Here is a 72089-nt window from a genome sequence, read left to right as displayed (position 1 = left end):
CCGGAGTCTAGAGTGTCTGATAATATATACATACCAACAAAATAGTGGAAACTTCTGATCTGGTGGAATAGTAAGTATGTTGTTTTGCTAATAGAACTATATGATTGTATTTTTATAGATGTCCGGATGAGGTAGTTCTAGGAATGAAGTGGGAGATGATAGACCCGCTGAAAGTAGTAATTCACCTACCCTGACCAGGCAGAGTGAAGAACAGACATCCTCTGGAATGCCTGTAAATGATCAAGATATATTATTTAGAACGTTAGACGCGGTATTGACGCGTTTCCAACCTCCTGTTACTTCAACTCCAAAAATGAATGTTGCGAAAGAGTTGAAGTGATTAGGAACTCCAGAGTTTATAGGGAAAGCCGATGAAGGTCCTGTTACTGCAGACCTTTGGCTTAATGACGTGAAGGTCATGCTTACGGGACTTCATTGTTCCGATGCTGAGAAGCTGGATGGAGTAATTTCCTTGTTGAGAGGACAAGCAAGGATCTGGTGGACCAATGTTACATTGAGGATGTCTAACACCCAAGTAACTTGGTCATTGTTTTTAGAAGAATTCAAGCATAAGTACATCGGAGATCAATTTGTTCATCAAATGAAGCAAGAGTTCATAAATCTGAAGCAATGGCATCACACTGTATATGAGTACGAGTGTCAATTCAATCAGTTGAGCCACTTTGCTGTCGAGCTAGTTCCTACGGAGAAGGATACTTGTGAACGGTTTGTAGAGGGGTTACGTCCTCTGTTGAAGGAAATGTTAATTGTCTTGAATTTATCCTCGTTTCAAGAGGTAGTCAATCGTTTCAAGGCTCTGGAAAGAGCTCAGAACGAGAGGTTTGAAAATTCGAGAGCTCAGACAGTCAAAAGAACGGGTGCTTCTTCGAGTTCTGTACCATCAAAAAGAAGCAGAGATGCTGGTTTTCGACCCCAAGTTAGATCAGAGTCAGTGACATCCTCCGCTAGAGGATCAAATCAGATGAGAGGTAGACAAACTCAGTCAGTGGGATATGGAGCGGGGAGATCTAATCAGAGTCAAGCCAGACAATACCCACATTGTGGAAAGAATCATTCAGGGATATGCCAGATTATTTTTGGAGTCTGCTTTAGATGTGGGGACGTTGGGCATTTTGTTCGGGATTGTCCAATATTAACTAGGGAATCTATACAGCCAGAGAGATCTATCTCTGCAGGCCAGAGAGGAAGAGGTAGAGGCAGTGGAAGAAGCCAATCGGAATCCTATGCTCAACAGGAGATACACTCCACTGCTCGAGTGTACAACCTCAAGACCAATGAGGATTATGATGACCCAGATATTATAACATGTACCTTTCTATTGTTTGACAAAGGTGTTATTGTATTGATTGATACGGGGTCTACATATTCATAAATTACTAGTAAGTTAGTGAAAGAATTGAACATTCCGTTAGAAACTACTAGTAATAAGGTGATAGTGACGAACCCATTAGGGCACAGTGCTCGAGTAAATATGGTGAGCTGAGGGTGTCCCATACGGATTCAGGGAATTGAATTCCCTGCTAATCTGATGAAATTACCTTTCGACGAATTTGAAGTGATACTGGGAATGGATTGGTTATATCGTTATTACGCTAATGTCGATTGTAGATTGAAAAGAGTAACGCTGAGAAGTCCAAAAGGGGTAGATGTGGTGGTATTTAGTGAAGGATGGAATCTATTGGCAAATGTAATTTCAGTAATGTCGACGAAGAAGTTATTGCTACAAGGATGTCAAGGGTTCATTACTAATGTGCTGGATGTTAGAACCAAAGAGAAAGGGATTGAAGGAATTCCTATTATCAGAGAATTTCCCGATGTATTTCCTGCAGAGTTGATAGGTTTACCTCCGGACAGAGAGGTAGAATTCCAGATTGAGATAATACCGGGAACAACGTCCATTGCAATGGCACCAAACAGGATGGCTCCAAAAGAGTTACAAGAATTAAAGATTCAATTACAGGAGTTACTAGACAAAGGGTTTATTAGACCAAGTGTATCACCTTGGGGAGATCCAGTTCTATTTGTTAAAAAGAAAGATGGATCAATGTGTCTTTGTATCGATTACAAACAGCTCAATAAAGTGACCATCAAGAACAAGTATCCACTTCCCCGAATTGACAATTTATTTGATCAATTAAAGGAAGCTTCAGTGTTCTCAAAAGTTGATCTACGTTCGGGTTATCATCAATTAAAGATTCAAGAGAAATACATTTCAAAAATGACATTTAGAATAATATATGGTCACTATGAGTTTATCGTGATGCCGTTTGGAGTTATGAATGCACCAGCTGCTTTTATGGATCTAATGAACAGGATATTCCAACCTTATTTGGATCAGTTAGCTGTGGTGTTTATTGATGATATTTTAATATATTCAAAGTCAGAAGAAGAGCATAGTTCACACTTACAGATTGTTTTACAGATTTTACGAGACAAGAAGCTTTATGCTAAATTTTCTAAATGTGAATTTTGGTTGAATGAAGTGACATTCCTTGGACATGTAATTTCTGCAGAAGGAGTTCAAGTGGATCCCCATAAGATTAAAGCTATTCTGGAGTGGGAAGTTCCTAAGAATGTATCAGAAGTTAGAAGTTTTCTGGGGTTACCTGGTTATTATCGAATGTTCGTTAAAAACATTTCGATCATAGCATTACCCCTAACTAAACTGTTGAAAAAGGAAGTAAAATTTGTTTGGACTCAAGAATGTCAAGAGTGTTTTGAAAAGTTAAAGAAGATTCTTACAGAAGCTCCAGTGTTAGTTCAACCTGAGTCTGACAAGAACTTTATAGTGTATAGTGATGTATCTCATAGTGGTTTGGGATGCGTATTAATGCAAGAAGGCAAGGTGGTGGCCTATGCTTCGAGACAACTAAAACCGCACGAGAAAAATTATCCAACACACGACCTAGAGATGGCAGCAGTAGTGTTTGCTTTAAAGATCTGGCATCACTACTTGTATGGTGAAAAGTGCTACTTGTATACGGATCACAAGAGCTTAAAATACTTGATGAATCAGAAAGAGTTGAATTTAAGTCAAAGAAGATGGGTGGAATTTCTCAAGGATTATGATGTTGTGATTGATTTCCATCCCGGAAAGGCAAATGTGGTAGCTGATGCCTTGAGTAGAAAGACGTTTGCAGTTTTGCGAGCTCTTGATGCTAGATTATCGTTAAGAGAAAATGGTGCAATCTGTGCAGAACTGACTGTCAAGCCAGCATGGCTAGATTGAATTAAAGAATTGCAAGCTAAAGATGGAAAGTGTTTAAAGAAGATACAACAGATAAAGAATAGAGAGAGTACGTATTATTAGATTAAATCTTATGAGAACTTGTATTATCGAGAAAGATTGGTAATTCCGGATGATGATGAATTAAAGAATGATTTGTTAACGGAAGCTCATTGTAGTCCATTGACAATGTATCTGGGAGGGAAAAAATGTATATGGATCTCAAGAGTCAATATTGGTGACCGGGAATGAAGAAAGACATTACAAAATTTGTATCAAAGTGTTTGACTTGTCAACAAGTCAAAGCTGAGCATCAGGTTCCGTCAGGATTGTTACAACCAATTTCAATTCCTCAATGGAAATGGGAAAACATAACGATGGATTTTGTGACGGGGTTGCCTTTAACTCCGAACAAAAAGGATTCAATCTGGGTGATCATAGATAGATTGACTAAGTCATCCCATTTTATTCCGGTACGAACTGATTTCTCCATGGATAAGTATGAGGAACTGTGTATTAGAGAGATTATACGTTTGCATGGTGTACCTATTTTCATAGTTTCTGATCGAGATCCTAGATTCACATCACGGTTTTGGAAGTCATTACATGGAGCATTGGGAACTCAGTTGAACTTCAGTACATCATTTCATCCTCAAACCGATGGTCAATCCGAGCGAACTATTCAAATTCTGGAGGATATGCTAAGAGCTTGTGTCATTGAATTCAAAGGATCGTGGGAAAGATATTTGCCACTTGTTGAATTTGCGTACAATAATAGTTATCAGTAAAGTATCAAAATGGCTCCCTATGAAGCTCTATACGGAAGAAGATGTCGTACGCCCTTGAACTGGTATGAACTTAAGGATCAAGACGTTATTGGTCCTGAGTTGATTCAGAATATGGAAGAAAAAGTTCAAGTAATTCAGAATAATCTTAAAGCTGCAGCTGATAGACAGAAATCGTATGTTGATTTAAAAAGGAAAGAGATTGAATTTCAAGTCGGAGATAAAGTGTTCTTGAAAGTGTCTCCGTGGAAGAAAATATTGAGGTTTGGACAGAAAGGAAAGTTGAGTCCTTGGTTCATTGGACCTTACGAGATTACTAAGAGAGTAGGACCAGTAGAATATCAGCTAATTTTGCCACCTGAAATAGAAAAGATACACAATGTCTTTCATGTCTCAATGCTTAGGAAATATCGATCTGATCTATCCCACATTGTAACTACTGAAGAAATTGAAGTTCGACCAGATTTAACTTATGAGGAAGAACCTGTTTAAATATTAGCTCATGAAGTCAAGCAACTAAGGAACAAGACTATTCCATTGGTTAAAGTCTTGTGGAGAAATCACAAAGTAGAGGAAGCAACATGGGAACGTGAAGAGGACATAAGGATTAAGTACCCCTATCTCTTTGCATAATAAAAATTCGAGGATGAATTTTCTTAAAGGGAAGAGTTGTAACATCATCAATATCGGGTTAGTGACTAAATTGTAAAGTCTCAGAATTTGGTGGTTAAAATAAAATGAATGAATAGTATAAAGATTTACATGTAAATTATTATGTATGATGGAATTGAAAGGAATAAGGAATGGAAGGACAATAGAGTAATTGCAAGGAAAAATAATTAAAGAAATGATAAGTATATATATATATAAGGATACACATGGGTGGAAGGGAATAAAACACCCAAGGCTTCCAGAGTTCTCTTCTTCTTCTTTCTTCCTTGTGTGTGTGAACCAAAGCAAAGGTAAGATTTCTGATTATTAAGTTTCTTGTTAAATTTAAGATTGGTTTTCGATTATTAGATGATAACTAAGCTTAAGGAAAACTTAAGTTATCTTAACATCAAAAGATGATGGAGTTATGAGAGATTTAAGATTTCAAGTTCTTAAATAAAATCTTGGAATAGAGTTCATAACTAGAATTGAAAGTTAAATTTTACTTGTCATCAATCTAGTTAAGATATACGAAGTGTTAAAAGTAGAATTCAAACATGTTGAATTATTGATGTAATTCTTGAATTACATATGAAGGATAGGATTTAGAGGTTTAAGATGAAATAAATGAGTATAAATTGGTTTAAGGATGTGTACTAGAGTTAAGAATGAAAACGGGGATTAAACATGAAGGATTTAATCCAAAATGAATGAATTTTCGGGTTCAAAAAGAGGATTATGGGCAGAGTGCATCGATGTATATTCATAGTGCATCGATTCATCAAGGTTAAAATCCAGAAATTGTTTGAAGGTGTATCGATGCACAGGTAGTGCATCGATGCACTCTTTTAAAATAAAAACATCGAATGCAATTAGTGATGTATCCCATTAATAATAAAACATCGAATGTATTTTATGCACCGATGCACAAGTAGTGCATCGATGCATACCTTCATTAAAAGAGGAAATTGGCATTTATCTTAATCTAAAAAGTGAACCATTAGAGTATATTAGCTATAATACTGATATAGATCCATGTGTGATTATGTAGATACTAAAAGTAAGCTTATTTCGGAACGATCAAAGGATTAGAATTGAATCAAAGCAAAGCTAAGGTGAGTGCATACTATACGTATAGTATAATGGAATAAGACTTGTGATAAGTCTAATCCCTATATTGATTTTCATAGTACAATAGTTGTGAACATGCATACATGATAATTATTGTAACACATGCATAAGGCATATATATGTTCATGTGATTGGATAAATGATGTATATATATGAATAGATTCAAATACACATGTGATATGATATGTGATATGAGAACATGACATGAAGTAAGTGACATGAGCTACATGATCACAAGAGAAATGACATGAGCACATGAACATATGAAATATAAGAATAATGCCCATAGTATACGATATGAGAGCTATAGGTGTAATTGGCATGCCAAGAGTCGAGGGTATAATAGTCCTTTGGGATATAGTGGTCCTACGGGACATATATGACAGTTCTTCGGGACGAATACTGAACTAAGGTTTGGTGCCCCATGAGGGAATTGATACGAGTTATGGTGACAGCATTAGTGCACAACCTCAATGTACTCACATACCTCTATTCTCAATAATATACATGGGCAATTGAAATACAAAGTAAAGTGAAAGTGGTACAAGAAGGTAAGTTTCGTACATGCATGATATGATTATATATGTTATTGTGTAATAGATACATGCATATTGAAATGTCATGAAGGAAATGGTAAGAATGCATATTCATAAAGATATTGTTGCATATTCATTTATTGCCTCACTAAGTCTATGACTTAGCGTGTAAGTGATTTACACGTAGGTACCAAGAAATAAGAAGATTCAGAATAGAAGTGGCACAGATAGCAACATTACTAAGAAATCAGATCAGATGTAATTGACAAAGTAGGTATTTTGTTGTGTATAAAGTGTTGGTATGTAATAAGTGGTTAATTACGAATGCTCTGATCGATTTTGTATTAAGTGGTCTCTTTTATGTAAATTAAAGTATTTTGTTTTAATGAAAGTTTTAAATTCCCGGGATTTTTCTTTAAGAATCAAAGTTTGAAAAGTCAATGTGACATCTCGGACTTGTATTCGGGTCGAATATGAGTTAGGGGTGTTATAGCTTACCATCCAGAAACAGATGGTCAAACAGAGAGTGTCAACCAATGTTTAGAGCAGTATTTGAGAGGCCTTTGCTTTTATCAACCTAAGCAATGGGCTAAGTGGCTACCATATGCAGAATGGTGGTACAATACCACTTATCATACTGCTCTAAAGTTAACACCTTTTCAGGAATTATATGGGTACAAACCACCTATTATGGTTTGGCGTACTGAGTCTACACAAACTATATCAGAAATTATGAACAATAGATAAGCTGCAAGGCAATTGCTAAAGAATCAGTTACAGATAGCAAGCAATAGAATGAAGCAGCAAGAAGATAAAAATAGAACTAAAAGAACCTTTGAGATTGGGGATTTAGTTTACCTGAAATTGTAGCCCTACAGACAAACATCAATTGCCCTGCGAAAAAACTTGAAGTTAGCAGTAAATTTTTTTGGACCCTATCGTGTTCTGGAAAAAATAGGAACGATAGCTTATCGACTGGACTTACCCGATTCCTCTCGATTGCATCCGGTTTTCCATGTCAGTTTACTGAAGAAATTCATCGGCGATTCTTCTATTGTTGCTTCTGACCCTCCTACAATAGATGAAGAATGAGAGTTACAAATTAAACCATTAAAAATTATGGCCAGAAGAATTGTAAACAGAAACAATAAACCTGTTACTCAACTTTTGGTTCGCTGGGAGAATCTCGCTGCTGAAAACAATACTTGGGAGGACTACTCGTCTCTGAAGGGATAATTTTCAGCGTTCGATCCTTGGGGACAAGGCTCGTCTCGAGGGGTGGGTATTGTCAGGATTGGAGAAGAATAAGAGGAACGACGAGGAAATATCGAAGGTGATTTGGGAAATAAAGATCAAGGGTTAGGGATTGAAGACAACAATTGGGAATTTAATCATGTGAGAGGCATGGGGTTACTTACATTATTAGAAGAGAAGGGTGAGCAGCAGGCCGAGCAGCAGGAAAGTCTGAAGGAGCAGCCCAATACTGAAGGCCCAATACCTGGGAAAGAAAAGAAAGAGAAGAATCATTCAGTTATATAGTTTGGACAACTGGCAAGGAATTATTGGCATTGTAACTAAATAATTAACAGAACAAAATGTAAAAAATCCTTATGCAATGAATGATGAATTTTCTTCTCTATCAGCTCTCTCTCGTCTAAATTCTTCTCCTAAATCTCATCTTTTCTCTCAATCTATAACAAGATGCCGCGGGTTAATCTATTTTGTGGTTTGAACTCTGATTGCTGGTGCTGAATTGTCTTGTTTTAATCTTTCAATAGGTTTGTATCTTAATGAATAAATTGTGGTTATCGTTCTTGGTTTCGTCATTGTGTCAACTCTTTCGGATGTTCCAAGTGTTGTGTTGAAGGTTTAGCTTCGAGGGCAATGATTTATGAAGGTGTGATTTGGGTATGATGAAGGAGATAGTTCGGATGTAGTTGCCCTTAATGTTGTATACTGTTGGGAAAGTTGCCTGTAATTCAATTGAGTTTGGTTATCAAACGTGGCTTCACTTTTTGAATCTCGAACAAGAAATTTGATGGAGTTTCCATTGAAATGCGTATTGGTTGTTTGCAATGAGGACATACCAGATTTGAGATGCTCACCTCCAAAGGCTGATCAATTGGAACTCTACGTAGACGGGGTAGCCTAAGAGGAAGCGGCGAGCTGTGGGGGAGTTCTTAGAACAGAAACGGGGGCTGTTTTGCTTTCTTTTCGAGACCTGCACTGTGCTTAGGGTCAGACAATTTATTACTATGGTTTTGGTGAACTCTTCTTGCCCATTGGTTTGTCTTTAGATTTTGGTTGTGTTGATTGGGTCTTGATAGATTTACATTGGTTTTTCGCAGTAGTTAGATGTGTTGTTAGTATGGTTCTGCTTTGCACCTTGTTGGCTTTCGTTTTTTCAGGAATTTTGTTCGTAGGGCAGTGGTCATTTTTGCTAGTTTTATTTTTTCAGTAGATGGGGGAGTAATTAGTTAGGATAATGTTTTACAACCTTGGTGTTTTTCGTTTCTAGTAGTAGGTTGTAAGGGAGTGATCGATTTGGTTGGGTGTAACTTTGATCCGTGTTGATCTTATTGGGTTCTATTTTTTGTATTATCGGGTAGAATGTACTCTTTTCCTCCATCTAAGGTTAGAGATGTTTTTAATGAGTCATTCTATTTTGGTTTGGCTTTATGATATTTATATAAAAATTTATTTGCCTAGAAAAAAAAAACTAACTTAATATATGATACAGTACGGCGTGAATTAAATATTGAGCTTATAATTTTATTTTGTATAGTGATATGTATGGTGATACACCATACACACCTTGGAGGTATGTTCAGCACTTAGATACTCAATTAACGATGACTTACTACATACACATCGGTAGTAGTAGTAGTAGAATTTACCCAAGGATGAGTAAATGTAAATACTAGTAAGATGAGGTTTATGACACGGTTGTGGTGTAACACGTGAATCTATATGGTTGGACTATTTACATGACTTATTATGAAACACATTGCTTAATGATTCATGCTAGAGTGTTACTTATAGATTTATGCCATAAACTATTCAGTTGTGGTTTGTATTTTTTTTTCCCAGATTTATCTACTTCAAGTCATATAGTAAAGTAGCTTTGCACAACTAAATTCAGTAAAGTTAAACCTTCGAGATTTTTTTGGGCATGTTGATATGTTTTGCGTTCAAGTATAGGTAATAGGATTTTCGAGGAATTTTAACGCAACTATTTGCCAAGTAAAATACCTTATTTCATTTCGAGCGTATGTAATTGTAAGATCCTTTTTGGTATTTGGTCTACAAACCCATTTTTAAATACTTGATTTGGTTTTTTCTCTCAAACTTCTTTGAAATAATTAAAGTTTTGGAATAATTAAAAATTAAAAAATATTAATTATTTAATATATTAATCACTTCGATAGTTGAATATGACATTCTTGACCCATCAATAATTTGAGTAAGGTATAGAGTATTACAAAATTGACACTTCAAACTCACTCTGATATTTAAATTAAATGTATATTTACTGATCAGTTATGATTTAAGGATACTTTTTTTATATAAAAAAATCCTTTATTATGATAGTATATTTTTTTAGCTTTCAAATATTGCTTTTCAGAGTGACCCTACTTTTAGGCCTTATGTTAATATCCAACTAATTTTATCCTTTAGTAGGCTTTTTAACTTGTTAGTATTATTTTGTTATTTTTTATATATATAATGGTATATTTTTGCATTTACAAATTTAAAAGTAGCTTTTTTAAGAATTGAGTAAATATCGTAATCGATGAGTTCTATTAATTTATGTACAATTACTCTATGCCATTCAAATACAAAATTAATCGACAATTATAAACATAATACCCTAGAAACGAATGATGTCTACAAAATCAATACCTCAATGCAAAAAAACAAAAACAAAAACTCTCTTGTTTCCAGATTCCATCCGTCTTGGGTGCTCGCTGCCATCTTCGCTGCTCGAAAATTCCTGGCTTGATATCGCCGACTGCTTAAACTTCTTCATGTCTGCCTCTTACGAACCGTTGTTGTAATATGAGCTCGCGAACTAGCTGTTGCTTTCCTTTATCCCCACCTTCAGATCATCCAGGGACGTGTCTCCTTGCAGGGCACGCACTATCTGCTTTCAACGATGATATTCCATGAGAAATACTGAAAAAAAAATGTAACATTATATGATTAAAGGTTAAACTATGAAAACTTGTTTGGAGATCATTGAAAACCTGGCTCATTTTTGGTCCCTTTTTGGCCGAGTGTCTAACGCTGGCTGAAGCACAGGTCACCATTCGTTGCATCACAATATGATCGTAGTTACCCTCCAAGAGTGGATCAACGAGCTGGACATGGTTGCCGGTCTCTAATGCACGATCCAAAAGTGGTCGAGCCTGTTTATAAAATCCTTCATTAGAAGTTCTTTTTGGCAATTAATGGAGCAAATTTAAACTCAAATGGAAGACTAAGTTAGATAAGAGGCTACAAACCCAATCTACTAAAGTATCTTCCATTGTGTTATCAACGGGAGGTTTCCCAGTTATAAGTTCTAAAAGCATAATCCCAAATGAGTAAACATCGGATTTCTCTGTCAACTTGCCACTTGAGGCATACTCTGGAGCCAAGTACCTATGTTACACCCAAAATCATTAGATGAATTCGAATTTCAATTTACTAACTATGAGAAATAGATCTTTCACTTTTGTTCGTGGAATCCGAATGCCTTACTCGAATGTTCCCATCACACGAGTCGAAACATGTGTGTTGCTGTCAATGGACAACCTAGCCAACCCAAAATTAGCCACCTATAGGAAATAGGAACTTGGTATCATTACTTTCAAAGGTGTATTAAAAAAACCAATTTTGAAAGACGATACCACAGCTTCAAAGTTGTTATCAAGAAGAATATTTGCTGCTTTGATATCGCGATGAAAAATGCGGGGTTGGCCTGCGTGTATGGTTCAACAGAGAAATGAGAAGCATAGAGAGAAATGTAGTCTCAAAGAAAGGGGGAAAGTGAGATATCCTTACAATCTTCATGGAGATAAGCAAGCCCTTTAGAAGAACCTAATGCAATACGGTGTCTAGAGGCAAAATCCATGACTGGAACACCCTTTCCTGCAATATGCAGTTTCAATGTTTTCAGGATTGCATAAATCATATAGAAAACCATAAGATGCCAACATCTTCTCCCTAAACTGGATGAATAATGAAGAAAGGAATCAAATTTTACCATGGAGATGATATTCCAACGTATTGTTCGGAACGAATTCGTAGATCAACATCCGTTGCGCACCGGCAACACAATATCCCACAAGTGATACAAGGTGACGATGATGGACTCGGCTAATTATTTCGACTTCAGCCTGGAATTCTCTTTCTCCTTGTCCACTACCAGTTTTTAAGCTCTTGATTGCAACCTCTTTTCCATATGGTAGCACACCGTGGTGAACGTATCCAAACCCACCTTGGCCATTCAGATTTGATTGAGAAAATCCATTTGTCGCAATTGACAGCTCCTCATAAGTGAAATTGTTCTTATTTAATCCAAGAGGTGTTGAAATTAAAAGCAAGCAACCACCAAGTCAAAAAGGGGTGGCCAAAATTGATTTCAACAGTGGGTGGCAATGGTTTTCAACAAGTTTGGCTGGAAATTAATGCACCGATTTCGGTGCTATTTTTTAAATAGGAAATGGGAATATTGCAACTTTAGTCATTGCATTTTCTAGGGTATTTACAAGATAATTCCCTAAGCTTCAACTATAAATACCCTAGCCCATTTAGCTTCATAATCATCCCAAAATCCCAAATCATTTCTTTCTCCCAATACTAGAGAGCTTTCTTGTGAGTATTGAGTGTTTTGTAAACACCTATAAATTTTCTCTCTTAGTAAAAGATCTGCAGCAGTCCGGAGACGTAGGCACAATTGGATGAACTCCGTTATCAATTTCGGGTATTATTTTTCCGCTTTTATTTCGCATTCTTATTAATCTGGTTATAGGGAAATTACTCGTACTTGTTTATTTCCCAAAAACTGGTAATCAGAGCTTTTGGTTGTGAATTTTGTCAATTTTTTCGAGGTTACTATTCACATGAATAGTGAATTTCGTGAATAGTGAAAAAAATTTGTCGACGAAATGAGCTTGTCGACGGAGGTGTTCTAATACACGGTGGTTCACAAGAATTGTCAGAAACGATCCAAACGAAGCCAGATTTGAGTGGGAGCGATAGCTGCAGACGAAGGGAATGTGAAAATTGAGAAGTTCGATGGTGCGAACTTTGGCTTTTGGAAGATGCAGATTGAAGATTTTCTGTACCAAAAAAATCTATATCAACCTCTCTCAGGAAAACAACCAGAGGGCATGAAGAATGAAGACTGGGATCTTCTCGACATACGAGCCCTCAGAGTTATCCGATTGACGTTATCCCGCAATGTTGCTTTCAACATAGCAAAGGAAAAGACCACGAAGGGTCTTATGGCGGCTCTCTCCAGTATGTATGAGAAGCCATCCGCCTCAAACAAAGTTCATTTGATGAGGCGATTATTCAATTTGCGGATGGCGGAAGGGGCATCAGTGGCTCAACACCTAAATGAACTCAACACAATCACAACCCAGTTGAGTTCAGTAGAAATTAAATTCGATGATGAAGTTCGAGCTTTAATTCTCTTATCATCTCTACCAGTCACTTGGAATGCTATTGTTATAGCAGTCAGCAGCTCGTCGGGAAACAACAAATTAAAATTCGACGATGTTCGGGATCTCGTATTGAGCGAAGAAATTCGACGAAGAGAATCGGGTGAAGCATCAACCTCCTCAGCTTTGCACACGGAGTCTACAGGGAGAACTTCAAAGAAATTCAAATCGTGGCAGATCAAAATCCAGAAGGGGCAAATCAAGAATAGGAAAGAAAGATTTTACCTGTTATAATTGTGGCAAGAAGGGTCACTTTAAAAGAGATTATCGAGCATTGAAAAAAGATACCGGTGCACAGGAATCTGCCAACGTGACAGAGGAGACATGTGATGCCATGATTCTAAGCGTCAACAGTCCGATTGAATCATGGATCTTGGATTCAGGAGCATTTTTCAACTCCACCCCATGCCGAGAAATCATGGAGAACTATGTCAGTGGTGATTTTGAGAAGGTTCATCTAGCTGATGATGAAACCTTGAAGATCGTCGGAAAAGGAGACATCCGACTAAAGATGCCAAACCAGACCACCTAGAAGCTGAAAGGAGTGAGACATATTCCTGGCCTCAAAATAAATTTGATTTCTGTAGGACACCTTGATGGAGAATGATATAGCACAACCTTTTCAGGCTGTGAATGGAAGATTACCAAAGGAGCACTCGTCATTGCTCGTGGTAAGAATACTGGTACTCTTTATGTAACCTCAAATTTAGATAATATCATTGCAGCAGCAGATGCTGATGGAAAATCAAACCTATGGCACCAAAGGCTTGGCCATATGAGCGAGAAAGGGATGAAGACGCTTTTGTTAAAAGGGAAGCTGCCAGATCTAAAGAATGTAGATGTCGGACTATGCGAGGATTGCATCTTTGGCAAACAAAAGAAAGTCAGCTTTGCAAAGATTGGTAAGACACCCAAGGCTGAAAAGTTAGAGTTGGTTCATACTGATGTATGCGGACCATCTCCAGTTCCATCTCTTGCAGACTCATTATATTATGTCACCTTCATCGATGATTCAACAAGGAAGGTGTGGGTTTATTTTCTGAAGAAGAAATCAGAAGTCTTTGATACCTTCAGAAAATGGAAGGTCATGGTGGAAAATGAGACTGGTTTAAAAGTCAAGCGGTCGAGGTCTGACAATGGAGGAGAGTACAGAAATAGGAGATTCAGATTCAACAAGGAAGGTGTGGGTTTATTTTCTGAAGAAGAAATCAGAAGTCTTTGATACCTTCAGAAAATGGAAGGTCATGGTGGAAAATGAGACTGGTTTAAAAGTCAAGCGGTCGAGGTCTGACAATGGGATCAAGATGGAGACAACAGTTCCCATGACACCGCAGCAGAATGGCGTAGCAGAGCGCATGTACAGAACTCTGAATGAACGTGCCAGAAGCATGAGGAAACATGTCGGATTGCCCAAATTTCTATAGGCTGAAGCTATCAACACTGCAACTTACCTGATCAATTGTGGGCCCTCAATTCCTTTGGATTGCAGAATACCAGAGGAAGTTTGGAGCAAGAAAGAAATAAACCTTTCACACTTAAGAGTGTTTGGTTGTATTACTTATGTACACATAGATTCTACTGAAAGAAGTAAACTTGATGTCAAGTCCAACAAATGTGTCTTTGTTGGTTATGGTGGTGATGAGTTCGGTTATCGATTTTGAGAATAAGAAAATCGGAAGATCATCAGAAGCAGAGATGTCATTTTCAATGAGAATGTGATGTACAAAGACAGGGCAACCATAGAATCAAGTAGCTCCAATACCAAAAATGAAACAAAGGAATTCTGGAAATGATATTCAGATCAATCTTGAAACAGTTTAAGAAGAACCAGGCGCACCAGAACTGAGACGCTCATCAAGAATTCCTAAACCAACCCAGCGTTATTCACCTTCTTTGCACTACTTGTTGCTGACTGACAATGGTGAACCAGAGTGCTATGATGAAGCAATGCAAGTGGAGGATTCAGTCAAGTGAGAGTCTTCCATGAAAGATGAGCTGGACTCGCTTATGTCAAATCAGACATGGGAATTAGCTGAATTACCACCAGGCAAGAAAGCGCTCCACAACAAGTGGATTTACAGGATCAAAGAAGAGCACGATGGGAGCAAACGCTACAAAGCAAGATTGGTTGTCAAAGGCTTTCAGCAAAAAGAAGGTATTGACTACAATGAAATTTTCTCTCCAGTTGTAAAACTGTCTATAATCAGACTGGTGTTGAAAATTGTAGCTACAGAGAATTTACATCTTGAGCAGTTAGATGTAAAGACAGCTTTCCTTCATGGTGATTTGGAGGAAGAAATCTATATGAGGCAGCCAGAAGGCTTCATAAAGGCAGACAAGAAAAATATGGTATGCAGGTTGAAGAAGAGCTTGTATGGTTTAAAACAAGCTCCTAGACAGTGGTACAAGAAGTTCGACAACTTCATGGGTAGCAATGGTTTTACCAGATGCCAAGCAGATCATTGTTGCTACATCAAGAGGTTCGACAATAGCTTCATTATTTTATTGTTGTACGTTGATGACATGCTCGTTGCAGGCTCAGACATGCAAGAGATTAAAAACTTGAAGCAAAAATTGTCGAAGCAGTTTGCTATGAAGGATCTGGGCGCTGCAAAGCAGATTCTTGGGATGAGGATTAAGAGAGACACAAAGTCAGGGACTTTGATGTTATCACAGGCTGAGTACATCAACAAAGTACTCTCCAGGTTCAACATACAAGATGCTAAACCAGTAAATACACCTTTAGGTGTTCATTTTAGACTTTCCAAAGAACAGTCACCAAAGACGGAGGAAGAACGTGCATACATGGTGAAGGTGTCGTATGCCTCATCAATTGGAAGTCTAATGTATGCCATGGTTTGTACTAGACCAGATATTGCTCATGTAGTGGGAGCTGTTAGCAGGTACATGAATAATCCGGGCAAGGTACACTGGGAAGTAGTCAAATGGATCCTCAGCTATCTACGGGGTACCACAAACAAAGCACTTTGTTTCAAAGGTGGAGATACGATATTCACAGGCTATGTAGATGCTGACTTAGCCGGAAATGTTGACATCAGAAGGAGCACTACAGGGTATGTCTATACTCTAGGAGGAACCACAGTGAGTTGGGTTTCTCAACTACAGAAGATAGTTGCTCTCTCCACAACTGAAGCAGAATATGTCGTTGTTACAGAAGCCAGCAAGGAGATGGTTTAGCTCCAAAGTTTCTTGGAAGAGTGAGGCAAGAAACAAGAAAACAATGTCTTTTATTGCGATAGTCAAAGTGCTATCCATCTAGCGAAGAATCTGTCTTTTCATTCCAGGACGAAGCACATACAACTGTGATATCATTTTATACGGTCTCTTCTGGAAGATGGGATTTTGAAACTTGAAAAGATTAGTAGAGCTCAAAATCCGGTAGACATGTTAACAAAGACGGTGACTATAGACAAACTGAAGTTGTGTTCAGCTTCAGTTGGCATGCTAGAATAACGAGACCAGAAATGCTGCTGCATCGATCGAGGTGTGAAGACAGATTAAAATCAGTCTTCAAGTGGGAGATTGTTGAAATTAAAAGCAAGCAGCCACCAAGTCAAAAAGGGGAGAGGCCAAAATTGATTTCAACAGGGGGTGGCAATGGTTTTCAACAAGTTTGGCTGGGAATTAATGCATCGATTTCGGTGTTATTTTAAAAAAATAGAAAATGGGAATATTGTAACTTTAGTCATTGCATTTTTATGGTATTTACAAGATTAGTCTCTAAGCTTCAACTATAAATACCCTAGCCCATTTAGCTTCATAATCATCCCAAAATCTCAAATCATTTCTTTCTCCCAATACTAGAGAGCTTTCTTGTGAGTATTGAGTGTTTTGTAAACACCTGTAAATTTTCTCTCTTAGTAAAAGATCTACAGCAGTCCGTAGACGTAGGCACAATTGGCTAAACTCCGTTATCAATTTCAAGTATTATTTTTCCGCTTTTATTTCGCATTCTCACTAATCTAGTTATAGGGAAATTACTCGTACTTGTTTATTTCCCAACAATAGGAATAACTGGAGGAGGAGGTGGCATGGCATGGGGGTAAGGGCCTGAGAAATTGTTGCTTGTTTCACCACTATAAATTGGTCCTTGAATTTGGGACGATGGATTCCACCCATAGCCACCGCCACCACCAGTCAATGGGTTTTGGGATGAGGAACCCCATCTGCTTCGACGGCTACTATCACCAGTAGGTGGATGTAGTCTGATAGCATGCTCTGGACCTCAAAAACCATTGCCCAAGGGAGAAGGATTGTCTGAGTTAATATCATGTGGATAACCACTAGCTGCGAAAACCATAGAATATAATTCATTCATAAGCCATAACAAATTTTTTTATAAGTTCTCAACTCGTAAAGTTGATCTATATTCATTGGATTTATAAGGAAAATGTATAGAGGAATTTGCCCTTCTTCGTGAAAATGGAGAACTTTGTTGCAAGCATTAGTAAAATTCCAAGATTTTTTTCTCTCCAAAGATTTATCAATGAAGAAAACAAAGGATTCCCAGGAAACAAAGGCATTTCTTCATTTGGGAAGGAAGGTATTATAGGTTTATCACCTTGAGGTTCAAATTGTGGATTATTCTGGCGTTTCTTCTTCTTTGGAAGAACACATTTGGCTACAAAAAAGATAGCAACAACAACCAATAATCCAGCACCTGCAGCTACTCCTATAATCATTTTCCCATCGGTCGACTCGATCTTACTGGATGAATTTTTTGATGGTGATGCATTACCGCCATTTTTACAAGGAGGTGAGGGAGAGTTTTTTTCGCTACTTCTATGACCATGTGGAGGAGGAGGAGGAGGGTGATATTGATTTTCATATTGATATGGCGGTTACCGTGGTGACCTATGTTGTGTTGATTTAGAGTTGTCTATGTATGAATTTGAAGGTGGTTGGGAGCTATTTTTACGTGGTGGGGAATTTTGAGGTGAAGAAGATGGTGCCATTTTGCCTTAGCTTTGCCAAAGTCTGATCCAAGAAGAGCAAGATTGCCACGAACCCTTTCTGATAAACCCTGAAGGGTACGAGGAACCCTCTCTGATAAATCCTAAAGGGTACAAAGAACCCTCTCTTCATTTTATTGGCTCAAGGAAAAGCATTTGAAGAACCCTGAACAAAATATCAAGGTTAAACAAGCAAGCAAAATTTTTTTTTAAGACCATATATTTTACACATGCAAATGCCAGGAAAAAGGAGTCTCATGAAGAACCTTTGATAACCGTCGTTTTGCTATCAAAATAATTTCTTATTTTTTAATAAATAAAAAATAAGGTAGTATAGAGAAACAGGGTCATTCCACAGGGACTGTGGTGTTTCTGATTTAATAAAACTCTTTCTTGATTTTAGAAGATGATAAAATTCCAGATGAAGTTGAAAATGTATAATAAAATAGAATAAATAATAAAAAAAGAAAAATAATTGAATAATAAATATTAATAGTAATAATTATAAAAGGGGATTTTTAAAAGTTGTTTTTAAAATAAAAAAATAAGAATTAAATAAAAATAATAATTAAATAAACAAATTAAAGAGATTGAGATAAAGGGAAACTTATTGTGAAAGCAACCTCAAACTTCAGCTTTATCTCAAATTCCTCGGATCATCGAAATAAATTTTTACTTCAAGATTCACATCAGCTTACAAGAACAATTCGTCGTTGCCAACTCGGATTGTGTCATTTCAATAACAATTGATTCTGATCTCAGTTTCCTCTTGGCAAACAATTTTTCCAAGTGTGTTCTCGGGAAGTTGAATATGCTTCAATAAGCAAATCCTTCTTCAAACGTTAGCCATAACAATATCCGGACCAATGTCGAAATCGTTTTGATTTAAAAAGTATGCTCAGAAAACAGAGAGAAAATCTGAAGCGATTTAAGTACCTTGCAATTCTCACGTTTGGAATTGAGCTTTCGCTTTAGCCTTCGACTTGAAAGAGAATTAGCTAATAGAAAAGTATGCGAAAAATAGAGAGAAAGCTAGAGAGAAAAAGAAGATTTTATTCTCAAATTAAAGACATATATTTCTAAGCTCACCCTTAGAGGGTATTTATAGTCTTCAAATTCCTAAAAACAAGCTAAAATATCTTAAATCTTAATTAAAACACTTAAAATTATTTAAACTAAAATACCTAAAAAATAATATAATATTCTAAATCCTAATTAAAATACTAAAACCTATTTAAACTAAAATACTTAAAACAGAGATAAAATATAAAAATAATATCCTAAACTTGAGTTTAATTTAAATCTGAATTCCAACCAGCTTTGATTCAGAAAATGAAAAGCTGCATAATTGTGTCCTTTTTGTGCAATTTCCAGAAGCTTACGTCATGTACAGAAAATGAATTAAAATGAACAAATAAGCCACAAAAATCAATGATTAAAGAGTAATTTAAAAGTAAAATATTAACTAAAATAAACACTTATCAACCTTCGACAATAATGTGTTATGCATTGATCTTGCATGGTGAAATTCATGCAATGAACTTTATGTTAACCTTGAACAACATGAGAACTTGGAAGAGAAATGATACCCAGTAGAAGAAGATGAAAGGGTTCTCAAGGGAAAGTGAGAAAAGTGTGTATGTTAAAATTGCCATTGAAGCTCCTATTGTTTCAGCTACTCTTGATTATTTTGGAGTTGGGTATTCTATTTTAGTTTTTTTTTTTTTTACTATTTCTTGCTTTACTGTCTAATTTTGGTTTCAAAATAGACTTTCATAAACAAAGTACGCCTCACAAATCATGGCATATCTAGTTGATTTATGCGATCATCTTTAAGTGTCATGTTTAGAAAACATGTTTATAAAAAAATGATCATAGCTTTGCTTATTGTTTCCATTATACAGACAGAGAAAATTATTGGATGGAGGATCACAATTGGAAGATGAAACCTCAAAAGGACCAACTTTCTAACCTAGATAAGATGAAACCTCAAATGTTTCTTCATGTCAATGATTCTTCCTTAAATCCAGGATGTCTGCACTAATAAAAATTTGGGGAGCACATAAACTTTTTTTATAATATATTTTAAAAGGATTGTTTAATCTTGTAATAAATTATCTTTCCACTTCTTCATTCCTTGCACCATCAGGTGCAGAAAAGAGAGACTAAGATCAGTCTGGATTTAAAAGTAAATGCAGTAATTCATGGGAACCAATACACATTGACATTCAAATGAAAAAAAAACCCTTTCGCAGTAATTCCTTGGAATTTATCTAATTTTCGACGTTATCTTTCAAGTTTTTACAATCGATTTAGAGCATGAAAGAGAACGATTAGATGTTTTTATTTATTTTATTAATAACCAATTATTATATAACAATAATAAATCTATTATTCATCCGTTTATCAAATTCTCCATCAAAATCTAATACCAATGCGTCAACTATCAAGTCGTGTAGGGGCTGTAATTTGGAGTAAAAATGCAGTGAGTTCCTGCTAGAAACTTGGTCTAATATGCTGCTCTGTTTGTTTAGCCATTACGAATTCAATAACGACTTAAATTGTGGTAATTAGTTGTTCGGATTTTGTTTTCCTTTATAAGAATTGTAGGTTAAGCTAGGCTGGAAAATTTACTGCTGGAAACACAGAAAAATAATAGCTAAATTAATGCCATGAAGCAGTCCCTAAAGAGTAAACAATTTGAGTTTTATTTCTTTCAAGAATTTTACTGTTAAATTGATTAAACGACCAAAACAACAACCCTGATTTTTGTATAATTCTATTTAATGTTAAGGATCATTCGCATCAATTAGGAGATAGATAGTGTTAGTTCCATGAACTAGAATAGTAGCTTAATAGCTCACCACTACTGGAAATTTCATTTGATTTGTCATGATATTGTAGGTAATTGGAATTGACTCAAAATAATGATCGACTTGTGTTATCAGCAAAGATTGGATTGAATTATTATTTGGTGTATGGTCTTAGGTTAACGGGTTAAACTCCTTAACTTAAGAGTCATTGTATGGTCACGAGCTCTCTTTGGGGCATTCATGTTCGTTCCTCAAACACATATTGGTATTTGTTAGTAATGGTTGTAAGGCTTCAAGAACAGCAACTTTCACTACTTCAACACCTAGTAAGTAGAATTCTCCTGTTAAGAATTTAAGAGGAGAAAAATAATCAAAGTGATATCAACATAAATTAATATATGCGGAATAAATGAGATTTAACGTGGTTCGATATTGTCTACTTTCACGGGTGAGATAAACAATAATTCACTATAAGCATAGAGAACACGAAGAGTACAAGTACATTGTATCACATGCATCCCATAATCCGGTATATAAAAAAAAACTCTCAATATGCCTTCAAAACTATCTCAATATCCCTACAAAACTATCTCTACATAAATCCTAAAAGTTGCATAAATTTTAAAAAGGGATTATGTCTCTCCAAAATAATTATCTCACATAATTCTAAAGCTTAAGACATTATCTCTATTTATAGAGTCAAATACTTAATCACAAAGAATTCTTATGGAATAAGAATTTTTGTCTAAAATAAATATTTATTTTATTAAATAAACATAATTACCAAATAATTTTCAACCACTAAAATTACAATAAAATCTAACTTAATTATTAATTATAATTTGGATCAATTTTTTTTAGTATTCTTTCAAGTAGGGCTGTAAATGAGACAAGACAGATCGTGAGCTACTCGAGATCGACTCGATCAAGGCTTGATAAATACTCGGATCGAATGGACTTGACTCGAGTTCTTAACGAGCCGAAATGAACTACTCGATAAGCTCGTAAGCAGCTCGAAAATATAATATATTAAAATTTTATTTTTTTTAAATAAATTATTAATAATATTAATATTTATGTATTGATTTTTTTTAAAAATATAGTAAGATTTCATATATTTAAGGTTCATGTTCGAATTTGAATTTGAGGCTTCAATCAAGTTAACTTTAAGATTTTTTTTTTCATTTCGAGCCTTTTTGAGCTGCTCACGAGCTTCAGTTCAGGATTTCGAATTTGAGTTGAGTTTAAAAATTTCAAACTCACGAGTTTCCGAGTCGACTCGGCTCGTTTACACTCTTACTCTCAAGCATGAAGGATTCACTAAAAGTTAAAGTTTCACCGGTTTCAACAGGATCACTTCTTATCTTTAGTGTTGTTTTTTTTTTTTTTTTTGGTTTAGAAAATAAATTCCGGATGTTGTTTGGCTTCAAGTTTATTGTTTGAGTTTGTGGAAAGTATCCTCGGTTTATTATGTTTATAAGAGTACCTTCTATTTTCGTTCTTATCGTTGCTTGAATAGGTTTCTTTCCGTCTTATCTAAACTGAGTATTGACACGTACCTTATTTATATTTTGATTGGTAAAATACATAAATAGTCCTCAACTATAGAACGCTGCTTTATTGAGTCCCCTTATTATTAAAAGTTAATGATCCATTGACAATAAGTTATAGTTTTATTGAGTTCCCTGACTATTAAAATTTACAAAATGGTTAACTTACCATTCATATTTTTCAAACTCATCCTTTTTTCATTAAAAAACTTGACGATAGTTTGAGGTAGACGTAAACATATTGACTGAGATACAATAAAAATTGATCACATATTTGTTTGAACTATATTTTATGGATATACTCTCCATTTACATTATGTTGTCGAGTCAGTGCTTGAAAGCAACGACGGTGTCAGTAGATATTATTAAAATATGATTTTATCAATATCCTAGTCAATAAGTTAACGTCCAACTCAGACGACTGTCAAATTTCTAATGAAAAATGACGAGTTTATAACATATGAATAGTCGGGTGACCATTTTATAACCTTTAATAGTCAGGGGTCTCAACAAAGCATCAATCTATAGTTAGAGGATCATTTTATAATTTTTAATAGTAGGGAAATTCATTAAAATAATAAGTTATAATCGGGTACCATTTTTATATTTTACCCTATTTTAATGAATGATTTCATGATATGATTACTGTCTCCCCTTCCTTTCTAGACAACAAATTTTGTATACTCGTCATATACCCTTGATTCTCATCAAAACTCGACTCCAAGTTACTGAATATCCCTTTCACATTGCTTTTTTTGTCCTTTGCACTAATTAGGAACCTTAGTTTCATCATTCATTTCATTTTGTTGACCTTGTATAATATATACATATATATATATATGCTCTTGAATAGCAGACATAATGATTTTTCTCTCTTTTGTTTTCTCTTTGGTCTTCCCAATTTGAAAATGGATCTAATTAACATGCTCTCATGTCAATTTCTCACAATATAACTGTGAAATTCTGTACTTTTAATGAAAATATGAGAAGAAGAAATCAGATAAAGTTCATTGATAAAAGTTCTGCATAACATCTCTCGGTACCTCATTCTTTCATATATATTCAAATTACAGCACGAACATAGTACTTAATGATACTTGTTGCATCCTTCTCCTTGCTGCTAACAAACTCCTAACCCTTCTTCAATGCTTGGGTCGCCAATTTGGACTTCTCTTCGGCAGCAATGCACGACCCACCTTCCTCGTAAAGCTTCAACCTACCGATTAGCAATAATCGATCCATTCTCCTTGGTTTTAGCCATTAGTGTTTTGTTCTTCCTTATTTTCTCTTATGCCCGTACTCCATCTCCCGCCTTTTATTGAAACCCTAATTTCTTCACATGTTTCTTCCAAATCCCTATTTTTTTTATCATGATGATGACAAGTTGATATCATCCCTGACGATGAAAAAGAAAAGAAAGCATGGAAAGCGGCGCAGGGGACGTAAAACTAAAAGATTAGAGTTTTCTTTTGCTTTCGTTGTTTATCTATTGGGAATTAGATGATGGGGGAAGTGTTTTTTTTTTGGGTGCAGTTTTAAAATAAACTAACGCAGAGATATGTAGCTAGTTCTTTATCTTGTTTAATTTCAGTCTGAATCATTTGATTGTTCAAAATGTGCACTTATGATGGCTTATTAATCCTCTTTACTGCCAAATCCATAGAACAAAACATTGACAGCAACAACTTAAAAAAGAATTATGAACCTAACTAAGATAAATACATAGTTTGTCCCTGTGATAACAAACGTGAACTATATGGTTTTTTCCGACCGTGACCTCTGATAAACTTGGGCAGCTCTCCACCAAAATGAGAGTATAAAAAGTGATGAAGAATTTTTAACTCCTAAGATCAAGCAACCTTCGCATCATTGACCACTTCCGCTTGAAGTTACTCTGGTCCACCATTCAGTGATCGTTTTAGACCCTTGCTCAGTTCCCTTACACTCTGCAAACATAAATGGTAAAAACTCCAACACCAATGTGAACTAAATTTCAGTCTTATCCCCCAAGCTATAGCAAAAGAAAACAACAGCAAACAGCATGAAGTAAAGAGTTTCCATTTTCAATTGTTCCTAACTGCTATTTTGCTAGCCGCACAATCAAATCCACCTTAGAAGCTAGATTGGATATGTTATTTTACCCTTCCGGTTTTCATGCATAATAAAGTTTTCTACTATGAGACTATTCGTTAAGACAATTAATCCCTCATCGTTTAACTGGGAGCAGTCACTACCTTCAAAGAATGACCACGTCCTGACTCTACAATCTTTAAGATAACAGGTTCTGAGATCTAGAAAAACCTATGGTTCGTTAACTTAAAAGTGCAACTGCAAACAACTGGAAGAAGAAATGAAAGCATGAAGTGACTCCATGTAACTTGATCAGTTACATGTGCCGCATAAAGCCATCAAGTTAACAAGTGAGATTCCAAAGCAAATATAGAGAATTGAGAGCACTTCAACGGGTTCAATTACATGAAATCTCAGAATAAAAGTAATCACATAATTACAGGGTACCAACGGAAACGGTCATTAAAAAGACAGGAAACTGTAATTTACGATGAGAGTATACATGTGGAAACCATTTCATAATAGCTAATACGAGAGCACATAGCATGCTTAGTTATTCAATATAGAGAGCACATAGCGTGAAACCTTACCAACATCCGGTCTCATTCATTTGACCTAAGCTTATTCCTTTTTGCCTTATGTACTATAGACCTCGATAACAGAAAAACGAACCACCAAATCTTTCATCTCAATCCCCTTCCTAAAATTTGTGGAATAGACATTCCAATCTCATTGCAAAACATTACTTAATTGGACCTTCAAACACTAGAGAGGACAAAGATCCAGAATAAGATTTCTTCCCCTATAGAGAGGAAGAGGTGGGGGATTTAATTTCTATAATACTCTAATAGAATGGGTAGAACAAATAAGGAGAGTAACTTAACCAGAAATGCCATCAAAATTGACTCCTTCCTGGGAACAAACTGAATATAAACACAACCTACACTGTCAATTTCCAGTTATGGATCTTATTCAATTAATGATAATTCCCCAAATGGATGATGGCATTAAAAATACACTACTATATATGTGTGTACATATATGTACACATAATTGTACACTTGGGAGGATCAAAAGACAAAAATAATGTTTGAATGCAATGGAAATTGCATTAAAATTAAACATTGCACAAAGTAGAAAACGAAATAGCAATGAGGAGCAATTCATCTTAAAAAGAAGAAATAGCAATGAGCGGGGAATCCATTAAGCTACTAACCAATCGTAATAGAAACAAATTTCATTCAAAACGAAACCATATTGAAAGTAGCAAACCAGTAGTCGGTTTAAAATTAATTATAATGAATTGAGAAAAAAATCAGTTTAAGCTAAGAGCCAATAGAAATTAGACGAAAACCTTTTTTTTTCTTTTTTGCCACTACATGTAAAATTGGACAATTATTCATTTGTTCGGTGAACTGCTTAAGTGCATGAATAGCGACAACTGTTCTACATCACCAAAAAAAAACCAGGCTAAAACGACAAATATAAATTACAAAACGAAACCCTAAATCCTCACCGTTGATATGACGGGAGGTGGATCAAAATCCACGTAGCGCACGGACATCTTCGCGATCTCAGTAATTGCGGCCTCTCTAACTCCAGGCACATCACTGGTTAACTCCTCGTAGGCAGCTTCAAACGCCTCTTGCCAAAATCTCGGCAATCTAATCCGACGGCTGTTAGTGTACACATCCCACATATGATTCACGACTTTCTCCCTCTCCTCCATTTCCTAAAAAACGGAGAAACAAGAAAAAATTAAAAAAAAAAGAGAAAAAATACATATTTCCAAAAAAAAAATGCAACATTAGAAAGGAGAAAGAAGTTTTGGGGGAACATACAAGGACATCTAGATCGTCGTGAATGGGGCTACTAATATCATCAGAAAGACGGTTAAGATTACCGGCGGACCAACGGAGGGTAACGGTTCCGGTGAACATCGACCAGAATGCAAGTAACAGAATCGCGGCAAATGCCCAGAACTTGTAACGGCCTCTGCCAAATAAGCAGGAATCTGCGCTTTCCTTTTTCACATTCACTGTCGTCGTCGTCGGCAGAGTGTCGTCATCCTTCATTTCGATTAGAAAAGGAAAGAAAAAAAAGAAAAATTGTAATTTTTTGAAGAATTTTCTGTATAAATTTCCCGTCCCAAATTTTTTAATTTATTTATTAGGTGTATTTTTCTAGAATGAAATTGAAGTATGGATTTGGGAATGAAAAGAGACAAGGGGGTGATACTGGATTTGGCTTTTTAATGGACGAAGAATTTTGATTTCTTGCATGTTAGTTTTCGGGGTAAAGTACACAAATGGTCCTTGACTATAAAGTGATATTCTTTTGAGTCTCTTGACTTTTAAAAGTTATAAAATAATCCTTAATTATAGGATGTTGATTTATTGAGTCCCTCAACTGTTAAAAGTTTTAAAATAGTCACTCGATTATTTATATATTCCAAATTCATCCTTTCTCGTTAAAAAACGGTTGATCGGCTAAGTTATACGTTAACCTACTGATTGTGATATGATAAAATAATAGTTTAATAATGTTTACTGATACAGTCGTTGGTCTCAACCACTAGCTTGAGAGTAAAATCATTCAAGCATTGGATCGACATTATAATATAAATGAAGAGTTGATCCATAAAATACAACTCAAATGGTTTTAGGATCAGATTTTATCATATCAAAGTCAACATATTAATATTAAGCTCAGACGACCGCTAATTTTTTAAAAAAAAACACGAGTTTGGAACATATGAATAGTTAGGTGACAATTTTATAACTTTTAATAATTGGAGGACTTAAAAAAAATAACGTCCTATAATTTAGAGACTATTTTATAATTTTTAATAGTTGAGATACTCAACAAATTAATATCTTATAGTTAGGGGATCTTTTGTGTTCTTTACCTTAACTTTTTTTAATAAGATTATATAATTATATGCTATTATTAGCGGGAACAAACTAATTTATCTTAGTGGTTAAAAGAATCGTTGTTATTACTAAAAACGAACTAACTTATCTTAGTTGTTAAAAGAATTTATTACTAAAATTAACAGATTCGAATACCAACAATGAACTCTCATTATTAAATAATTGAAATTTCTTAAAATATTCATTTATAAGATCTCATGAGACTAGTTTCTTGGGTAAATGATTATAAGAAAATAATCTAATTATGTATTTAGTTTACGATTGTAGTTGTAAATATTTATTATAATTTTAGATATTTTTCTTTTAATAAAACTAAATGTTTCTATTCAAAAAAAAATTATACATATTAAACTATGATTTAAATTCAATTATACATAGTTAAGTTACGAGGGCGGAATTCAGTTTAGAGCTTGCTTAACTAAGCCCAAGAAGGTAGGAGCCGAATTAAACCCCGTACATAAGCTTTCGAAATTGGCCATTTAAAAAAAAAATCATCCTAACCAATTTTATTTACCTGTCAAACATCTTTTCATTTTTATTTATCGATCTAACACCATTAACAAGAAGACACGACCAATGCACCACGTTTTAATCTAACACCACGTGAGGTAAGGAGCGGTGGCTCATGCAACGCGCCTTATTAAACTTGTAAAAAATCAAGTGCTAATTTTATAAATATTTTTAAAATGGTACTAAATATATAATTAATTTCTGTTAGGATTATATTTGTGTAAAAACTTCAACTTTATTTATTTATTTTTTGTGTGTGAAAAAAAATCTACATTAAAATCTTTAAATATTCTTTTGCAAATTATTTTATAACTCGAAAATTTTGATTTTTGTATGAAACAACACAATACATATAATCTAGTATAAGAAAACTTTGAGTGTAAGTAATTTAAAATATGAATAATTTTATAAAAGTTTTATAACTAGCATATCAAAATACACAAAATGATTAAGATGCAGTGATGAAGATAAGAAAGCAAATGTTAAAGAATAAGTTGTTCAAATCAAATTCCACTAAAATTTGCTAAGTTCAACAAGTTGCACACACCTCATACGTTACTGCTCATTTACCATCTCGTAGAGGTATGTGGTAGTAATTTATATTTCTTATATACAGTCTTTTATTTCCAAGTTTCTTTGCTTTCTCAATTGTAATTAAAAATGAATAAATATTATTAATTATTATTAAAAAAATAATAATTAACGAATAATAATTCATTTAATCCCTCAATTGTAATTAAAAGTTTATTTTAATATTTTTATATTTTAAATAATTAATTTTAAAAGTAATTAAATTTTTAAAAAATATATGAAATTTATAATTTTTTAAATTATAAAATATTTCTTATCATAATCATCATTTTGTAAAAGAAATACTAGTTATAAAACTTTTTATAAAATTATTCATATTTTAAATTACTTACACTCAAAGTTTTCCTACATTATATTATAGTATTGTATAATTTCATGTAAAAATCAAAATTTATCGAGTTATAAAATAATTTGTAAAAAAATATTTAAAGATTTTAATGCAAAATGTTTTTTTTATGCACACAAAAAATAAATGAATAAAATTAACATTTTTATATAAATATCACTCTAACAAAAATTAATTACATATTTAACACTAATTTAAAAAAATTATTAAATTAGCGTTCGATTTTTACATGTCTAGCAAGTCACGGTTAATGGGCCGTGTCTTTTAAAACTTGGTATAAGGCGGATGCATACACAGCGCCTTCGTTCAAAAGTATTAAATCAATAAAAAAAGATGAAATGATGTCTGACAGATAAATAAAATTGGTTATGATTTTTTTTTAAGAAAATCGCCTTCGAAATTTGGAAGAAAAGAAACCCGAGGATTTACGTTGAGAGCAAAGTTTAGCGAAAATGAGGTCTGCGTCCCTCTGAAAGTAACAAAAAGGAGAAAACATTTGGAATATGGATGATTCTGTTTCCTTGGATCCCCACCATGCGCGCTCAGAGGAGCTTCTTTGGATTGACTTTCCCTCTGCCCCACAGATTTTTCTTTATATTCAACCTTTTCCTTGTTGCACGCGTTTGAACTCTCGACACTATCATTAATTCTCTGCCAGATCTCATTTCCTATAAAGTATATCATTTGAATTCTAATATCATCTTTTCAGTTTTCACCCAGATGCAACCCTTTTTTTAACCCGAAAAGTACAGCACTTGCTTTAATTCAAGTTCATTTTACTTCTCTTTTTGATCCTGTGACTGTTCCTCTTTCACTAGAAAGTAAGTACTTTGTTAAAATAAACAAGGAACGGATAATTAGTCATCTGAGCCAAGTGGTAAACAGCTAGAAGTGAAAAACTTTTGGCCAATATCTTTGTAACGTGGCTATTACACCATGGGTTATCATTACGTGGTCCTTTAGGGTTTAGGCAGCTCCCCTTAGGCTCCTTCTAATTAAAGATCGATGCAAGTAAATTTTCAGATTATAGAAATGAATAAATGAGCTGCAATTTGTATTCTGTTATTATTCCCCGTACATGCAAGCTTTTTGCTTTAACAACATATTCCTCGTGAAAAATGTAGAAGAAATACTCTACACTTCTTCAGTTCTTCTACAACACACTCGAAATGCACCTGCATAGACTTACTTTTCCTGTTTTAATTCAAAATATTTACACTATTCATCAACGTGGGAGTAATATATATACTGAATATAAAAAGTTAAAAACTATACAAGTATTCGAGGCTTTAACGAAAACAAACCCACAGTGATGCAGGCAGCAGTAAAGTCGCTAGAAGCGGAGCTGAATCCTGAGGGATAGATCCATTATCCAGCATGTTCAGGGTTGTCAACCTGCAAATCGTAATGCTATATAACTAAAGGACGAAGATGAGCTATAAAGTATGAACTTTCCTTATTCCTTTTTCAAAAGGGTAGGCCATGGATGAGCACTTCTTTTTATGAGGAAATAGAAACGACTAATTGACGACTCGTATCATTTCCAGTCATCACCATGATTGCTATTGATTAGATCAGGTCCCTAGGTGATTTGACCAAACTCACATCTTTTAATCAAATATCTCTTTTTTTTAGCGTAGTTTGTTTTATATTTTTCGAAGTGATATTATTTCGGTTGAGGTAGCAAAAGGCACATCTCTGAGGACGCATTTTACATAGTTTTACGCTGAGTTGGATGCTACGTATGAAAAGCGCATCCTCAAGGACACGCTTTACCTTTATTTTGTTGATTCAGTTGTTACGCGATATTTTTTTTAATAATAAAAATTTTATTTCTATTGTTATTATAAATTAGTAATATATTATGTAAATTGTTTTAATTATAATTTAATAATTATCGAATGTATTTTTTTAATGTGTGTTAAAGGTGGAGTGTATTATCCATATTAATCGGATAGAACAACCAATGAAAACTAATTTTTATTTTATTGTAGTTATATGAAAAATGTATAAAATTATTATATTACACGTATGGTTATACTATTATTTTTTATTTTGATTATCGATCTATTAATTTGATCACTTAATTATTTAAATATTATCAATCTAGTCATCTGTTATTATTATTTAACCAAAATATTGATGCATAAGTTAATAAAATTAGTACAATTACACATTTGATCTGTTATTATTATTATACATTGAGAAATTATAGAAAATGCAATTACATTTAAATATTATAACAAAAACATTCATTTAAATAGAATATTATGTTACATAAGGGTTAACGATTATGTGATGATAATAGAGCTGGACATTTTTTCCTATTGTGTCCGATGTTTCTACAATGCCCACATCGTTTTTGTTCTGTTGACTTCTCCCGAATATCCATATCACAATGTATTCTAGTAGATTTTGGACGACCTGAGTCCCTCAATAGCAATGGATCTGGTACAATTGTAAGCCAAGTTTGAATCTCATTTGGGTCTCTTTCGTTTCCTATGGGCGGAATCTCAAATTCATATACCTTTAATACTTGTGAAAGTTGGTATACGGGATCAACATAATTTTTGTAGTCCAAATGCGAATGTGAGCAAGCTGCAATGACATGAGAGCATGGATATTTGAGTGCTTGAAAGAAACCACAATCGCATCACATCTCATGCAGATTAACTCTGAAAGAGTTAGCTTCAATCCCTTGCAACGGATGTGGCTTTTCGGTTACACGAAACAATTCACGAGCGCGAGAAAAATTTGTAACCAACATCCCATTTGATGCAACCACTTTTTTCTGTAAATCAGCTACTAGTCTTGGGTGGTAAATATGACTGTTTTGCATCCAAGTAAGAGCTTTTCCACCGAGCTTTGCAAAGAGTTGACCCAAACGAAAATAAGTCGTTTTGACCAATGTCGTGACTGGTAAATGACACGCCCCCTTTAAGGTTGAATTTATTGCTTCAGCCAAGTTTGTTGTCATATGACCATAGCGATACCCCCCGTCATACGCATTTGTCCACATTTCTTTGTTGATGTCCATAATGTACTCGCACCCCTTCTTATTTTTGCCAAACAACTCTTGTAGCATCGACTCAAACCTTTGAGGTAAGAGTTCGTAACCTAAGCCATTAGGAATATATAATAGTTAATATAAAGTATAAATAAGTAATACGAAAATAATAGAAAAATTGGGGAAAAGTAACATACCCATCCGCACGACTAATTGACGTTCATCGTTCTTCTTGTATTTTCCGTAATAGTTTGCAGCAATATGACGGACACAATAACGATGTTGAACATGTGGAGGTCTATACATTGTACCCAAAGAGTCCATTGCTGCTTTTATCCCGGCTCCTCGGTCTGAAATAATGCATACTCGTTCTCTGGTGACAACATGTAAACGTAAATTTTTAAGGAAAAAAAGCCCAAGACTCAGTGTCTTCTCCTTGAACGAGGGCAAACGCAGCGGGAAGAATGTTATGGATAAATTGAATAAATGTGAAGTGATAAGTTTATTGTGACATTGAAATTGTATGGAATGAGCATCGACATGTTTTTACGAATAAATATGAAGTGATAAGTTGATTTAATGTATATGTTTTAATATATGTTAATGATAAATCATATGTATGGATAAATTTAATTTCAATTTAAGTATTGTGAACTATAATTGAAATATAACTTTTAATTTCGAATACAATTGGAATATTAACTTGAATTTAATGTTAAATTTTGAATACTATAATTTATATTTTAAATTTAAATTTTGAATAATATTATTTGTATTTTAATTTTAAATTTCAAATACTATAATTTGTATTTTAAAAACATTTATTAAACATTTAATGTTAAATTTGAATAAAAAATAACATTAAAAATATTGGCAGTAACAACCATTAAACATTTAAATAACATAACCAAATTACATAAATTTCTGAAATATAACTATTTAAATAACATTAAAATACAACTAGATCACCGATGTCGTCTTCTCGAATGAGTTCCACATGGCGGTGGTTGTTTATTTCGCGGAGGATTTCTTCGTGGAACTTGTTCTTCAGTCTCTTCATCTTCACTATCATCATCATCGGTATTTACTTCATTTGACGTAGATGATGCTGAAGGGGCTGTATAAAATAATGACCCTGGAGGAGTGCTAGTAATCATCCCACCGCTCCCCGAGAACTGTGAAAATTGTGGAAACATTGGCATCAATGTCTGTGATCCAGATGGAGATTGAGGTGTTTGAGGAGAAGCACCACCAGCCAAATAAGATGCAAATGAACCATATGATGGATCATTAAACATAGCCGTATATACACCTCCATATGGTATAAAACCCTGCGGGCTAGGCATGTAACCTGGCGGGCTAGGAATGTAACCCTGCGGGCTAGAAATGTAACCCTGCGGAGATGACATATGAACTGGTGGGCTTGGCATATACCCCTGAGGAGATGGCATCTGAAGTGGAGGGTTAGGCATGTACCATTGTGGCATCGGTGGATAAGGATGTTATGGTGGGACTGATGCAGAACCGGTAGTACATTCTCTCCGTCCATGCGTCGGAAGACGATGATATTGAGACGGTTGACGTCTTTCTCGGCGCCTAGGAATGCTAACCCCTCGTGCTTCCGCCGAAAGTAGAAACGGCTTCCCATTTTCATTAAACCAGTCTATATAGTTATCCATAACCATATGACCAGTTTCAGTGTAATATTGTCGAGGGGCCAACTGTGCATACCGGTTCTCCCAAAGTGCAATCCAATCTCTGTGTCTCACCACCCAGTTAACATCTTTCTTTCCTCGTCTATCTATGTTATGCACGTCGTCTAAATTCCTAGGTGCTCCAGGAATATATTGCGTACAACCATACTAACGGAGCACGCGATCAACTGGATGTCACTCAATAATAGCATAACATATAAGAGGTATAACCGATATCCAAACCTCTAATGACCCACCAAGGTGGGGTTGGATGCAAGCCTTCACTTCATCGCTCGCATAAGGTATCCATTGAAACTGAAATATAAATATACAATTCAAATAAATAAAATATTCTAATTATATCTAGCATTTTAAATTAAAATATTAATATTTAAACAGGTGTAAAAACATACCTCAGACCCAGCTTTTGTATCAATAAGTAAACGAATTTCCTCTAACCCAGTATGTATACTTCTATGATTCTTTCTTTTCATCGACCACCTATGAAATATAATATAAACTAAATATCACCCTATTTAATTAAAAATATTTAAATCAAAATTTAGTTCGATAATTACCTCGACAATAAGGGGAATACGTATGGTTCATTTACTATCGGGCATAAGAAAGGCATGCGGAACCACGCCCATGATTGCAGAAGCAAGAGACATCCACCGATAGCAGTTTTCTTATAATTTGTCGCCCGACACATTTCTCTAAAGAGAAATGTCAAAATTGCAGCGCCCCAATTATATCTTCCAGCTTCATCAAAATCGATCAGATGTCGCAACAACATACAATGCACCTGGTTGCGAGATTTGTCGGGCATCAATATTCCTCCAATTATTCGTAGAATATATGCCCGAGCACATGCCTTTGCTTGATCCTCTGAAGCATTTTCATTTAAAACCTCAAAATTAGCTTTCAACCAAGATAAAGCTATTCTACCTCCATTAAACTCTAGCGGAGCAGCTCCAAGATAATCAATGCACATTGACTGACAATCACCATCCACCATACCACACACATCATATTTCCGTCGACGGGAAGCCCCAGATGCATAGAGACATCCTTCAATGTAATTATAGCCTCTCCACATGGAAGGTGAAAAGTGTGTGTCTCGGGCCTCCACCTCTCAATCAATGCAGAAATTAGGATAGGTTCGAGTTTGCAACCGCCAATGATTGTTGCAATATATCCGAACCCGACAGAAGCCAAAAATGGCAAAATACGTGCCGGTGTCGGTATACGTAGATTTTTAATAAATGTCTCTAAAATACGATCAGAATCCTAAATAATATGCATTATAAAAAATTAAAATTAATATAAATTCATAATAAATTTAAATTAAACATAACAATAAATATTAACATTAATTATAAAAAAATATTATCATATCGCTAAAATGTCTGGAGATATGGTCAGCATCCAATCGCAGCAGCATTTCACTTTCTATTATAACTGTAGACAAAAAATAATAATTAGCACAAAAAATAATTAATTAATAAATTTAAATAAATAATAATTATATAAATATTATTTTAATAAAAAAATAATATTTATATAATTATATTAATATAAAATATAATAACTATTTAAAAAAATAACTGAAAAATAAATTTATTACTACTAATAAGAAATTTAAAACTCAAAGATTTAGAGAATTTGAGCTATATAATAAAGGAGAAGAAGATTTTGGTGTGAATAATGAGGGAGGGTTGAGGGGATTTATATAAGGGAGGAAGAGAGGTAGTTGGGGAAAATCGGATGGGTATTTAAGACATTTAATGAAAGGCGCGTCCTCGGTATGTGCCTTTCACACGTGGTAACTAAATCAGCAAATAAAGGTAAAGCGCGTCCTCGAGGATGCGTCTTTCACACGTGGCTTCCAACTAAGCGTAAAACCAAGTAAAGCGCGTCCCCGAGATGTGCCTTTCGCTACCTCAACTGAAAAGGTGTCAATTCAAAAAATATAGAATAAATAATACTAAAAAAAAATATTCAAATTAAAGAGTTTCAGTTTACTTTCTTGCTTTGTTATTGTACCATCTCCATCGCCATTATTGCTGTCGATGAGTGTTTCTTTGTGTTCTACCCCCTTTTTTTTCCTGCCATTGAAAGTTAAACTTACCCGCTAAGTGAATAGTTTTCTTTATCACAAACGATTAACCTACATTATTCTAATGAACCAATGATAGATATCATTGCTGCTCACTCAAGTCTTAATCGGTCAATGATTCAAAAAAAAATATCAACATGTTTACAATATAATTATACGCTTGAACTTTTTTTTTTCAAACGTCAACATGATAAAGTAGTCAAAACAAGTGATTGCTAACAAACTGACTGAGTCACTGTCTTTTTTAAATGTTTTCCTATAGCAAATAAAGTGTAGCACTCCGAGTTCATTTATTCCTTTTTGTTGTAGCTGACAAAAAAATCCACAAGGGAAGCCACGTCTTCATTCCTCCCTCTCTCTCTATATAACTCTTAACTTTTCTCAGACAAATCAGGAGGTTAATGTCCTGGACAAATGCATCTCTATATCGCTCCAAGACAAACCTAAACAGTGAGCTAACAGAACATAATTTACGAGCATGAAAATGGCGAAACGCTTCAAGCTTAAGCTATCCCGAGTCTTCACTTCGTTCCAATCTTACAGTTCAAAATACCCTTCTAATCTCCCATTAAATCCTGTCCCTTCATTCTTCAGACTTCCTTCAGTTAAACGAAACCTTATCACCCGCCACATACTACCACAACCGACGTCGTCAAAGCTGCCTCATTACTCTTCCCTAAAACGACACGTTTCCTGCGCGTTTTCGTCCTTCGGCTGCTGCCTCGGGTCAAGATCGTCCTCAAAGTACTTGTCTGAAACTGACCGCAGTGGATCACCGCCGGCGTCGACATTGGAGTTCCACTGGGAAAAAGAAGACAGTTGGCACGTTATTGCTAAAGTTTACGGCGATGATGAAACCCCTCGTCGCAAAATCTACAATAGCTCTGAAAAAGACGACGGTTTATTTCCACCTCCACCGCCTCCGAACACGGTGAAGAAAAAACGACGATACAGAAAGAAGAAAACGACGCCGAAAATCCGGATAAGCACCTCGTCGGCCGACAGCGGATTGTTTAGCAGCGAAAGCTTTGAAGACGATGATATTAATAACGAAGAAACGGAAACCCTAGTCTCTTCTTCGAGGAGCTTCTCCTTTGATTCCTTCTCAGAGATGTTCAATGCCAACTTACAAGCCATACTCGAAACAAAGCCTACGAGGCAAAACAAGAAGAAATCCAAGACGGTAAAGAAGGCAAAAAGGTACGCTTCGGAGAGCGATTCGCCGGCGAGGTTGTCGAGCTTTCTGCAACGGATGATACCGTGCACGGTGGACAGTAAAGTGAGGGAGAGTTTCGCCGTGGTGAAGAAATCGGAGGATCCGTACGAGGATTTTAAGAGGTCGATGGTGGATATGATATTAGAGAAGCAAATGTTTGAAGAAAAAGATTTAGAACAGCTACTGCATTGTTTCTTGTCTTTGAATTCTAGGCATCATCATGGGGTCATTGTTCAGGCCTTTTCTGAGATTTGGGAGGCTTTGTTTTCTCGAAGATCAACTGATTTTCGAGTTTCTTGTGCTTTTGATTAATGACTGTAAGTAGTAGTTATCAAATTTAATAAACAATCCTTTTTAGCTTTAACCCTTTCTTTGTTACGAATATTATTACAAATCATATTAATCTATTGAAAGATTTCTCAGATTTTTATGAAATTATTATTTTCAGATATCATATGCAATAATAAAACTACAATACTATACCAACGAATCGTGGATATTTCCATAATTTAATAGTAAAATTATTTTACTTGGTTGGAGGATGATCAGAAAAATAGTTACTGGTTTCATGGGGTCAGTTCTATGTTTCTTGACACGCCAAGAGCTAAATCTTTTAACTGCCAGTAAAGGATAATTTCAAGCAAGGGAGACCGGAGAGAATACACGGTATCAGAGATTCTTTACCAACTTAAAGAAACACTTCTTCCCATGAAATTAATTAAAAAATTATTACTTTTTGTTCTTCTCTTGGCTGTTGTCCTGCTGTGGGTATGTGTCATTGTTATGGAAGCTCCAGTGGCGGCTGGTCCCTGGATTTCCCGGTTTCGTTAACATTTCTATATGATTTGCTAGAATTAGATGGAGATATGTGTTGGTTATTGCTCTCTTCTGAAAGTTTACATGAATTTAGATTATAGTCATAGACCAGCAGATCAGGTTTGGTTCATGCATGCACTGCAGATAATGAGTCGATATATTTGTTTATGGTCTAACAGGAGTGTAACTTGTCCACCTTTTTGCCCAACTGTTGGACATTGTTTGTCGGGCTCATCATACAAAGTTTTATGTTGAAAATACACCTCATGATTCTGATGTTACAAAAGGGGGAAGAAGAAGCTTCTTCTCATCAATGGAGGTTTCGATTGTTGTTGAAACGGGCCATGAAAACCCTTCTTCAACACTTGATGTCAAATGGGAGAGGCCCATTTTGAGGTTAATCAATTGAAACAGAACCCAATCCCCAGATTAAATTGAGCAAAATCATTAATGGGTTTCCAGAGATCCCCAACTTTGAAATGAAAAAGGACAACTTCAAGATAGAATGATTTTGTAGAATATTTGATATTTTTTTCTTGGCAGGATAAAATACACCACTAGAACATGTTCCTTCTTTCTAGGAAACATAAAAGAGATAAGAATGGATAAGCTCTTTGTTTTGTGGTGATATTTCATCTTAATTTTAGACCTTACACAATACCACTCAACCTTTCATTTATACCTCAAATGTTACTTATCCTCGTATTTTGTATAGGTTCTTTTTAATAAATGATTTGAGAGTGCTCCTTATCGCATTGAATATTTAAGATTTAATATACAAAAGGAAAATGAGCCTCCATATGTCACTCCATACATATTATATACGCATTTAAATGAAAGAAATAATTCAATCCATCAAATATTCTCAAATGATAAAAAAAATATTGCACTTATTAAAAATTTTAAATATTAAGTACGAATTTAGATTTAAAATGATTTTTTCTGATTATTTTTAATAAGTTACATTTGACCTATTAAAAAAACAATGTTAATAAAATTTAATAAGATTGTTTTCTTAACATGTTAAATCAAAATTTGCCTTTAATCCACTTTTATACATGTTTTATGCTATATTTGAGTTAATATTTAATAGAAAAAATAACCTCAGTGACCAAAAATGCCTTATAATATACGATTTTAACCAACCTTTTTTGGATTTGCCAAAATGACCAACTAAATCGCAATGCGATCGATAATTCGCAACGCAATCTCCGGTATCGCAAATCAGTTTCCAGATTCGCAACGTGATTCTGACTATCGCAATGCGATTCTGACTATCGCAACGCGATTTTCAAAGCGTCATTATTATCGCAACGCATATTTTTTTCAAATTCCAAACACGAATATTAATATATCGGAACACTGAACCGTCCACAGTATATCTCGTAATCGTAACTCATAACCTAAAACCCTAAATCACAACTCAACTCATCTCATCTCCATCTCTCACTCTCTAAGGCGACATCCGTCCCCATCTCCGACGAAATCAGTCCCATCTCCGGCGAAATCCGTCTATCTCCATCTCTCAGAGCGACCCTCACAATCATTCACGGTCATAAATGAAAAATCAACCAAATCAACCACCGAGGGTTAGTTTTTTTTAATTATTTTTATTTTGAAATTTTTGTATTATTATTAGGTTTTTCATATTGAAATTGATGATAAGTTTACTGGTAATTTAATAATAGATTAACCATTTCATTTAGATTGCTTATTAAATTCATTCGATTGCTGCCAATACTGCTAAACTGTTTAGTCTTTAAACCCTGTGAATTTAGTATTTGTCTTTGTTTTGTCTTTTGGTTGAAGTAATGCAATACATTCAAGTTTCAATTTTAGTATTTGAAACCGAGAATCGCAACGCGAAATGAAAATCGCAACGACAGAATCGCAATGCGATAGTCAAATTCGCGTTGCGATAGTCATTTTTGTGTTGTGATTTTCATTTTCGTGTTGCGATTTTAAGTTTCAGAAACTATTCTTCTTCTGCAAATTGAAACTTGAATGAATTGCATTACTTCAACAAAAAAAAAGACAAATACTAAATTTACAGTGTTGCAAATTTAAGTTTGAAGAATAAACTACTACTCTTTATGTTTATTGTTCTTGGTATATCTTCACAGTGTAGTTTTTGGTATATCTAACTTGATATGTTTATTGTTTTTGTAGGACTTTTATTCAGCGCAATTGACCTTAAGAAATAAATTAAGCCTGGCCAAAACAATTGCGTCGAAGCTTTCACCTGCACAAAGAAAAATATTTGAGGATACTTGCTTCGGGCCATGGCTGAAAGTACAACATCCGGGTGGAGATGCTATGTTGACCCATCTGTTTCTTCAAACCATAACTAGCGATCTACCAGAGACTATACAACGTCGTGATGAAGAGATATGGTTTGATTTTCCACCGGCGTATACATATTTTGGGCGGGAGGAGTTTTGCTTAATCAACGGTCTACGCTTCGGACACGATGATGTAGGCCGGTACACTAGACATATTACCCGCCTATCATGGTTATCCCGGGTTTTTCCTGAGCTGTCAATGGAGAAGCCGAATTTACACGTGGAAGACTTGATAAGATTATTGAATAAGAAAGATGGTTTTACTCGGATGGATGACGTCGATGTTGTCCGAGTATGCCTTCTAATACTTTTGCATGCCAGCTTTTTAGGCAGAGAGGCCAGACAACCTATTCCTAATGATCTAATTAAATTGGTAGAGAACCTAAATGCATGGAACATGTTTCCGTGGGGTTCGTATCTATGGAAAGCTACATGGAATAAGTTGTCGTCTGCCTTTGATGATCGAAAAAGTTTGCGTGGCGATGCTTCCAAATACACTTTGTCAGGCTTTATTTGGCCCTTTAAGGTAAGAATTTTTATATAATGTTTCCAAAATTATAATTAATTATTATTTAACAATTACTAATGTTTGTTATTATATTGTTTGTAGATTTGGATATTTGAGGCATTTCCTGCCATGCAGACATATGCATTAAAAACTTCTAATGATATTCCTAGGGCTATTTCCTGGAAGAGGAGACATACCTTGCAACAATGGGAAGATTTACAACCATATACGACAATAAATAATGTAAGTTAACACAAATACTACTATATGTTTATAAATAAGTTATTACTATTACACGTTTAACTTTGTTTGAGCTTTTATATTGTTAGGAGATCAACACTCCATTACAGAGGCTGACACCTACGGAAGTTGAGCTTGCCACTGATTGGTGGCAAGCTAGTAAGCGTTTTTTTGATGGCACGGATGATGAGAAGCCTCCACTTCGAGAGCCATCACCTGATCGACCCGACTATACACCTCCACAACGAGAGCCATTACCTATTCTGTCACATCATCGAGCCTCTTCTCCACCATCACCTCATGATAGACGACCGAGAAAGATGCCACGACGTTTATCTCTCTGTTCTCCACCTCTACCTCCACGGGATGAATTAAGGGAGTTACGTGATGAGGTCAATGCCTTGCGTGAGGAGGTCGGTACTTTACGCGATGACAATGGTGCATGGCGTGTTGAGGTGTCTACTTTACGTGGTGAGGTAGCCGCTCTACGTAAGATGGTAGCATCGTTGTAGAATGAGGTTCATACTCTACGCAACGAGGTAAGTTTAATATTTTTCATATTTAACTTGATGATAAATTTACTCGTAATTTCACTTAGATTAACCATTTCACTTAGATTAACCATTTCACTTAGATTACTTAGTAAATTCATTCGGTTGCTGCCAATACTGCTAAACTGTTTATTCTTTAACCCTGTGAAGTTAGTATTTGTTTTTGGTTGTCTTTTGGTTGAAGTAATGCAATCCATTCAAGTTTTAATTTGCAGAAGAAGAATAGTTTACTTTCGCAACGCGAAAATGACTATCGCAACGAAAGAATCGCAATTCGAAATGAAAATCACATTGTGATTCTCTCGTTGCGATAGTCATTTTCGCGTTGCGATAGTCATTTTCGCGTTGCAATAGTCATTCGTGTTGCAATTTTAAGTTTGAGATTCTATTCTTCTTCTGCAAATTGAAACTTAAATGAATTGCATTACTTCAACTAAAAGACAAAGACAAATACTAACTTCACAGTGTTGAAAATTTAAGTTTCAAGAATAAACTACTACTCTTTATGTTGTCATTGAACCTGCACTAAACCTATATGTTGTCCTTTTAAATGTTTATATAAGTGATTACTTCTGGAATATTATCTGATGCATTTTGTGAACAATGATAGAATAATGACTTGGGTGAATATCGTGCAAGTTTGAAATATATTTGTCTTTATTTTCATTGTTTAATATCATGTCTGTTTATTTACTGATTTATTTATTAATTTATTTTTAGCGGCCCGCTAAGGTGGATGCTCTACGTTAGGTTTTTCTTGTAAGACGGAGTTTACGCATCAGACGGCGTGCACGTGTCATTACGTCTCCGTTCACCCCAATAGTGCGAAGAATCCGTAAGAAAAAGCCCGACTCACCTGTCATCGTTCAAGAGGCCTCCCCTATCGTTCAAGAGGCCCCTATCATCCCTCAAGAGTCCCCTCCCACTGTTCAAGAGGCCACTGTCATCGTTGAAGAGGTCCCTCCCAACATTCTAGAGCCCGATTCACACGGCGTAATATATCGAATTATTGAGAAACCCCATCACATGCCGGACATGATGGATGACTATTGGCTTTCGTATAAGTTACCGACCAGTACCATTCCGGCAAATGAAGTGGAGAGGAAACAACTACCGGAAACAATTCTGGATAATACCCTTTGGGCTAAGACCGCAGTTGATTTTTATCTACATGAGCGGAGCCAAGGGTGTTACGCTGACATATACAAACTCAACGATGATATGCATTTGTTGATTGAACGGTCTTGGTAGGGTGTGTTATTAGGGGTTGAAGACAATGGCTATTTCGATGGGGGGTAAGTCTTATATTTCTTCTTATATTTCATTTTGATTATTTTTTTTAATTTATGTAATTCACTAATATATGTCTTTTATTGTAAAACAACATATTGATGCATGGGTGTCACGTCTTCTAATAGTAAGGAAATTGAAGAAAAAAAAAATACGCGATATACAATTATGCCGACGTCTTTTCACGTAGTTCACTTGAAAAATCAACGACAGGAATCATATGTGTTGGCTAATGGACAAGCTAAACTTTATCCTGCATGGTGGGAGGTCGATAAGGTTAGTATTTATTTTTTTAAAATATTTTAAAGGTGTTCATAAATAAGTGCGCAATTTGAATTATTACTTATGATTGCAGGTGTTTATCCCTGTTTTGGAACATACTCATTGGCTTCTCGTCGAGCTTCAACTCCCATCCCTGAAGACAATAGTATATGACAGCATGATAGATTACATATCATTGTCTGATTTGAGAGATATTATTAAGGGATGGAGCTCTCATTTGGCTAAATTCTTGGTTGCAATTAATTATTGGTCTTATTCTGGAAACAAGAAGCCAAAGAAGTTCAATGTTACAGTTATCAGAGACGAGACCGTGCCACAACAAACGTCAGAAGCCAGAGGGGATTGTGGTCTTCTCGTATGCATGTGCTTGGAGCGTTTGACGACAGGAAGTACACAGTTTCTACCTCCCACCATAGAGATAGAGGTGCAGTAGGCTTGTGGTTTCGACATTTTATGACTAGAGCGATATATGCGAGACGCTGCCTACCTGCATCCGCGTTATGAAAGTGTCCATAAACAATTTGTAAGTCAAATGCATGTGTTGTTAAGTACCTAGAATTCAATAATAATTTGCTGTTTGTTGGTTTTAGATGTGTAGAAAGTGTTATTTGAGCAAATGTTTGGTTTCTGTAGGTTAATCCTGAAGTGAGCTGTGTGAAATTGATGTATGGGTGCATAAACAATTGTCTGAGGTACACTTTTTTTTATTGTTTAATTGATTCTTAAAAGTCTTATTTGTTTAATTGACGAGGAAAATAAGAATTATTATCATTTTTTTGCTTGTTTAATTGATTTATAAAAATTGATTTGTAAAAGTTGATTTGTTTAATATTGATGTGTAAATAATTCTTATTTGTGCTTGTTTAATTGATTGAAATGTAAAAGTTGATTTGTTGATTTCAATATGCATCATATTGAAGGCAAAATACCTGTTAGAGGTACACTTTCGCAACGCTAAACTCAAAATCGCAATGCGAAAGACAAAATCGCAACACGAAAGTCAATTCGCGTTGCGATAGTCTAATACGCTTTGCGATTTTCTCGTTGCGATAGTCAAATACTCGTTGCGATAATCAAATTCGCGTTGCGATAGTCAAATTCGCGTTGCGATTTTCTCGTTGCGATAGTCAAATAGCTATTGCGATAATCAAATTCGCGTTGCGATAGTCAAATTCGCGTTGCGATAGACAAATTCGCGTTGCGATTTTTGCGTTGTGATAGTCATATTCGTGTTGCGATAGTCAAATTTGCGTTGCGATTTTTGAGTTGTGATAATCAAATTCGCGTTGCGATTTTTGAGTTGTGATAATCAAATTCGCGTTGCGATATTCAAATGAATGTGTAATAAGTGATAACAACTGAACATATCATAGCAATGTTCAAACTCAAGTTACTAATACATGCCTAACTGAAAATGTTAAAAGTTTACACATAAAATACACATAATAGTCAAATTCGCGTTGCGATATTCAAATGAATGTGTAATAAGTGATAACAACTGAACAGATCATAGCAATGTTCAAACTCAAGTTACTAATACATGCCTAACTGAAAATGTTAAAAGTTTACACATAATACAACGTTTGCATTTAAAAATCACCTAAGTTAATAGTCCCAAAAGGTGAAGCCGGTTGTGATTGGGATTTTGATTTTGATCGCCATTTTGATTGCATTTTTCTTGACACCATATGAGCTTTGGATTTTGATGAGGATCCATATTTTGGTGGAGGAAAAGATGATTGTGATGACACTGGTGATCCACATGTCAACCTTGTATGACCACTTTCCTTGCACCGACTACATGTCTATCTCTTCTTCTCTTCACCCTTAGACGGTATACGATCGTGACTTTTTGGTCGGCCAGGTAGCCTTATGTCTATGGCTGGTGGCAAAACTGTTTGTAAGTGTCATCTGGTATGTCTCACTCAGAAGGATGTGGAATAGGGTATATAATCTCGGCATAAGTATGTCGATATACTTCTGTAGTGTAGCAATCTATAGCGTATGCACTTGAATCATCTTGGTTTAGATGAAGAGCCACTTTTATAACATGCCCACACGGATAACCAGATGTTTGCCATTTCATACAACTACACGTCTTTGCATTTAGATCGACAAGCCCATTTAAGTTATTATCCAGTACTTCAAACAAAGTGTTTGAACATGGTTCAACTCTCCATGACGTTGACTTCACAACACGTTTCGTTATCTTTTTTTTAGTCCATGGTGTAACACGATGTTCCAATGTTCCTGTAAATTTAAATAAATAATACTTAGTAAAATATATGATAAGTTACGAATTTAAAGAAATAATACATGCATGGTTTCTTTTCTTGTAGTACCATTGTTGAATAGAGGCTAGAAAAAACTCCATTAACATAGTAATGGGTAATTTTCGGGAATGAAGACTTAGAGCGTAGATTGATTCTGCACTATTAGACGCCATGAAACCATATATTGCTCCAAGTTGATCTACTCTTGACCATCTTTCAAACCCGACATCTTCTAGTGTTTGAGAACACTGAGGCAAAACACGTCTTAAACAATTTATATGCTTATTAAAATCCACTTCCCGATAAGCTTTTACAGCCTTTCAGTATGTCCATTTGTGATTTTTTATACCAGCAGACCTTGATTTTAGATTTCTATATAAATAAACACCACAAAGTCCATGAAAAGCATATGGGAAACACCTTCTAACAACGTTTTCAATTGAGTTTACCCTATCAGATATGATTTTCAGATTGCTAATAGGACCTATGCAATCCCTAAGATGCCCCATAAACCATGTCCATGAATAAGAGGTTTCAGATTTGCCAACCCCGTAAGCTATTGGCAGTATCCCATTGTTAGCATCCATGGCTACTGCTAATAAGTTTACTCCAAGGTATCGACCTTTTAAATGTGCTCCGTCAACTATAATAACTGGGCATATGCAAGTAATAAACGAACGAATCTACAAAATCATATACACAATAAATATAATCATTTAAATGTGAAATGCATGTAACTAACAAAAATGAGTCAATAAAATTATATTGATTTACTAACCGCAGCACCAATGGCGATAAACAGCAACTCAAAGCATCCATCTCTATCTATTTTGATATGAGTTACCGACCCAGGATTTTTCAGCTTTAAATTGTGACAATAAGTCGGCAGTTGGACAAACGATGCTTCTGGCGACCCCCTCAACAATTCCAAGGCATAACATTTGGCTCTCCAAGCTTGAGAATATGAGATACTAAGCTTGAACTGAGCATTCATGTCAGTCATAATTTCATGTCCCCGATATACCCTGTCATTCAAAAACATTAACTCAGCCAGAAAACCACCCAACACCTTTTTGTTTGCCTGTCTATGGTGAGGAAAAACTTGGGTTCTTGAACATGTATGTTTATCAATAAAAGTCCTAACTTGAAACATTCGCAATCTTTTATCCTCTTCGCAATTATACGCCACGTACAGTTTTTGTCAATCATACACCTTGTTTTGAAACTATCTTTGCTTGATTTGTTAACTTTTAGTTGATAGCCATCTTCCACACATTTCGTATACAAAGCTATCTTCAAGTCTTCCTTTGTATCAAAACAATCATCTTTCTTGATACGAATAATTTTTGTGTAATAATCAACTGCTATTTTTACCAACTCTTCTTTCGGTATCTGAAGTAATTCTGGCATATTCCAGTTATACTCCCGTGGCATTTTCTTCGGGGACTTTTCTTCGGGATTTCTTCTTCTTCTTTTTCTTCTTCAGGGTTATATGAATTACAGAATGGATGTTCAACATGTTCATTCACAGTCGTAACTTTCCTCATTATCATCAACAACATCTTCCTCGGCAGCGGCTGTTTCATCATCAAAATTTGGGTATTGACCAATATCAAAATCATTACACGCAGGGTCTGTTTCTTCTTCTGAAACATCATCAAAATTCGAGTATTGACCAAGATCAAAGTCCGGGTATTGACCAAGATCAAATTTCGAATACCGACTAGTACTCACAATTTTTTCTGTTGGCTCATCATCGTCTAGCTGGTTAATACGAAAACCGGAATTTAGTGCTGAAAGTTGATTGGGATTTGGATTAGAGAAAAGTTGTGGGTTTTGAGATTGTGTTTGGTATTGGAAATGTGGTGAAACAAAATTTGCTTGGTGATGAAATTGTGGTGGAACCATTAAATTTTGAGCACCATAAACTGGGGTTGAAAAACTTAGTTGATTACTACCCGCTACTGACCCAACTTCACTACTTCTAGGTTCAACAACATACAATGTAACATCATCTTGCGAAACACTAATGTAAGCAATGAATCGTTCAACATCTTCATTGTCGGTTAACAAATAAACTTTAATTTTTCTCTGATAAGATAGCCTAAATCCACTTAAGGACTCTAAATTCAATTTATTTGCAACACATAACATTAGAGTTTCATAAGTTAACTTTTTTAATGACAGTTTTAGTTGAAGATTCATGGGTAAAGGCATATATTGTAAAACACCATGAACATTCTCCCATGACCCTCCAAAATACAAATCTATCCAAACATGATCAACATTAGATGATTTCATTATTGTAAATTAATTTACTAAACAAACGAGCTGCGAAACTAAAACCTGTTGCCGGATGGGGAATGATGTCGTTGAATATAGGAACGGATGTCGCCGGAGAGAGTGATAGATGGAGATGGAATGAGTTGCGATTTAGGGATTTAGGTTATGAGTTGCTTCTGCTGCGTAGTTATATACCCAAAACATTTGTGTTGCGAAGCTAAAACCTGTTGCGAATTTGAAAATCGCATTGCGACAGTCAGAATCGCGTTGCGATAGTCAGAATCGTATTGCGATAGTTATAATCGCATTGCGATTTACATATTCGTATTGCGATAGTCGGAAAATCGCAACGCGAATTTGAAAAATCGCAATGTGATAGTCAGAATCGCATTGCGAATCTGGAAACTGATTTGCGATACCGGAGATCGCGTTGCGAATTATCGATCGCATTGCGATTTAGTTGGTCATTTTGGCAAATCTAAAAAAAGTTGGTTAAAATCGTATATTATAAGACATTTTTAATCACTGAGGTTATTTTCTCTATTTAATATTCAAATTAATAGTTAAACTTATTAAAGATTCGATTGATAGAATATTTTTTTAGGGTTAGGTGAAAATTTAAACCACAATTTGAGGATATATAGTGCAATTAAGCGTTTACGTCCGTATTCAAAAGCTATCGTGTCTTACCCGTCCTTGCAGAAAGTGAAACTTGCCACACAGAGAGGGAGAGAGAGAGAGGGGAGAAACCCGGGACATATTCGAATCGGATCCGGGACATCTTTGGACCTCGATACAAAATGACTGAAAGCTTTCGGGTCTTTTCTCTTTCTTTCTTTCTCTCTCGATTGTTTGTTTTCACATACGATTTGCTGATTCGAGAATAGCTTTAGCCAAGGTTCAGGTATCAAAATACTAGCAGATTAAACGCTACAACCTACTTGAACAGGTTCATTTAACGCCTTTTTGTTTCCCCTTTTTGCATTCTGCTTGATGATGGGTAGTTGTGAAAAGTTTCAATTTTTATGAATTATATTTCTCGCATTGAGATTCTTACAAATTACAATTACCCATATTTTTATGAATTATATTTCTCGCATTGAGATTCTTACAAATTACAATTACCCATATTTCGTTTCCATTAAAACTATCATATATTTTTTGCCTGTAGTTTTTCTTAAAGTTGTAACTTGGAAATGGGATTATTAAAACAGTGAACAACTATATTTTATTGAAAATGAGCAATATATTTGTTTTGTTTATTAAAGACCATATATTCAAATATAATTACCGGGTATAAAAGTAAAAATTCTTCAGTTCATTGTCCAGAAAGGTGAAATTCTAGTTTTAAGTTTCTCCTCCTCCTTTGCAATTTGAGGTAGGCTTGAGCTATGTAACTAGTTTAGATGATTTGAACTTTTTCCATTCTTTCTCTTTTTCGTTGTTAAATTTTGAGCACGTTTTAATGCATCTTTATCATCATCTAAACGCCTAGAAAGCAAGGCTTTGAAATATGTTAAATGTCGTGATTTGGTGTGCTATTTTTGTGTTGAAAGAAAAATGCTCCATTGGAGTAGAACTAGTTCAAATTGCACATAAACGTGTAAATGTCTAACCTTCTATATCCGGTCCAAAGTTCAACATTCTATCTGAGAGGGATTGAACTCAGGGGACTAGATATAAGGAGTTCAAATGTGAGGTGTAGCTTTCTAAGCTCAACCTGTAATATATACTGGTTTTTGAAGGAAACTTGCAGAGACATGCTTTCGTTTGTGTAATTCAACTAGTTCACTACTTAGACAGAAATTGTTGTCTAAGGATTAAGGATTGACTTAGTCTTTTTATCTTATTCGAGTAATTAGTTCTGCAATAATAGGTTTATTCTAATCCAGCTCTGTGACAGGGCTGAAACATGGCCGTGTCTGGTTCGAAGGCTGTTTTTGGAGATGCTTATGTCGATGAGTTATTGGCAAGCTATTGGAATGGCTTCAGCTTTCTGAAACCTAAAGGGGTTTCTTTTGCTGATCGGAGCCATACCAGTTGCCGAAAAGCTTGCATGCTTTTGAGACAGCAGGAACAACCCCTTTTTGCTTGTGGATACTATATTTCTGCAACAATATCGAGAAATTCCAAATGTAATCTTCCTTTTGGTCCAAGGATTAAAAGTATCCACACCTCATCTTTTTCATGTTCCTCTGCTAGGGCTGTTCATGATGTGTCGTTTGATGGCAGTTATAGTGGAGAGCAGGCTACAAATTTCCCTGAACAGTATGTCGTCTCATCTTCTCTTTATTTTAATCTTTTTCCTTTTTTCTTCCTTTGAAAATTATCTTTAAGTAATGGCCGGCTATATGCTTTAAACATTTGTGACACATTTACTAATTCTCCACAATTTGGTTCTTTGGTTTTGGTTTCAGAGCTATTCCAGGTGAGAAAACCTTGACGCTTGTTTCTGGGTCATGTTATCTCCCGCATCCTGCTAAGGTAGAAAAGGGAGGAGAGGATGCACACTTCATTTGTGCTGATGAACAAGCCATAGGTGTAGCTGATGGTGTAGGTGGCTGGGCAGAAGTTGGTGTTGATGCTGGAGAATTTGCTCGTGAACTTATGTCTAATTCAGTTACTGCAATTCAAGACGAACCCAAGGGTTCAATTGACCCTGCCAGAGTATTAGAAAAGGCCCATTCAAGCACACAATCCCAAGGATCCTCAACAGCATGCATCATTACCCTTAAAGAGGAGGTTTGTATTCACTTTCAAAGGCTAGTATTTCCTCATTTTTTTAATGTTAACAAGCATGAGAGCAGATGGTCTTTAGATGAATTTTCTTTGACATATCTTGATGAAGTCGAGGTCTCAATTTCATCACAGGAACAAAGTTCTTGCCTTTTATTGATTTTGTGGATGGTTCAAAAGTTTGGCGCTCCTTAATAGAGTAATTTTGCTTTATTTTGAATGTGAACCATTTGGTGTTTTGAACTTTGTACATCTATTTTCTCCACTTAAGATTTTAAATTCTAGTCTCGGTATAGTTGTATGATGCATGATTTCTTTGTTTCAGATTATTGAAATTCTTGCCACAACATTGATTTTCTCTGAACGTAGCAGGAAAGCCTTAGGGGCATCAACTGCCATCATTTCATTCAATTTCTTCCTATGGAATTGACCTTATTTTTAATGGTCCTAAACATTTATCGAGCTTAATTGTAAGTGTATTGTGGGATAACTAGGTTAGCGGAGTCTCTAAAGAACAGATTTTTAGCACCCAGATCATGTTCATGTGGTTTCATATACTTACTTTCCTTGACAGGGAATACATGCAATAAATCTGGGGGACAGTGGTTTCATAGTGGTTAGGGACGGTTCAACTGTCTTCCATTCCCCAGTGCAGCAACATGGTTTCAATTTTACTTATCAGTTGGAGAGTGGTAATAATGGTGATCTACCAAGCTCTGGTCAGGTTAGTTGATGACTCGTTACTCCACCTGTGTTTTTTCTTTCGTTTTTGACCATGTGCAAGGCAATATCTTTGAATGGGGTAGAAAATCCTGGCAATCTCTTAGATATTTTTAGCACCCTGTTCTGTTATCGCCTTAGTATTGGATTTAAGAAAATCATACTGATGATTGTTGAAGAAATGACCATCCAGCTCAGTTGGTATAGCATAAGGTTCTTAACCTTGAGGTCGTGGGATCCGAGTCCCATGGAGAGTATTTAATAAATTGGAGGTCTCATACGGAAGCTGCTGTTGGAGGCAGCCTACTATCTTACCTCCCCTTATCCCATTACATATGGGAACAAGGGACAACCATTTATACTGATGATTGTTGAAATTGACCATTGGACCTCATCTGACTGCATTTCTTGAATGGCTCAGTGCTCATAGTTACAACACAAAAATAGAAAAATATGTTTATATCGTCTCTTATGTGTTCAAGATTTTTAAACTCTTAAGAAGCCATATGGTCTTCTTATTTTCTTTTCTGACCATAAAGTCAACATGTAGCTCTTAAACCTATTTCCCCAATCACAACTCTGTCAAAAACCTAACCATCAGTTTGGACTAAATATGCCCAGATTTTCAAAATTCCTGTTCTGCCGGGTGATGTCATTGTTGCCGGAACAGATGGGCTGTTTGATAATCTGTACAACAAAGAGGTTACTGCTGTCGTTGTTCGTGCTTTAAAAGCTGGCTTGAGCCCCGAATCGACAGCTAAGCAGATAGCAGCTTTGGCTCGTGAGCATGCAGTGGATAAGAACAGGCAGTCACCATTTGCCAAAGCTGCTCAAGATGCCGGGCTTCGTTATAATGGCGGCAAGCTTGATGACATCAGTGTTGTTTCCTATATTACTAGCTCTGCGAATGTGTGAGTCTTGTTGGAGCTGGTGAACCAGTCGAGACCTTGTATAGTTTAATGAGTAGTTATCTATGGTGGTTTTTAGGCTTGGAGAGGTTCATTAGTTCTGTTACTTTTGGCCATTGAAGAAGAAATATTCGTAATTGCTTTTCAATATTCCTTCAGTTTCCAAACTTTGATCTTTGCTTCGTTGGTTCCACTTACTAAACTGCTAAATGACAGAGGTTAAGAACTTAAAGATCCATTTTTGTGGACTTAGGTATCTTAAGCTACTCAAGAAATAGAAAACATCACAGATTTGACAATATATGTATTTCTATTTTTTATCCAATCTTGTGTTATGTAGGTTTTGGCGAGTTTGTATTATTATATTTTTGGCATAATACTAAAATTATTACCCTAATATTTATTAAAATGGTTATTTTACTTCCTATTTTTTTGAGCATTTGAACCCTCAATATCTCATTTTAGGGTAAAAAAACGTCTAATGTTTCATTTAAATAATCATTTTGATGCCTATTCTTTTTCAATGGAGCATCTTGGCCCCTTAACATTTTAATTTAGGTTTAAACCTCTTATTTCAGAGTGTTAACTGTTTTTTTAACTACTGATTTTCATCTAAATGAGAGATTTTTTGTCCAAAACTAAAACGTTAGGGTCAAAATACTCTAAAAAAGAATGAGTAAAAATGATCATTTTGGTAAAGGACTAATTTTGATATTATGACTATTTTTTATAACATTTGACATTTTTCATAAGTTACGTGGCCAAATCAAACAAACTTCATTAAACTGTGTTGATGTGGGCAAATTCATAGTTAATTTCGGCACGAATTTTTCTATGTTAAATTAACTAGTGGTCGAGTATTATGCTTAAAAATTCTGAACCAAGTGGACTTTGTAGAGTTGGTGTTTTCATAATTCTCAAGTTTGGCTTTGGCAAATACCAGAACACCTTTAAGTCTTTTAAGCCCCTTTAATCATACACCACATTTCATCCGATCTTAAACTGTCTGCCAACCCCACCAAATAGCATAAAAAAGACCAGTAGGATCCCCCCACCTGTGGAATCACAATCATCCATATTACCATTCAAAAGGAAAAGGAAAAGGAAAACTAAATGAATCAAAGGGTATTCCCCCCCCCCAAAAAAAAATCAACATATCCCTAGGGATCCTCCCTATTGGAGATAACATAGGAGGTTTTGTAAGATACAAGATTGAAGAATGAAGATCCACCCTTGATCAGAGTTGATCATTCATACACACGTATTGTATTTAAACTTATTTTTTTCATATCGTGATTATATTTATATAAATTTAGTCATTTATCACGTAAATTTTGAAACATTAATATTGATTTTTAGTGTGATTGTGGAAAGGCAAAGGTGCCTTTTTCTTTTTCAGGGGAGAGTAATGGGAGACCATCTCTTTTTATGAATGATATAAATCAGAATCTAAACATCTTTCCAATGTCTTTTGTGAGCTTCAAGCCTCTTCTTCCCCTGTTGTGCGTGAGTTTTGAACCTTAATACCTAAGTATGTTGACTCTATATTATTCCCATTAAACACTATTACTATTCTTTACAAGTTGCAATGTAAATCATGTGTTCCTCATAAATATATTTTCTTTTTATTATCACCTAAAGATGTTGAGCAATTATTGGCTCCTTTTTAATACAGATGCTAATGGGATCATCTAGGCTTTTATTTTAGAAATAATATTTTTTTATAGAATATGCTAATTTTATTAAAAATATAATATCTAAATTACAATTAAGGTTTACATCCACGACTGTAAACTAAACGTATAATAAGAATATTTTCTTAAACACAAGAGAACTAGTCACTTAAGATCACACAATGATTATATAAGGAAAATGTTAAAAAAACTAACCAAATAAACTTGAACAAGAGGTAAATACGAACAGATCTGACCACATCGGTAAACGAACCATAAAAGGGAATGAAGCTATTGATAGACCACTGACAAACTATAAATCTGATTGAGCGATATGAAAATATTATCCATGAACGCAAATCGCATATCCAAATTCAATCCAATGGTCCAAAGCAGGAAATATCATCATAATAACAAATAAGTATTATCTTGATTAACCGTGATGATGTCACATCTAACTCTAAAAAATATAAACAAAAATAATTACCAAACAACTGAAAATGCGTCATAGAGACAAATAAAAACATACCATAAAAACAGAAAAAGACGTGTCAAAAATGCATAATTATTAAAAAAAAGATACATTGTAATAAAGTAAAGGAGAAATAAGAAATACCTACAGCAACAACTAGTACCAAGACTGGTACCTCTGCTGATCATAAATATGAAAAAGAAAAGAGTATAATGACCAAGGAAAAAGAGAGAAAAAGCTTAAAAATATTTATTTTTAATATACATAAATTGGAAATTATTTCATTTTGTACGGTATACTAAATATTTAGTATTTTGAATAAAATAAAAGAATGACTTAATACCTAAATAAGTGCCCAAACTATGTTATTTTTACCTAAATTGGTGCCTACAATATTCTTTGGTTCATCTAGATGTCTAACGTTACAAACATGATCACTTTAGGTGCATGGGGCGTAACGGCCGTAAGTTTTCTCCGTTAAGTGACACATGTCATAATATGGAGATTTTGATTTTTTTTAAATAATAAAATATTAATATATTTATAAAAAAACCTAATTTCTTTTAAATTACAAAAAAGCCTCAAAATCCCTAAAATCCTCAAATCCTAACACTAACCCGTCACCGCCCTTTTTAGTCACGACCACTACCGCCGATGTAGTCTTTGTCATCATCTTAGTTATATGTCGTCGTAGTTGTCGTCGATTGGTCGATGGAATCACACGAGATCGTAATTTTCATCATAGGGTTTGCGGGGTATAAAACGTTGATTCACCGATGATCAGTCGTTGATCGGTCACAATTTCATAGGGATTTTGATCATTGGGGGATGTGAGGTTTGGTGGAGCTTCGTCGATGGCAAAGGATGGCGATCAGCGTGGGTTTAGATGTTGAAATAAATGTTTTTAAAGTTTTGGGGTTATTTCAAAATTTATGTATTTTTTAAAAAATGTATATAGTTTTCTTTTTTTTAATTTCATATATATATTTTTTAAAATTATCAGATTGTGACACATGTCATTTAATGGAAGAAATTAACGCCCTTAACGGCCCACACACCTAAAATAGTAACGTTTGTAATGTTAGGCACCTGGATGAGCCAAAAAGTACTGTAGGCACCTATCCAGAAAAAAGGATATAATTTGGATACTTATTTGGGTATTAAGCCTAAAAGAATATATGTTATGATATGTTATTTGAATTTAGTAATTCGAATATGATCATAATAAAATATGAATATACTTCAATATAATATTAACTACCATGCATGTATTAAAATATTCATAGATGGTACTGATGTGAAAACAATCCTTTGCTCGATTTATTTTGCAAATTTTATAGTAAAAGTATCAATGATTGAGCACACAAAGCTCTAATTCTTTAAAGCAATCATAAACAAATTAGTTAATTAATTAGTCTCCAATATACAGCTTAGGCTGGTACACTAGAAAGTGTTTTTTTTTTTAATTTATAAACATTTTCCTTTTACCATGGGGCCTTTCTTAAAGGTTTCTCTTCACACTTTACTTTTCAAAATACTCACTTTTAACTCTATTATTTGACATTTAGTAATGTATATTTTTTTTAATAGTATGAGATGATTATAAAAATAATATATGTTTAGATATTTATATATAATTTATAATAGTCTTTTCTAAATTAAATTATTGAATTTGATATATTAAATTTTGTCAAAATAATTATTATTTTATTTAATATAAAATATTAATATTCTTATCCTTATTCAAAATAATAATTTAAGTAATAATTCAAAAAATTGTAGGAATCTTTATTCATGAAAAATATGGAGAGAAAGTTAACAATCGATATCAACATATATATTAACAAATGACTAATTTATAATAGCATTGGATCCCTCCCCATGCATTCACACACATATACAACCATCCAAATCTAATACTACTTTATGTTATAATGAAAAGAAAGGTATAGTGCTTAAAATAATTAAAAAATCCGAAGGACCTACATAAGCTTGATTACGAAATAAGTACTACATCATCAAAACATAATTCTTTTATAAAATATATAAAGAATCTATTTTCATGCATTAATAATGTATAAATTTATATGTTATAAATAATTTATTTAAGATAATATGTATTTGTATTTGAAATTGAAATTGTAAGAATTTAAAAATCTTAAAATGAACTCGTATCTATTTCTTTATGCATGGTATTTTTTTTAAATAGATATATTTTGAGTTTTCGATTGAGGCATTTCAAGAGATGTTAGAAAGGTAACTAAAAGACGATCGATACGTAAGAAGATATCTTAATCTAAAAATTTTACGATACAATTTTAAAACTCATCACAAGTTAACTGATATTCTAGCCTTCAAAAAACAACTTAATTCCTTGTCCATTTTTTTTTAAAATCTCTTATCCTATGTTTGTATTTCATGACTCAACTCATAATTTCATAAACTTGACACGATTCAATTTTTTTTTTTAAAAAAAGTTCGAGTTGTAAAATATGACTCGAATAACTCAAAATTTTTAGTAATTAGTAGATTAGTTCTCAAGTTTGAATCGTGTCTCTCAATTCTGTATAATACATGTATATCATAATATGAAAAAAATATGAAGAACTATATATGTACATAGTTATAGAAAGTCATTCAAATTGAAATCAATTATTACTACAATATTATAAATATTTACAATTAAATTTAAACAGAAGCTGAAACAACTCGACTTGATTTCATAAACTCAACTCATTTTTTATAAAACATGACTCATCAACTCGACTAACTCGAATTTTTTAACTCCACTCGACTCAACCGAATAACACCCCTAATTCTAATGGTATTTTTACATATAAGACTTTAATTGTTAACGCGATAAGTATACACAATGTTTAAAATTTTATTCACATTTTTTATAATAGTGATAAATATATTTCATTAATAAAAACAAAGGAATCGGAACACATTCAAGCATAGATAGAAAAATGGTGACAATAGTCACCGAAAAAAACTCATACAAAAGAAAAATATTATAGCCATAGATACGAAGAAAACGAAACCTTCCATTGAGAATAACAACTAATATTAAAATAACTCAATAATCTTCATAAAAACTCATTGTCTCCATCGAATGATACACTTTACAAAGTGATAAATGAGTGGTGAGCGAACTAAAGTATTTGACAGGCTGCTTCGTTACACAATTCTTATTTTATCAGCAAGAACCTTACTAATAAGAGGATCTGACTATATTTGACTACCGACAAACTAATTAGAAAACAAATGTTATTTGTGTGAGTACCAAAACGATCGCAAAGTTACGCGAAAAGCGTATCAAAAGCCATAAAGATTGTCTCACAAGAGAAGAAAAAAGGTACTACAAGAGCAGAGAAAATCGCGTCATAAGGACAAATATTCTTATTCGAAATTGAAAAAAAAATCAAGAAAAAAACAAATGACATAATATGAAAAAATAATAGAGCTAATAATCACCGATGGTCAACAATTATCATTAAAATTGATTCCGCCGCCGGCTAAACAAAAATCAAAGAAAAAAAGGCATGAAAATATTAAGAAAAACCTAGACTAGGGAAAGGAGAAAACCCTAAAAAATTCTTTACATACTATGAAAAGAGTACTTTAAAATATAAAATTAGCATTTTTTTCACATTTTAATTATACTCGGCATCGTATTTAAGCATAGATTTTAGCTCAGGTCGATGTTAGGTTGATAAAAGGAACTAATTAATGTGATAAAAATATTAAAATAGACATATTCTGTTATATAGTTAATGTAATAAAATTATATTATTTAATATATTAATTGTATAACTTTTTAACTACATAAAAAAATAATCGTTTCTCTTAAATAATAGTTTAAACAATAAAACTAAATAGATGTAATATGTGTGATGGTTTCTTAATCTTGCTCGTGTGTGTAAAATTCCAACTATGACATAATATGTGTATATACAGTTACCTTTTGAAAATTTTTAGTCTTTTTATAATTAATTTTTTATTTTTATTACTAATTTATTTCCATCCTCAAAATTTTATAAATTAGAAAAAGGGTGAGACATAGGATGTAATGTGTTTGTTTGTGGTACGTAAACAGTTGGATAGAGACCGATCGATGGATGGAAAACACACTGTCATCTATCGGAACATATTCCCTTCTCCCTCGTCGCCATAAAGCTAATGCTTTCCTACGTGTGCGTGCTCTCTACGCGCTATTACACTGCACAACTCAACTCAGATGGTTAAAACTACCAAGTACTCGGGTTTGGATTTTTAATGTTCGGTTGAATACACGCATATCCGACAAGAAAGCCCTGGTAGGGCCCACCTGGCCAATAATGCACAATATAAAAGTGAATATTCGATCGAATCGAGTTAAATTTTTGAGTTATTTAAATTATCGAGCCTTATTTTACAACGCATACTTTATTTTTTAAAAACAAAATTCGAGTCAAGTTTATAAATTTAAAGTCAAGTCGAATCGAGCCAAGTAGTTTATAAATTGTAAACATTTATAATATTATGATACTATTTGATTCTAATTTAAATGATTTTATATAGGCATATACAATATATAGACATTTCTTCATATTTTTTCCATATCAGATATATATATTATATAAAATTGAGGGACACGATTCAAATTTAAAAAAATATACTAATTATTAAAAATTTCAAGTTATTATTTAAGTTATACAAATTTTATTTAATAACTTGATTCGAATTTAAAGTTTGACGAGTGAAATCAAATTTAAAAAATTACAAATTAAGTCAATCGAAAATATCTAATTTTTCATCCATGGGAAGATGCCTTTGGCTCCCTCACTTTTTCTTTTCTAGGATGAGATCTTGGTCGTTCCTCCAAAGTTGTTTGATTTTCGAGAAAATCGATGAAGATTTTATGTTGAATATCTTAACTTTGCGAGACTTAAAGGTTTTTGTTGATTTAATTAAGGCATATTAATTAAGAAATTAATGAAGGCTTTTAGTCATCAAAGTAATATTATTCCTGCATAATTTCCAAGTTGTATCTTATAAAAGATCAATTCATATTTCGAACTCGAAAATTCACACGGTTGTTGGTTTATTTGTACTTATTTGATTATAGATTAAGAAAATGATATTTTTGTTACTAATATAAAATCATTCTTCCAACAAACATAATTGATAAAATAAAGGGTAAATTATATGTTTAATACTAAGTTATTAGAAACCAAGGAAAAATAAAGATGCAAAATAAGAAAATAAATGAAAAAAAACAAAGAATTACCAATAACTAACCATCACTAAGGTTAATATCGTAGCCTACAAAAAAAAAAAAGAAAGGAAGAAACAAGTGACAGGATAAAATAATGAGAAAATAATCTCAGTGACAAAAAATATCTTATAATATACGAATTTAACCAACTTTTTTTTGATTTGCCAAAATGACAAACAAATTCGCAACATTTATTCCAATTTCGCAACCCAATTTCTAATTTCGCAACGCGAATATGTAAATCGCATTGCGATTTTACAAATTCGCGTTGCGATTTTCCAAATTTGCGTTACGATTTTCCAAATTCTCAACGCGATAGTCAAATTCTCAACGCGAAAGTCAAATTCGCAACGCGATAGTCAAATTCGCAACGCGAAAGTCAAATTCGCAACTGAATTTCAAATTCGCAACTGAATTTCAAATTCGCAACGCGAATTTAATTTCGCAATAGATTTTAGTTTCGCAACACAAATGTTTTGGGTATATAACAACGCAGCAGCAGCAACTCATAACCTAAATCCCTAAATCGCAACTCATTCCATCTCCATCTATCACTCTCTCCGGCGACATCCGTTCCTATATCCAATGACATCATTCCCCATCTCTATTTTTTTACATAATTTTATTTCTATATAATTTTTCAATGATTTCTCTCCCAAATTATCAACTATCAACTTAATAAAGGTATGTTTTTCTCTAAGTTAGTTTAGTAAATTAATTTACAATTTTTAGAATGAAATCATCTAATGTTGATCATGTTTGGATAGATTTGTGTTTTGGAGGGTCATGAGAGAATGTTCATGGTGTTTTACAATATGTGTCTTTACCCATGAATCTTCAACTAAAACTATCATTAAAAAAGTTAACTTATGAAACTCTAATGTTACGTGTTGTAAAGAAATTGAATTTAGAGCCTCTAAGTGGATTTAGGCTATCTTATCTGAGAAAAGGTAAAGTTTATTTGTTAACCGACAATGAAGATGTTGAACGATTCATTGCTTACATTAGTGTTTCGCAAGAAGATGATGTTACATTATATGTTGTTGAATCTAGAAGTAGTGAAGTTAGGTCAGTAGCGTGTAGTAATCAACTAAGTTCTTCAACCCAAAATTTAATGGTTCCACCACAATTTCATCACCAAGCAAATTTTGTTTCACCACATTTTCAATACCAAACAGAATCTCAAAACCCACAATCTTTTCCTAATCCAAATCCCAATCAACTTTCAGCACCAAATTCTGGTTTTCGTATTGACCAGTTAGACGATTATGAGCCAACAGAAAAAATTGTGAGTACTAGTCAGTATTCGAAATTTGATCTTGGTCAATACACGAACTTTGATCTTGGTCAATACTCGGATTTTGATGATGTGATGGAAGAAGAAACAGACCTTGCATGTAATGATTTTGATATTGGTTAAAATCTGAATTTTGATGATGAAACAGCCGCTGCCGAGAAAGATGTTGTTGATGATAATGAGGAGGAAGTTATGACTGTGAATGAACATGTTGAACATCCATTCTATAATTCATATAACCTTGAAGAAGAAAAAGAAGAAGAAGAAGTCCCCGAAGAAAGGAAAAAGAAGAAAATACCACGGGAGTATAACTGGAATATGCCAGAATTACTTCAGATACCGGAAGAAGAGTTGGTAAAGATATAAGTTGATTGTAACACAAAAGTTATTCATATCAAGAAATATGATTGTTTTGATACAAAGGAAGACTTGAAGATAGCTTTGTATACGAAATGTGTGGAAGATGTCTATCAACTAAGAGTTAACAAATCAAGCAAAGATCGTTTCGAAACAAGGTGTATGATTGACAAAAACTGTACGTGGCGTATGATTGCTAAGAGGATAAAAGATTGAAAAATGTTTCAAGTTAGGACTTTTATTGATAAACATACATGTTCAAGAACCCAAGTTTTTCCTCACCATAGATAGGCAAACAAAAAGGTGTTGGGTGGTTTTCTGGCTGAGTTAATGTTTTTGAATGGAATGGTATATCGTGGACATGAAATTATGACTGACATGAATGCTCGGTTCAAGATTAGTATCTCATATTCTTAAGCTTGGAGAGCCAAATGTTATGCCTTGGAATTGTTGAGAGGGTCTCCAGAAGCATCGTTTGCCCAACTGCCGGCTTATTGTCACAATTTAAAGCTGAAAAATCCTAGGTCGGTAACTCATATCAAAATAGATAGAGATGGGCACTTTGTGTTGCTGTTTATCGCCATTGGTGCTGCGGTTAGTAAATAATTATAATTTTGTTGACTCATTTTTTTTAGTTGCATGCATTTCACATTTAAATGATTATATTTCTTGTGTATATGATTTTGTAGATTCGTTCGTTTATTACTTGCATGCGCCCAGTTATTATAGTTGACGGAGCACATTTGAAAGGTCGATACCTTGGAGTAAACTTATTAGCAGTAGCCATGGATGCTAATAATGGGATACTGCCAATAGCTTACGGGGTTGGCAAATCTGAAACCTCTGATTCATGGACATGGTTTATGGGACATCTTAGGGATTGCATGGGTCCTATTAACAATCTGACAATCATATCCGATAGGGCAAACTCAATTGACAACGCTATTAGAAGGTGTTTCCCAGATGTTTTTCATGAACTTTGTGGTGTTCATTTGTACAGAAATCTAAAATCAAGGTCTGTTGGTATAAAAAATCACAAATGGACATACTGGAAGGCTGTAAAAGCTTATCGAGAAGTGGATTTTAATAAGCATATAAATTGTTTAAGACGTGTTTTGCCTCAATGTTCTCAAACACTAGAAGATGTCGGGTTTGAAAGATGGTCAAGAGTACATCAACTTGGAGCAAGATATGGTTTAATGACGTCTAATAGTGCAAAATCAATCAACGCTCTAAGTCGTCATTCCTGGAAATTACCCATTACTATGTTAATGGAGTTTTTTTCGAGCCTCTATTCAACAGTGGTACTACAAGAAAAGAAACCATGTAGGTATTATTTCTTTAAATTCGTAACTTATCATATATTTTACTAAGTATTATTTATTTAAATTTACAGGAACATTGGAACGTCGTGTTACACCATGGACTGAAAAAAAATAACGAAACGTGTTGTGAAGTCAACGTCCTGGAGAGTTGAACCATGTTCAAACACTTTGTTTGAAGTATTGGATAATAATTTAAATGGGCTTGTCGATCTAAATGCAAAGACGTATAGTTGTAAGAAATGGCAAACATCTGGTTATCCGTGTGGCCATATTATAAAAGTTGCTCTTCATCTAAACCAAGATGATTCAAGCACATACGCTATGGATTGCTACACTACAGAAGTATATTGACAGACTTATGCCGAGATTGTCTACCCATGTCCACATCCTTATGAGTGAGACATACCAGATGACTTACAAACAATTTTGCCACCAGTCATGGACATCAGGCTACCTGGCCGACCAAAAAATCATGATCGTATACCGTCTAAGGGTAAAGAGAAGAGGATATCGACATGTAGTCGGTGCAAGGAGAGTGGTCATACAAGGTTGACCTGTGGATCACCAGTGCCATCACAATCATCTTTTCCTCTACCAAAAAATGGATCCTCATCAAAATCTAAAGCTCATATGGTGCCAAGCAAAAGGAAATCAAAATCACAATCAAAATCAAAATCCTGATCACAACCGGCTTCACCTTTTGGGACTTATTAACTTAGGTGATTTTTAAATGCAAACGTTGTATTATGTGTATTTTATGTGTGAATGCGTACATTTTCAGTTAGACATTCATTAGTAACTTGAGTTTGAACATTGATATGATCTGTTTAGTTGTTATCATGTTGGGATTTTCTCTTGTGTTTGATTGCTTGGATAGTTGTTCTATTGCTTCTTCAAGTGTCTTTAGCTTGTATTTATAGCTTGGAATGTGTTTGATGTTGTATGTTGCGATCAACGCGAAAGTCAAATTCGCAACGCGAAATAAGCGTTGCAGTAGTCAAATTCACAACGCGAAAGTCAAATTTGCAACGCAAAATAAGCGTTGCGATAGTCAAATTCGAAACGCGAAAGTCAAATTCACAATGCGAAATAAGCGTTACGAATTTGACTATCGCATAGCGATTTTGACTTTCGCGTTGCGAATTTGACTATCGCAACGTTTATTTCGCGTTGCGAATTTACCTTCAATATGTCTTTTTTACCTTCAACATAATTCAGATTGAAAATTAAACAACAAATCAATTAAACATTGTTGTGCGTACATTATTTGAACATTGTTATGGGTACATTATTTGGAAAAATAATGTTCCGGACTTCGTTAGAAATAACCCTTTTTCATCGAATTAATTTCATTTTTATGGGTACATTATTTGAACATTGTTATGTATAAATTTGTTGTGTATGTATGTTTTGGTTTGATTATATTGTATGTATATTTTCATTCAGATGAGATGGGCTGTGTATAATAAAACAATCTATCTCTTCCATGTGAGTACTTTATTCCAACCATGTGACAAGTGTGACAACCCCATCAACTCACAACTTAGCTTTGAACTCAATCAATATTGTCTTTTAGCTTGATGGTTCATAAAGCATCTTACTTGAACAGTATGAATCAATTATGCAATTTCCATGTTCAATTAAACATTGCATTTCAAATTCATTTCATATGTAATTGGAGTTTGAATTTAAATTTCAATTTGAGTTTGAATTTCAATATAAATTTCGGCTCCACTATAAATATTAGCCCAAGCCAATATGCATGTTATCATTGATTATTCCTAATTTCCATTGTTTTTTCAACTTTAAACGCGAGGGAAATCCCGACCATCATATTTTTTTGTCAACTTTAAAGCGTCAGAAACGTTTCGGGCGTATGATCTGGGTGGTATACGAGAAATGCAACAAATGGCAACTAAAAATCCCGATAATTGAGGGCTACAACTTGTAATAATAACAAAAGTCCGAAATGCTTCTGAGTACCACCCAAATCATAAGTCCGAAATGCTTCCGATGCTCATCAAAATCCAAAGCTCATATGGTGCCAAGCAAAAGGAAAAAAAAATCCAAATCTCATATGGTGCCAAGCAAAAAGGAAATCAAAATCTACAACTTGAGTTTGAACATTGATATGATCTGTTCAGTTGTTATCATGTTGGGATTTTCTCTTGTTTGATTTTTTGGATAGTTGTTCTCTTATTTCTTCAAGTGTCCTTAGCTTGTATTTATAGCTTGGAATGTGTTTGATGTTGTATATACCTTGATGTTGTATGTTGCGATCAACGCGAAAGTCAAATTCGCAAACCGAAAATCACGTTGCGAATTTGACTTTCGCGTTGCGAATTTATACCTTCAACAGGTCTTTTTTGCCTTCAAACATAATGCAGATTGATTTTTTTAGAAACAACAAATCAACTTTTACAAATCAATTAAACAAGCAAAAAAATAATTCTTTATTTACAAATCAAATTAAACAAATCAACTTTTACAAATCAATTAATCAAAAAATAAATCTTATTTCCTCATCAATTGTAACAAATCAACTTTCAATGTAAAATTCAATTGTTTACAAAGAAAAAAAGTGTACCCCAGACTGTTGTTTATGCACAAATACATTTCACGCAGCTCACTTCAGGATTAACCTGCAGAAACCAAACATTTGCTCAAACAACACTTTCTACACATCTAAAACCAACAAACATCAAATTACTGAATTCTAGGTACTTAACCAAATATTTTCAAACCAATTAAAGAGTACTGAATTCAAACTTACCAATTGTTTATGTACAACTTTCAGCACGCGGATGCAGGTAGGCAGCGTCTTGTATATATCGATCTGGCCATATAATGCCGAAACCACAAGCCTACTACAGCTCTATCTCTATATGTGGGAGGTAGATATTATATACTGCCTGTCGTCAAACGTTCCAAGCACAAGCATACGAGAGGACCACAATCCCCTCTGGCTCCCAGCGTTTGTTGTGGCGCAGTCTCGTCTCTGATCTTTGTAATTTTGAACTTCTTTGGCTTATTGTTTCTAGATTTTGTCCAATAATCAATCGCATTCAAGTATTTAGCCAAATGATCGTTCCATCTCTTTGTAATAATATCTCTCAAATCAGACAATGGTATATAATTCAACATGCTGTCATATACCACTGTCTTCAGGGATGGGAGCTGAAGCTCGATGAGAAGCCAATGACGATGTTCCAAAACAGAAATAAACACCTGCAATCATAAATAATTACGCACATCAAATAAAATTTATGAAAACCTTTAAAATATTCAAAAAATAAATACTAACCTTATCGACATCCCACCACGCAGGATAAAGTTTAGCTTTTCCATTATCCAACTTATATGAAGCATCTCTCTGATCCTTCAAGTGAGCTGCGTGAAAAGACGTCGGCATAATAGTCCATTGAATACCTTTTTTCTTCAATTTCCTTATTATTAGAAGACGTGACACCCATGCATCAATATGATGTTTTATAAAAAAATAAATATATTAGTGAATTTATTATAATTTAAAAAAATTAATCAAAATGCAATATAAGAAGAATATAATACTTACCCCCCCTTCGAGGTAGCCATTATCTTTTACCCCTAATAAAATACCCCACCAAGACCGATCAAGAAACAAATGAATAGCATCATCGATTTGGCATAGGTCAGAATAATACCCCTTGCTCCGATCAAGTAGATAAAAATCAACTACAGTCTTAGCCCAAAGGGTATTATCCGTAATTATGTCCGGTAGTGTTTCCATCTCCTGCTGAGGAATGGAACTGGCCGGTAACTCATTCGAAAGCCAACACGCATCCATCATATCGGGCACGGGAGGTGGTTTATCAATATGTCGACATATGACGCCAAATGAATCGGGCTCTTGAACGGCGGGCAGGACCACTTGAACGATGACAGGGGCCTCTTGAATGGTGGGAGGGGCTTCTTCGATGATGATAGGGGCCTCTTGAACGATAGGAGGCACCTCTTGAATGATAATAGGTGCATGGGGCTTATTCTTACGGAGTCTTGGCACTAGTGGGGTGAACGGAGACGTAATGGCACGTGCACGACGTCTGATGCGTGAACGCCATGAACCATTATCTTCACGTAAAGTATCAACCTCATGATACAAAGCACCGACCTCATCACGTAATTCCCCTAACTCATCCCGTGGAGGTGGAGAACAGGGAGATGGAGATAGACGGAGCCTCTTTGTCGGTCGCCTATCATGAGGTGATGGTGGAGAAGAGGCTCGATGATATGATGGAATAGGTGATGGTGGAGGTGGAGAAGAGGCTCGACCAGGTGATGGCTCCGGGTGTCGAGCTATAGAATCGGCCCGATGGGGTGATGACTCTTGAAGTGGGGGGTGCTCATCATCTGTCCCATCAAAAAACCGCTTACTAGCTTGCCACCAATCAGTGGCAAGCTCAGCATCTGAGGGTGTCAGCCTCTGTAATGAGTAGTTGGCCTCCTAACAATATAAAAGCTCAAACAAAGTTAAACGTGTACTAGTAATAACTTGTTTATATATGGTAGTATTTGTGTGTTAACTTACATCATTAATCGTCGTATATGGGAGTAAGTCTTCCCAATCCAACATGCGGATCCTCTTCCAGGTAATAGCCCTAGGAATATCATTTGATCTTTTTATCGCATATGTCTGCATGCTGGGGAAAGCCTCAAATATCCAAATCTACAAACAATATAATACACAAACATTAGTAATTGTTAAATAATTAATTATAATTTTGGAAACATTATATATAAATTCTTACCTTAAAGGCCCAAGTAAAGCCTGTCAAAGTGTATTTAGAACCATCGCCCCGCAAACTTTTTCGGACCTCGAAGGCAGACGACAACTTCTTCCAGGTAGCTTTCCATATATATGAACCCCACGGAAACAGGTTCCATACATTTAGGCCCTCTACCAATAATATTAGGTCCTCAGAGATTGGTTGTCTGCCCTCTTTGCCTAAAAAGCTGGCATGTAAAAGTAGTAAATGACATACTCGGACAACATCAAGGTCATCCATCCGAGTAAAACCATCTTTATCAAATAAACTCTTCAAGTCGTCGACATGTATACTCGGCTTCGACTTTGCCAGCTCAGGAAAAACCCGATATAACCATGATGATCGGGCAATATGACTAGTGTACCGACCTACATCATCGTGTCCGAAGCGTAGACCGGTGATTAAGCAAAACTCCTCCCGCCCAAAACAAGTATACGCCGGTGCCGAAGGAAAATGAAACCATATCTCTTCATCACCACGTTGTACCCCCTTGGGTAGATCGTTAGTCATGGTCTGAATAAACAAATGTGTCAACATAGCATCTCCACCCGGATGTTGTACTTTTAGCCATGGCCCGAAGCAAGTATCCTCAAATAATTTTCTTTGCAGAGGTGTAAGCGTCGACGTAATTTTAGTGGCTATGCTTAATTTATTCCTTAAGACCAATTGAGCCGAAAAAAATTTCTACAAAAATAATAAACATACCAAGTTAGATATACCAAAAACTACAAATTATATACTACAAACAGACATGATATTAAACAGTGAAAACAAAGTCAAATATGTTTCAAACTAGCACGGTATTCACCCAAGTCATTATTCCATCATAGTTCACAAAATGCATAAGATAACATTCAAGAAGTAAGCACTTATATAAACATTTAAAATGACAATATATAGGTTTAGTGCAGGTTCAAGGACAACATAAAGAGTAGTAGTTTATTCTTGAAACTTAAATTAGTAACACTGTGAAGTTAGTATTTGTCTTTGTTTTTTGGTTAAAGTAATGCAATTCATTCAAGTTTCAATTTGCAGAATAAAAGAAGTTTTTGAAACTTAAATTCGCAACGCGAAAATGAAAATCGCAACGCGATTTTAGTTTTGCGTTGCGATTTTCATTTTCGCGTTGCGAATTTGGTGTTACGATTTAAGGTTTCTTCAACAAAATGACAAAACAAAAAGACAAAACAAGAAATACTAACTTCACAGGGTTAAAGACTAAACAATTTAGCAGTATTGGCAGCAACCGAATGAATTTAACAATCTCAGTGAAATGGTTAATCTAATAATAATACAAAAATTTCAAAATAAAAATAAGAGATTAAAAAAACTAACCCTCGGTGGTTGATTTTCCATTTCTGACCGTGAATGGTTATGAGGGTTGATCTGAGAGATGGAGATAGATGGATTTTTTCAGAAATGGGGACGAATTTCGTCAGAGATGGGGATGGATGTCGCTGTAGAGAGTGAGAGATGGAGATGGGACTGAGTTGTGCTTTAGGGTTTTAGGTTAGAGATGATTTGCGATGATACTGTTTACATTTGTGTTGTGAAATTAATATTGTGTTTCGCGTAAAAACATTTGACTTTCGCGTTGCGAATTTGACTTCTGTGTTGCGATTTACAAATTTGACTTTCGCGTTGCGAATTTTAATATCGCAACGCGAATTTGGAAAATTGCAATGCGATTTACATATTCGCGTTGCGAAATTGGAAACTAGGTTGCGAAATTGGAATTCGCGTTGCGAATTTGTTGGTCATTTTGGCAAATCTAAAAAAAGTTGGTTAAATTCGTATATTATAATATATTTTTGGTCACTGAGGTTATTTTCTCTAAAATAAAATGAACGGTACTCTAAGGTTTTTGTAACAACCCTAATGAACTTTGGGATAAACCTTAACACTACAATTTCGTTGAAATGTATTAATAAGATATTAATTTTTTTAATAGTCTAGGATGATTATAAGGGGTAATATTTATTTAAATTTTTTTCTTAACCATTGACAATGTACACATCTTGCAGATGTAATTGCTCAAACCTAAGACCTTTAGGAAAAACATCATTCCCTTTAACTACTATGACTACTTGATAAATTCATCAGATAATGAATTTTGATTTTATTTTAATGTAATTTTATACATGGAGGGCCTACATAAAACCCTTTGATTAAACTGATACATTATTGGCCTTAAATTTTCTTTATTAAATTAAGGAAATAGATGAATTTATAAATATGCTTAATACTCAAATAAGTGTCCAAGATATTCCTTTTCCCCCGAATTAGTGTCTACAATATTTTTGAACCATCTAGGTGCCTAACATTACGAACGTGACTGCTTTAGGTACTCAGGATGTAATGACCGTTAGTTTTCTCCATTAAGTGACACATGTAATAATCTAGCAATTTTGAAATTTATTTAAAAAACATTAAAAATGTTATTATATTTATAAAAAACCTTAATTTCTTTTAAATTACAAAAAAACCCTCAAAATCCCTAAAATCTCCAAATCCTAACACTAACCCGCTGCCGATGCCCTTTCCGGCCACGACCACTGCCACTAACGTATTCCCTACCATCATCCTAATTATATGTCATCGTAGTTGTCATCGATTGGTCATCGGAATCGCGTGGGATTGCAATGTTCATCCTAGGGTTCGCGAGATATAAAACGTTGATTCGCAGTCGATAGGTCACAATTTTATAGGGGTTTTGGTCACCGGAAGAGGTGAGGTTTGGTGGAGCTTTGTCGACGAAAAATAGCGACAGTCGACGTGGATTTAGGGGTTAAAATGAAGGTTTTCAAAGTTTTGCAGTTATTTCAAAATTTATGTGTTTTCTTTTAAAAATATATATATATTTTTTTAATTTTACATACAATTTCTAAAATTATCAGATTGTGACACATGTCACTTAACGGAGGAAACTAATGTCGTTGATGGCCCGAATACCTAAAGTGACAACATTTATAACGTTAGACACCTGGATAGGCCAAAAAATATTATAGGCGCCTATTCAAAAAAAAATATAGTTTGAACACTTATTTGAATATTAAGCCTTAAAAAAAAAATCATGGGTTGATAAAAGTAGCCTCATAACTACTTTATGATAAGGTCCCCTTATTAAGGTGGACGTTTTTGTCTTTGGCTGCCTTTTCTACTACTTTTGTTTTGTGGGTAAAAGAAAAAGAAAAGCAAAACGAGGGACTTTAACTAAAAAAATAATTTTTTTTATCATCCAAATGCAAAATTCCTTTTCTATTAACTTCTTTCGCTGTTTACGAAGCATCATTCTTCATATTTCTTTTATCATTACATATTATATTTTTTTTAATTTTAAAATTCTCTTTGACCAACTTTAAATTAGACAACATTGGTTATAAGGTTAAATTTCGTTTTGTTTGGACATACTATGTTATGATATCAGAGTTCTAATCCTTTGCTTTCTCATGAGGGCAGGTTTGGCCGCATGTCTATTTATACAATAAATAGGTAAAATATATTACATTTGTTTCGTTTTGATTATCTGATTAAGTGATTATTTTTTGTTTGAAAATTATATCTAATGTTTATTTTGGTTTCATTTTAGTCATTCACCGTAAAAGATTAATGGTGATGCTGTCAAAGTAATGTCACGTTATAATTGAAAATGATTTTAAAAAATTTCATGTTAGCATTTGTGTTAACTTTTTAACGACATATTACCAAAATGAAATAAAAAACATAATGAATGTATAATTTTAAAAAATAATAATTAAATAACCAAAACAAAACAAAATTGATAACTAAGATACTAAACTTATAATTTAGCCATAGAAAATAGATAAGGGTTTTATGGGTGAGTTCATTTTCCATGGAATTTTCAGTGATGTGCAAGTGCAACTATGTAATTGCACTCATGCAAATTATTATTACTTTTTTGTCGGATAATGTAATCCATCATCTAAAACTCAATTACTTATTTCAATAATTATATATAGGTATTAGAAAGATAGTAAAAATGCAGAAAGTATCATTGAAGTGATGCATATCTTGATTACAATGCCAGGATTGTTTTATATACAACAAGCAGCTCATAACCATTCTAACAGAATAACCAACCCTAACAGCTCAACAACTTTCTAACTTCCTCTTAACAGTTATTGCCAACGTGGCATGTTCAACGTGTCATAGCAAGCAGGACTTGCTTGCCTCATTTTGCTAATATTCTCCCTGCTTCTTATCATCTTCTGAATTAGACTTGATGATCACATATTTTGGATCAAAATTCTTCAAACGCAGTTCTGGCCAATGGTTTAGTGAATCCATTATTATTTGATGCATGGCTGGAATGTAGCTGACGCTTAGCTGGTCTGTTACAACTTTCTCACGCACAAAATGGACATCAAGATCAACATGCTTAGATTGAGCATGGTATACTAGATTCGCACTCATGGCCACAACACTGGTATTGTCACACCAAACAACTGGCTTATTACTCTGATGAATGCCAAGGTCAAATAGAAGTACTTGAATCCATGTTATATCAGCAGTTGTGTCTGCTACACTCTTGTATTCAGCCTCCATTGTGGATCGAGAGATTGTTCGTTGTTTTTTCGAGCACCAAGTAACAAGACACTTGCCCAGAAAAATCCCATATCCAGTGATAGAATGCCTATCATCAATGCTAGCACCCCAATCTGCATCAACAAAAGCAATTTTGTCTGATCCATGACCAGCTGGTGAAAATAGAAGTCTAAAGTTAAGTGTCGATGATAGATATGCAATATTCTTTTACTGCAACAAATGAGTCTCTCTTGGTGCATGCATATGTTGAGCAGTCCCACACTAAAAGAAATGTTAGGTCTTGTATGACAAATATACCGAAGTGAACCAACTATACTCCTGTATTAACTGGCATTCTGAATTAGTTCACATTCTTCATGGGAAAGTTTAGGAGACACTACCATTGGTGTGGCACAGCTTGTTGCATTAGACATTCCAGTTTTCTCCAATAGTTCCAAGACATATTTTCTTTGACTCAACATAACCGAGTTATTGAGATGTTTGACCTCAATCCTTAGGAAGAA

General features: G+C 34.6%; 3 protein-coding genes and 1 pseudogene across 4 annotated transcripts; 2 read left to right on the top strand and 2 right to left on the bottom strand.

Moving 5' to 3' along the window:
• Positions 1-10229: 10229 nt before the first annotated feature.
• Positions 10230-17763, bottom strand: LOC120122755 (annotated as a pseudogene).
• A 6207-nt stretch (positions 17764-23970) lies between these two features.
• Positions 23971-26686, bottom strand: LOC120122696. Its single transcript, XM_039141818.1, has 3 exons — positions 26308-26686; positions 25983-26198; positions 23971-24342 (listed from the first exon to the last, which is right to left on the bottom strand). Exons 1-3 carry the CDS (start codon positions 26539-26541, stop codon positions 24286-24288), a joined length of 507 nt encoding a protein of 168 aa, XP_038997749.1. The 5' UTR covers positions 26542-26686; the 3' UTR covers positions 23971-24285.
• Positions 26687-36072: 9386 nt separating this feature from the next.
• On the top strand, positions 36073-37194 carry LOC120122606 (transcription repressor OFP7-like). Its single transcript, XM_039141734.1, has one exon. The coding sequence runs from the start codon at positions 36145-36147 to the stop codon at positions 37192-37194; it is 1050 nt and encodes a 349-aa protein (XP_038997665.1). The 5' UTR covers positions 36073-36144.
• Positions 37195-48191: 10997 nt separating this feature from the next.
• Positions 48192-51877, top strand: LOC120122485 (probable protein phosphatase 2C 80). 2 transcript variants are annotated; one of them, XM_039141629.1, is made up of 5 exons: positions 48192-48416; positions 49371-49735; positions 49885-50209; positions 50778-50927; positions 51545-51877. In XM_039141629.1, exons 2-5 carry the CDS (start codon positions 49380-49382, stop codon positions 51836-51838), a joined length of 1125 nt encoding a protein of 374 aa, XP_038997560.1. In that variant the 5' UTR covers positions 48192-48416; positions 49371-49379; the 3' UTR covers positions 51839-51877. The 2 variants fall into 2 exon arrangements, with proteins under 2 accessions (XP_038997560.1, XP_038997561.1); XM_039141630.1 differs by having other exon boundaries at positions 48193-48416; positions 49376-49735.
• Positions 51878-72089: the final 20212 nt, after the last annotated feature.

Source organism: Hibiscus syriacus, unplaced genomic scaffold (genome assembly GCF_006381635.1).
Source record: "Hibiscus syriacus cultivar Baekdansim isolate YM2019G1 unplaced genomic scaffold, ASM638163v2 tig00110387_pilon, whole genome shotgun sequence".
NCBI lineage: Eukaryota > Viridiplantae > Streptophyta > Magnoliopsida > Malvales > Malvaceae > Hibiscus > Hibiscus syriacus.
This window is presented reverse-complemented; position numbering and strand designations above follow the sequence as displayed.

What these genes read in the sequence shown, in the direction of transcription:
- LOC120122696 (XM_039141818.1), bottom strand. Translation starts at nt 26,541, where the DNA reads ATGAAGGATGACGACACTCTGCCGACGACGACGACAGTGAATGTGAAA. An exon ending in ACGACGATCTAGATGTCCTT is followed by an intron (nt 26,199 to 26,307) that starts GTATGTTCCCCC and finishes TCCGTTTTTTAG; the next exon opens with GAAATGGAGGAGAGGGAGAA. An exon ending in CACCTCCCGTCATATCAACG is followed by an intron (nt 24,343 to 25,982) that starts GTGAGGATTTAG and finishes TTATGTTTGCAG; the next exon opens with AGTGTAAGGGAACTGAGCAA.
- LOC120122606 (XM_039141734.1), top strand. Translation starts at nt 36,145, where the DNA reads ATGAAAATGGCGAAACGCTTCAAGCTTAAGCTATCCCGAGTCTTCACT.
- LOC120122485 (XM_039141629.1), top strand. Translation starts at nt 49,380, where the DNA reads ATGGCCGTGTCTGGTTCGAAGGCTGTTTTTGGAGATGCTTATGTCGAT. An exon ending in TCATTACCCTTAAAGAGGAG is followed by an intron (nt 50,210 to 50,777) that starts GTTTGTATTCAC and finishes TTTCCTTGACAG; the next exon opens with GGAATACATGCAATAAATCT. An exon ending in ATCTACCAAGCTCTGGTCAG is followed by an intron (nt 50,928 to 51,544) that starts GTTAGTTGATGA and finishes AAATATGCCCAG; the next exon opens with ATTTTCAAAATTCCTGTTCT.